The 52,788-nt window shown below is 30.6% G+C and overlaps 2 protein-coding genes across 2 annotated transcripts; one reads left to right on the top strand and one right to left on the bottom strand.

The window, feature by feature from the left end:
- Positions 1 to 10,444: 10,444 nt before the first annotated feature.
- Positions 10,445 to 10,873, top strand: A1O5_12439 (uncharacterized protein; the record flags this gene model as incomplete). The annotated part of the gene is made up of 1 exon (XM_007753008.1): positions 10,445 to 10,873. One exon carries the CDS (start codon positions 10,445 to 10,447, stop codon positions 10,871 to 10,873), a length of 429 nt encoding a protein of 142 aa, XP_007751198.1.
- Positions 10,874 to 11,253: 380 nt separating this feature from the next.
- On the bottom strand, positions 11,254 to 13,006 carry A1O5_12440 (MFS transporter, PHS family, inorganic phosphate transporter; the record flags this gene model as incomplete). Its single annotated transcript, XM_007753009.1, has 3 exons — positions 11,254 to 11,564; positions 11,611 to 12,383; positions 12,435 to 13,006. 3 exons carry the CDS (start codon positions 13,004 to 13,006, stop codon positions 11,254 to 11,256), a joined length of 1,656 nt encoding a protein of 551 aa, XP_007751199.1.
- Positions 13,007 to 52,788: the final 39,782 nt, after the last annotated feature.

Consider the following 52,788-nt stretch of genomic DNA (forward strand, 5'->3'; position numbering starts at 1 on the left):
CGTGCTCAGTCGTGATCAGCTGTGCTCAGCCTGAGCACACTGATCTACACTGAGCGTTGCTGAGCACGTCACGTGCCTCAGCCTTGTGTGTTTCCTGCTTGTGTGGCCCTCGCGGGTCGGCACACCTGCCTACCCGGTTCTCAGTCCTGGTCGCAGAAAAGGCTGTGTCTAACATTAATAAGAAAAGTAGAGATAACCTTAGTAGAAGAAACCCGATTACGGGCCCTCATAGAAGACGATCTAAGAGAAATCGTAGCGATTACCTAAATACCTAAGGAAGAGATATAAGCCCGATTAACGATAAACCGAATATTAGCTAGAGTAAAGATAAAAGTATAAGCGATCTTAAGAATCTACTAAGAACGAGAAGTTAGAATTCCTCGACTCATGAAAACCTTACCTAATATTAGTATTTAAGAACTATTTCCTTATAGAATAGTTTACATCTATTCTCTACGACTAATTTCTCATCTATATACATAACACCTCGATTATCTATAACTAAAGAAGCTAAGTATAACCGCCGTAGAAGTATAGCGAATACACGAGGAATCGATAAAACGATACGCAGTATATAACTACGAGATGTTCGATCTAAAGAATAAAAAAATAAACTATCTTCACTAATTAAAAAACTAAGACGATAATAAAATTAAAGATATCTATACCATCGGAAATATATCTCTAAAAGACGCTAACGCTAGAAAATTAGTAAAGACGGCGTACGACTAATAAAAACTAAAAAAGAAAGAAGAAACTAACGACTCGAGTTAAATATAGTTATAAGATCTAACGCTAAGCCTATATTTCTCGGAGAAATATTAGAAGATTAAAAAGTTAGTATTCTAATTAACTCTAAATACACTAAGAATCTAATATACACTAGAATAGTAGAAAAGCTATCGTAGTGAAAAGCTAAAAGATTAAGATTCGATATAATTATAGAATTCGACGACACCATTATATCCGAACTTATATATAAGTTACGATCAATACGATTAACGATCGACGAATATTAAGAAGAACTAGACCTTAATATTATAAATATAAAATACGATATAGTACTAAGTATATCTTAATTAAAATATTACAATCCGATTATTAACTAGGCAGAGACCTAGGTACGGTTTAATAATTACGACTACACCGCGAAACTCTAAAAGCCTAAGCTAAACTTAGCTTAAAAATATATTAAAAAGATTATTTAGGTGCGATTAGTACGCGTATTTACTAATATTACGACGAAATACTCATCGAAATACGAAAGACTAAAGTCTATATTTAAAAAGAAAATAGAAATCGAGACCCTATCGAAATATAAACTATAGAACTATAAAATACGACTTTAAGAAGAAAAATATCTTATATTTAGACTATTATACTCGTTGTCGAAAACTAAGTAAAAGATCTTAAGAAAGTACCTTAAAGAATATTTAGCGAAAGACTATATTAGACTATTAGAGTTAGAAGTAAAATACTCTATTCTATTCGTTCTAAAGAAAGACGGAAAGCTTCGATTATATATAGACTATCGAAAGCTAAATAACATTACTATTAAAAATATCTACCCGCTATTAAGGATTAATAAGCTCTAAGACCGGCTTAAGAGAGCGTAATACTTTATAATACTAAATATTCGAGATACGTACTATCGTATATATATAAAGAAAGACGAAGAATAAAAAATAGTCTTCAGAACTCAATACGAACTATTTAAGTACTATGTAATATTATTCGGACTCACTAACGCACTAGCGACGTTCTAAACACTTATTAACAACGCGTTAAGGAAATATTTAGATATTTTTTATATCGCTTACTTAGATAATATCTTAATTTACTTTAAGATCTACGAAGAATATATAGAATACGTTACGAAGATACTAGAGACTCTTTAGAAATACTAACTATCGGTTAAACTTAAAAAGTATAAATTTTATAAAGATAACGTTAAATTTCTAAAATATATAGTTACTAGAGAGAGACTTAAGATAAATTCCGACTATATTAAAAGCGTACTAGAATAATTAGAACTAACTACGTTAAAGGAACTATAATCGTTCCTAGAATTCGCTAATTTCTATCGAAAGTTCATACGGAACTATTCGCGAATCATCGTACTCTTAATAAATCTAACGAAGAAAGAAGTCGCGACCTTTACTCTAATAGAGAAAACTAGATAGATAATTAAGAAACTTAAGAAAGTCTTTACTAAGGCCCTAATCCTTACGATCTTCGACCCGGAGCAATAGACTTTTCTTAAAACCGACGTATTAGACGGCGCGATAGTCGTAGTCCTAATATAGAAAGAATAGAACGGAAAAATTAGATTAATTATCTATTTTTCTAGAAAAATAATAAAACTAGAGCTTCACTACGATATTTACAATAAAGAATTACTCGTAATAGTGAAAGTACTAAGACACTAGAGAGTATATTTAAAAGAACTAAAATATCTAGTAAAAATCTATTTAGATTATAAAAATCTCCTTTATTAGAATATAACTAAAGTACTTAATAGAAGATAAGTACGATAAGCGAAAACTATAGCCCCGTATAATTTTAAGATCTACTACGTTAAAGATAAAGAAAACGATAGAGTAGATACTCTAAGCCGACGGCTAAATTATGTAAAAGACATTCGGCTAACTTCAATGTTTCTTCTACGAACGAAAGAAGACTATATAATCTACGTGCAACTAATATTAATAATAGTAAATATTAAAGATTCGATCGAACGAGATAACTACGAATACGAACTAAAAACTAACATTAAAGAATATTATTTCGTAGACCGAGTATATAATAAAGTCGTACGACTTAAAGTAATGAAACACTACTACAACGACCCACTAATGAAATATCTAGGAGCCGATAAGATAATTAAGCTCATTACTAAGCACCACGACCCCTAGAAATATATAAGAAAAGATATTTAGAAATTTATTAATCGATACGAAATATATATATAAATGAAATATATAAGATATAGATCTTACGGACTACTATAGCTCTTATAGACTTTAGAAGAAGTATAGACGTCGATTATATTCAACTTTATTACGAAACTACTAAAGTTTAAAGAATCCCTTACGGAAGTGACTTATAATAGTATACTTATAGTATATAATAGATTAATAAAGTTCTTTTACTTTAGACTATACTTAGAGAAGTTAACGATAGAAGAATTTATCTACGAATTTCTACGAACTATATTTACTAATTACGAAATACTAAAAGAAATCATTATAGATAAAGATAAGCTCTTTATATCTAAGTTTTAAAAAGTACTAATGAAACTACTAACTACGAAGTATAAGCTATTTATATCGTTTTATTTATAGATCGATAAATAAATAGAAAAAACTAATTAAATATTAGAATAATACTTACGAATATATATAGATTATAGTTAAACTAATTAAATACAACTATTATTAGTAGTATAATTCTACTTTAATAATTATAAATTAGTAATAAGAATAAGTTTATTCTTTACGAATTACGAATTCTATTTACGACTCGAGGAGACGATAAATAAAAGCTCGAACCCTAGAGCTCTAAGTATAGCTTTTATCATAAGAGAACTTTACGACTAACTTAAATTAAATCTAGAATTCCTCGTAGAAAGAATAGTAAAATACGTAAATAAGAAACGAATCGAGAAACCGCTCCTAGAGAAGAGAAACTCCGTTTATCTTTTACGAAAAAATATTAAAATAAAACGACTAAGTGAAAAACTAAACTATATAAAGCTAGAACTATTTAAGATTAAAGATAAGCTTAGAGAAGTTATATATCGACTAGAACTATCGAAAGATATACGTATATATAATATATTCTATAAAGTACTTCTTAAACTAGTACTAAAGAACGTTAAACTAGTTAAGACACTACCGCTAAATAAAGAATTAATATTAGAGAAATATAATATTAAGAAAATCCTTAAAAGACGCGTTATACGTAATATCCCTTAGTATCTAATTAAATAGTTAGAGTACGACGAGTATAAAAATAGCTAAGAGCCGGAAGCTAATCTTTCGAAGAAACTTCTAAAGAAAATAAAGAAGAATTATTCTAGATAGTTTTTAACGTTAGTAGGGCGTCTAGCTACTCATCGTTAAAAGTAAACTCGTACTGAGCTATCGGCGGCTCGGGTTTATTAGAAGTATAGCCCTTCTTCTAATTAAGAGCGTCTAACACCTAAGACTACCGAATTACTATATCGCTTTAAGTACGGATATACTCCTTAATCTACCGCTAATAGCTCACTAACCGACGCTCTAGTTCGATAGATTTACTCGCGAACTTAGCGGCTTCTGCTCATATTTAAGCTATTCGCTAAGCTAACCGTTAAGTCCGTTTAGTTATCTCTTTACGTACCTTTCGGTAGTGATTCTTTAACTCTTTCTTCTTCTTCTTCTAGAACTAGAATTTATTCTCGAAGTATTAACTATTATATTTTATATTTTTCCGAGTATACTCGTTATAATAGAAATTATCTTTTAGAAGAAAGTAGAAAGATAACGACTTACTATAATTCGAGTAAGAAGCTATAGTACGAGAATCTAAGCGTTTTATTTTCTCGGCGAGAAGGCGACGTTCGGAAGCGCGTTAACGGAAGAAAACTTTTCGAAGACTAGAAGAGAGAAGAGAAGAGAAGAAAGAAGATATCTTTAGACCTAGACGAATTTAAGTTAAGCGGCGTTCCGCTTTTATATCATCGCTAAGATAAATCCTTAGAATAAGAATCTAACCGAAGGGGGAATAGTGTTAGATATAGCCTTAGAAGAGACCGATCACGGACTACGAAGGCGCGGCTTAAGATACTCATTAGATAGATGAAAGAATTCATAAGGAAATATAGCTAAACTACGTGATATACTTTATTAGCTCTATCGGCTCTGTGAGCTCTGCTAGTAGAGCGCGTAGAGCGCATAGAGCGCATAGAGTAAGAGCATTATATATACCCTCGTTTTCTCCTTAGATAGCTTATACTCTCTTCGTAGCTAACTTATATTAACTATTAGACTTATAGTTCTTAGTGATAAGTGACTTCTTATATCTTACGTTCTTTCCAATTAGTTTATACTATTAGAATTATTACTAAAAACCCTAACCTAGTTAGGCCCCGGTAGAAACCTTAATAGCGTAGCACCCCTTAGTATCTAATTAAATAGTTAGAGTACGATAAATACGAGAACAGCTAAGAACTAGAAACTAACCTTTCGAGGGAACTTCTAAAGAAAGTAAGAAAGGATTACTCTAAGTAATTCCCAACGCTAATAAAGCGTTCAGCTACCCATCGTCGAAAGTAAATTCGCCACGAACTAGCGATGACTTAGATTCATCCGGCGTATACCCCTCCTCCTCGTTAAGACGATTCAACACTATATAAGCCTAGACTATTATGTCACTCTAAGCTTAGGTTAGCTTATTTAGCTAACGTTCTATTTAGTTTAGGCGAGACTACTCTTACAGTAACTCTAGGAACTATTGTTATACTAAACGAGCCATCTCCCCCGTATATCACTAAGCTCACTGAGCTATACGGGCTTAAGTCTCTTACATCTTATTCCGTAACTCTAATCTTTTCCGTTCAATACTCTAGTACTCTAACTTAGAGTACTAACCATCGTATTTTATATTCTTTTTTAGATACTCGGAATAGCGGGAGACTCTATGTTTCATTATATAGACCGAGTTAGAGCGAGTGTAATTCGAATAAGATGCTATAGCGCGATAACCAGTGAATCGAACGTTACGAGACTAACGAAGACGTTCAAAGAAACGATCGCGGCTACGGGAAAGAAGCTTAGAAACTATAGCTAAAGAAAGAGAAAGAGAAGAAGAAGATATCTTCGGACCTAAATGAATTTAAGTTAGATAGTATTCCGCTTTTATATTATCGCCAAGATAAATCCTTAGAATAAGAATCTAACCGGAGGAAGGATAGTGTTAGACACAGCCTTAAAAGGGACCGGCCGAGGGCTGCACGGGCGCGGCTCTCTACACTCATTAGCCAAATGGAAGGGTCTGCAAGAGAGCAAGGCTAAGTCACGTAATATGCCCTACTAGCCCTATTAGCTCTGCTGACCCTATTGGGGCAGAGCGCACAGAGCGCACAGAGCGCACAGAGTATAAGCATTATATATACCCTCGTTTCCCCCCCTAGATAGCTTACACTCTCTTCGTAGCTAACTCATATTAACTATTGGACTTATAGTTCTTAGTGACAAGTGACTTCTCATACCTTGCGTTCTTCCCAACCAGTTCATACTATTAGGATTGTTACTAGGAACCCTAACCCAGTTAGGCCCCGGTAGGAACCTTAACATATTATTAAATTCGTTTACACTAACGTCCTTAAATTAATAGTAGTAAGTAGCGATTCGGAGATAAGATATCATTAATATTAGTCTATAAGTAATCTAAGCTCCCTTATAAAGACTTAATATAATAATCGAAACGTAACTTATTTATAGTTTTAGAGATATTACTCTTAGTACGGCTATAGTATTAAATATTTAGATATCGTATCCTCGTTATTTCTTAATTTAAAAACCACTACGAGAAATACTAGTATTATATCGTAAAGAAGGAATCGACGTAATCGAATAGATTAAATAAGCCATTTAAATAGTTAAAAGAATATAATAGTTAAGTGAAAAGTTTATATTAAAAATCGCTAATTATATTAAAGACGATTTAGAATTAGAGATAGTATTTAAAAATAAAGTAATTAAGAATAAGAAAACTAAAAGATTTTAAGTATTAATTAAAGAAGCGATTAATAATCGAAATAAGTATAATAAAATTAAAAGAAGATTTATTAAAGATATTAATTATATTAAAAGTTAAAATATAGCTTTATTTTTAAAGAATACAAGCGGTAGAAATACGATTAGCCGAAAGTTTAGATAATAAATAATTAAAGATTTTTAGAAAGATATTATAATATAGTAGCTAAGTAATATAGCGTATATACTAAAGAAGCTCTAATATATAAGAATAGCGCCTAAGCTACGGGATAAAATATTTATAAATGTATTACGTCGAATTAATTATTAAATAATAAAGCGACTAGCCGGTTTTACGGATATAAAGTTTTCTTAGTTAGTATCGTAACGAATCGATATCTTTACGATATAGTCGAATCTAGATAATTTTAGAAACGCTATAAATAATTATAGATATCTATAAGTTATAGCTACGCGTTTAGAATATTATCTTTAGTTAAAGAATAGATTACACTAGCTAAATAGTATAGAGCCATTAAATATATATAATTTAATTCTCATCGAGAATCTTCTAGAGATACCGATTAGCTAAATTAGTTAGATCGAATAAAATCTTATTATAAGAAAGAAACTAATTATAAAACCACTTACTAAGAAATTTATAGAGAAGAGATTTAGTAAGATATTAGCGAAAGACGAGATCGAGAATTAATTAAAGAACTCTTAAGAATAAGCGATAAAATCTTCGTCTTTATCGACCGTATCTAAGAAATAACTAAAAGAAGAGTAGAGATATTAAAAGCGAAATATTTTAAATTACTTTAAGAATAAGTTTATAATGAAAAAGCTTACTAAAATTAAAGAAAGAGAAGTCGTAATTAAGAAAGCGACTAAAAAGTAATTAGAAATTCGAAATAAATATATTAAAATAGTAATTTAGTCTAGAAAGAGATCGCGATTAATATCGTTAGTTCTAAGAATATCTTTAGAGATAGAAGTAAGAGCTTCTAAGCGAATACACTTCTCGTTTACTAAATAAGCGTTTATAGAAGCTAAAGAAATTATTACTAATAGTAAATATCTTCGTAGAGAGTTTTAAGAGTTATCTTCGCTCTTTAATACGAGACTATATAAATAAAATTTATTAAGAAATTCTTTTAATATAGAAAGATTAATATAGAAGATTATTATAAACTAATCTAAGAGAGTTAGATATAATATAGATAAAGATACTTTAACGAAACGATAAGCGAATAAAGTAATTTAGTACGGATTTAAAGCTATTATATAAGTATTCTAAAGATTAATCGAGATATTATCGATTAATATTAGTTTAAGATAATCTCTTTAGTATTACACTACTCTTAAAGTAATTTAAATTATAAAAAGAGTAAAGACTAAAAAAGAGACGTTAGAAATTTAGTGAATTCGAGACGCTTTAAAGAAATTTAAAGAGTATAGTCGTAGAGTAAAGAAATATCTTCGCGGCGAAAATTACTACTTAAAAGAGTATATAATCGATAAGAAAAAATTAAAATACCTTTTACTTAGTGCGAATTATAACGATTAGTTATCTATAGATTACGTTATTAAAGATATCGCGGTCTATCGAAAGTACTAAGTAAAAGACGAATGAAATATAATCTATCTATATAACGTTCGAGAAATATTTACGTTTATAATCTAGCCGCGATCGTAGCGATAAGATAAGTTTATATAGAAGAAGCTAATTCTCTATCGAGAGATTAACTATTAGTGATTAATATACGTCGATCTCGATTCTCGAATCGTTTACGTTATAGATTCGATTAGAAAGCGCATAATAAAAGACTTAATAATTTCGATTATTTTAGAGTATCTTAACTCTTAAGTTCGAGTAAAGCTCAAAGACGATAGATAATTTATATTTTAGAATATTAATATTAATAAATAACTAAATAACTATAATTACAAAATATTTATTATTTTTTAAGCTAAAGCTCTTATAGAAAACGGTATTAAAGCTATTAAAGAAGTTAAAATCGATACTTTCTATTAAGTTTAACTTATTTAAAATATTCATTAAACTATTATTAAAAATAAAAAGATATTATTATTATAATTATCTCGCGTAAAAACTAGTAAGTAGTAACTATTAAAGTCTATTATAATAGCTACTCTAAATAAAAGTATTATTAATCTTATTAACTAAGAGAATACAAACTAAATATTATAAACTTATATCGATTTATATAGCGAAGAGAGAATAGATTTAGAATATAATAGTAATAACTCTTAGAATAGAATTCTAACGCGAAGAGTAAACTCTCTCTTTTCTCGCGTTACTTAGTTAGTTAAGAAAGGATTTTAAGAGCGAATCTTAGAATTACCGAGTAATATTAGTATAGAAATAGACTCGACTCTAAGATAGAGTAGTTATTAAAGCGAAATATTAAGAGCGTCTTCGGTGTCCTTATATAGACCGAGTAGATTTATTATATTTACTAGTAATATTTTAGTTCGTATTCTAAATCTAATAAGAGAGAAGAATCTACCTCTATTACGAGCTTCTTCTTATAGTACTGCGAATCTACTTTCTAAGTAATAATAGAGTTAGATAATTCTTAAGTATACTATATACTATCGAACGAGGTCATTCTATAAATAGAAGAGAGAGAGATATAATAAGGTAAGGTAACTATACTATGATGGGCCGTACTGAGCTAGTAAAGCGGTAGTAGAGAGAAAAAGTTATTTAGTTATATATTAAATCTAAATAGGCTAGTAGAAGAAGGTATAGAATAGTTTATAGTGCTGACAGTGAGCCATTTATTAAAGATTAAGTAGAGCATTATAAATTCCATGGTTTTTAGCGCCGTCTATCTAATTCCTAAGTGTTTTTTATCAGTTCTATCCTATTCGTCGATGCTCCCGCTATGCTAGGTGTTTGTAGCCCTAGCCGCTGCCTCTCTGGGTAATATTAGTGGTGTTGTCTTGTCAGTATCAACCAGAAACGCGTTCTCGATTCCCGATCTGCTGGATAGGCCTCTGTGCGTTGTTACACGTGCACGCCAAACTCTGAAGTGCTCTATTACAATATAATTATACTAGTCGTTTAAACTAATACTAACTAAGATTATACTATACTAGAATATATATAAAATATAAGCTTTCGAACTAAATCTTAAATTATTAGCTTAATAGCGTTAATATTCACTAAGTTAAAGAGTTAGCGAGTTATTCGCTTTTAGCGTAAACCTTATTTCTAAAATAGAAAAGATCTTTTTAAATTTAATAATATTACGTAATAAGTATATTATAAAAGTTACTAAAAATAGATAGTCTATAAGAGCTCATAGCCTAGATATAAGAGCTATAAGCGACGGTGAGCTCCCTGGGGCCCCTGGGTGTATAAGAATGCTGTGAGTCGCGGGAAAAATTGCTGATGAGGGCTACGATGGGAGAAATATAGAAGGACTGTGAGCACCGCTAAACCTGCTGTTATCTTCAGCGATAGGAGCTTACAAGGGTTCATTAACAGTTAGGTGTCCATCAAAATTGATCATTCACGCCTAAGAGCGGATCCTAAGCGACTGAGGGCTATGGTCCACGAAAATTAAAGCCTACATTGTCCTTGGGATGCGTGCGAACACCTTCATTTCATGCGACCTTTTCCGAAATTGCCAGGTCAAATAAATGGCTCGACTAGACGGAATGATGAAGTCATGCCACTGCCTTCCATCAAGCATGCTATAGGATCCTGGTATGTACGGAAGATACCTTTCTCATTTCCAGATGTGGATTCTGGTAAGCTCGGCTTGAATTCCGGCGCGCAAAGTTCGGACCAGCAATCCTGGCACATTTCCACATCTGTGACCCTGCTGGCAGACATTCCAATCATCGCGAGAGCACCAATCGACATCCCTCCGACTTTCGGCAGCGCCGTCGCCCCACGACAATACAGTCTAGTTCTCTGGGCCAAAATATCAGGCGCGAAGGTGAAAGACTTTAGGCTTGAGGTGCCCCTACAGATCGTGTATGACATGGAGAAAGGTCGGGACAAGTACAACTCTTACATGGCCAAATTGCTTCCCGGCCGTCGTGATTCGTCCATCCAACATTCTTCTCACGAAGTAAGTGAACTTTGGATCTAAGGATTCGGAGGGTCCGCATGGTCAATTTCTGATGCAAAGCAGCAGATTTCTTACGATATAATTCCGAGCTACGCGCAGGAACTTACCTTTCTCGGGTTAATCGACGCCCGATCGCGGTGATGAATTTGGCTACCAAGAAAGCCGGCCTCCACAGGGGGTTGATGAAAGAAGCGCTTACGATTATGCGCGGAACTATGGGCAGAACGACGCTAGGGAAGCGGCGTCCAGGTTGAGGCGTCTATAAACCTAGCTAAAATATCTTTTCTCTGTCTCTGCTAATGAAGGTATCTGCAATCATAAGCAAGCCGTTTATGGGCAGAACTTGGGCAAGCTTGATCCAGAAACTGCAGTTGCGCGGTTGTTGTCTTTACTCGCCGTTCTCATTTATCCTTCGTGATGATCGCTTCCTCAGTTTGTGAAACATCAATGCTCTCACTATCACCATGGTATTTTTCTGCCAGTTCTTCCAAAGTCTGACGCTTTGTCTCTGGAATTAGCAAGGTAGTGAAGATTCCACAAAGCATAAAGAGGGCGAAAATTTCCATGACATGATTCAACCACTTATTCGTGCCAGTCTTGTTCCTTAGGGGCCCAATTAAAGCCTGAGCGAGGACAGCACCGACCTTTCCCGCAGCGGCCGAGATACCATGCGCCGTGGACCGGAACCGTGTGGGATACACTTCGCCAGGGACTAGGAAAGTTAGCACTAAGCAATGAGATTTCTCTAATGGCCTCACCAATAAATGTTGTGGAATTCGCTCCAAAGTTGGAAAAGAATTGGCAAAGGACGTACAACCCCAGGAGCGTATGTGCCGACAACGAATGGTAGCCAAATCCGATCACACAGAACAATATTGTGAGGATGATGAAGCTCGCCATCTGAATGGGTTTGCGGCCAACTGTGTCGATAAGCGCAACCGACACCCAATATCCTGGGATGTTGCCGGCGACTGCCAGGATTAGATTGCCGACGGCCGTATTGTATAAGTTATCGTAGACGTTTTGGGAGCTGGCATACCCAATTGCACCAAGAATGGCGGAATTGTTTAAGCCTAGACCCCAGAAGGCAACGTCAATGAAGAACCATGATCCAGCCGTTCCAAGTAAAATCTTTCCATGCCGCCATTGCCGAAAATGTGAGAAGAATTCAGACCATGTTGCCTTTGGCGATTCGTTCCTTCTGCGAGTCTCCGCGACGTAGGTATGGCCTTCCTCCACTTTTCCCTGTCGCTTACCTCGAAGATATGCCTGAACATCAGCTCGCGCCTTTTCCACGTCTAAGGTGATATCTGAGGTATACCGTGGTGTTTCTGGGATTGTCAAGCGGAAGTACACTGCTAAAAGAGCTGGGACCGTGCCGAATGCAACAATACTGCGCCACATCTTATCGGCAGCGAGCTGGCATCGCTCATCGCACTGCGCCGCTGTGGCAGCTGGTAACAAGGCGTCCTTCGAGGCGACGACGCAAACAAAGGAGACCAACCCTGCCGCTAGGTTGCCAAACCCCTGCCTACCGCATCCAGTTAGTTCACTTCTCCTCCATAGCGATTGGAGTCCTCACATTGCAAACACCGCGTTCATTAACGCTCCACGCCATTTTACCGTTGCAAATTCAGAGGTGATCACAGATGAAAGAGGATAGTCACCTCCGACCCCAACACCCATAATAACCCTCCAGAATATCAACGGCCCTAAGAAGGAAACAGCAGGACCTTGGCCCGTTATTGTTTGACCGAATGTCCCAACCAACATAATGATCAATTCGAGACCGTACATTCTCTTCCTTCCCAACTTATCTGCGAGCCATCCAAAGATGACTTGACCAATTACTGCTCCTGCCGTTGTGGAAAGCTTGATGGAAGTATCCGCAGATGTGGGAATTTTGTGGCCTGAAAAATAGACCAATCCGATGATTGAAGTTATGAAGTTTGCGCTGAAAAGGTCATAGGCATCTGTAAAGAAGCCGGTGCCAGCCACAAGGACAGCTCGCAGATGGGAAAGGCCGACAGGTGCACTGTCTATCTCAGCCAACGACTTACGTCTCTGCTCGTAGACGCTTAACCCGAAAGCAGGAGAAATGTTGGGGGAGGTATTGAAGACTACTTCCTCAGGAGAGAGATTATGTGAACCCATGTTGAAGAATTGTTCTTGCTTTCACCGAAAACCTTGGAAATCTGGAAACAGGGGCATTTCAAGGTCGATGGTCAGATGCTAATATATATACTCGACATCAGCTAGAACGAGAAAATTTTGCTGAAGTGTCTCATTCAGTCTATGCCAATGGTATATGCACGTGGGTACAACCATAGACATCCATTTGTGTATTGATGTTGGCGGTCAAGGAGAAGCAAGTTCATCTCTGGGGATGGTTAACGCGTCTTTGGTGCATGTGACAGAAGTGTTCATTGCATGTAACGTAGGCACTAATTGAAGGATCAATCGGGACGAAAATGAACCATGCATTACCAACCCACTTATATTTGTGCTAAGCCGGTGGATGCTAATCTTATGGATGATCCTAATCATCACTTCCGCGCCTTGTAGCTATACCACAGAGAAATAAATATGTTTGGGAAGCAGAGCAGAGAGCCTCAGATTAGCAAGTATGGTGTCAGCCAGAAGACAACTATCTATTCCATTCCTTACTGACGCTGCGGTTTCATTCAGTGACTGATTGCCTTCCGCACATCTCATGAGCCTCAACAAGGAAACCGGTCACGCAGAACATTCCATCAAGCACACAAAAGCTTCAACTAGGTTCTTGGCGCCTTAGCCTGGTGGAGCTTCTCGCAGGTTCGCCGGAGACAGAAACCAATAAACAGCGAACACTTATAAAGGTATCTAACCCGAGTTGTATTTAGCGCAAAGCTCTGGAGAAAAATTTAGGGGCTAAGAGGCCTGTCCTCGCTTGACGTCGATTGTAGAAAGACATAAGTAATGACAGACTAGCAATAACCACATCGTGGCACCGGGCTCGTTGCACCGGAGCCCAGCCCACGATTTGTCATTGCTAGCAGTTGATTTGCTCCCTAAAGCAGCTCCTTTCTCTCGCCAGGTCGAAGACATGTCACTGGTTAGATAGGGACCACCTCCCAATGGCCCTTTTGTCTGATACGACACAGCTCGCTTTTGAACAGCGAGTCAGCATGTCTTCACAGCCAGGGTCGATTAGATGGAGGCGCTGACTGACCATTAACCATCGCAATCCGAATAGAATCCTTCGACACTGTGCTGTCCTCGCCTCCGATTGGTCTTAGTTACGTACGTGAGGATTCCACCTTTTAGGCAGAATTCCCCTTGAATTCTCCTGCCTTACAGACTCGTCAATTTTGCTATTTGACCATACGAAAGATTGCATAATGTGACCACAAAAAGACCCTACCATCATCGCATCTCTAGGATCAACATGCGTGTGAAATAAGTTATAGTCCTCTTCACTGGTCATTTCCTCTTAATATGAACAACACGAGAACGAAGGCTTTGCCTGCACTGGATGAGCCGAACCTAGCACCTCGATCTTCGATTACAGTGAACAGCCCCATCTTCTTCGATCCTAGGGGCTCTGAAAAGACAGCAAACATTAATGTTTAGAGCTCCTACGGTAGCTTGGTAAGGAAGTGAAACCTCTTAGCGACTTAGGGAGGCTAATGCTGGGACATTAATTAACAAAGGATACACTCTTAGGTCAACGCTTAGCCACGAAATTCATTCTGTAACGGGCTATCGAACGTCGTTTATTAAGTCGCACAGCGAAATCTCCTCTCTGAAGTTACCTAACGATAATGTACTTACTTTTTATAGCGCCATATTAAGGCTACTACCGTATTATCTAATAAAGTTACACTTAGTAATAGATTCTTTATAAATATAGATCTAAGAAAACCTAAGATATAAGTAGTCGTATTACTAAGAATAAGATAATTTAGTAAATAATATAGTAAGTTAGCTACGAAGAGAGTATAGCTATATACTTATAAAAATCTTTTAGATAAGATAATATAGAATATTATATAAGTCTATTAATCTATTCTATCATTAGCAATTTTTCCCGCGACTCACAGTATTCTTATATACCCAGGGAGCCCAGGGAGCCCACAGTCGCTCACAGCTCTTATATCTAGGCTATGAGCTCTTATAGACCATCTATTTTTAGTAACTTTTATAATATACTTATTATATAATATTATTAAATTTAAAAAGGTCTTTCCTATTTCGGAAATAAGGTTTATACTAAAAGCGGATAACTCGCTAAGTCTTTATCTTAGTGAATACTAACGCTATTAAGTTAATAATTTAAGATTTAGTTCGAAACCTTATATTTTTTATATATCTACTTTAATTTTTTATAAATAGTTTTAAGTAATATAAGTAATTAAGACACTTCGCGAAGATCTCGTCGCGTATAAAGATTTACGCCTAATTTTACACTAATAATATCGTAATAGTAAGTTTCGTAAACGCCTCAGTATATTACTTCGTTATTAAATCCGTTTATACTAACTGTCACGAGCCCACCGTTGTCCTCAAGTACTCTACGCCCTCCACCCGAATCGGGTGGACGGTATAGAAAGAAAAGGAAAGGATAAGGCAAAGGACGGTTGAGGCACAAGGCTATCGATTAACGCTACCTTACCCTTTTCACGTAATAGAAAGAGAGAAAGCTATAAGAGTCTCCTCTCACCTAAATCGGCTAAGAGAGAACTCTTCCTTTTTCTTAAGCGTTAAGTCGTTGTCAATAGAACTACGTAAATAGAATAAGATATTTAGCTACTCTAATTCCTTTATATCTACTACGTTACGTAGGTCTTTAATAATTCTCAACGCTTATCTATTACGTAGTGATACTATTAAGCTAGTAGTAGCTGTATGCGATTCTAGAGAGACCCCTAAAAATCATCCTTACTAAGATAAGTTTTTATCTAAATTAGATAAGAATAAACCCCTTATCGTCCCGAGATAATGAGGCGCTCGAGGTCTCGTCGAAGACCGTTAATGAAGACTCTACGATCACTACGGGCCCTATAGATCCGCGATACTTTATTTTTACGTCTACGAACGTAAGTAACCTCGAAGAAATAAATGATAAATAATTATAGACCGAACTATCTAGGCTTAAAAGAGAAAGAATACGATAAGAATAAATAAACCGAATTCATTATCTACGAAGAGAAGGTACTCTTAGTATAGAATAGAGATTAATATAAGAGACTATAGTATATTCTCGAAGTCTCCTATCTAAATCGAGTAAGAATAATAAGCGACTAGCTATAGATAATTTAGTTAACTACGCGAAAATCTTTAAGACGGACTCCCCGAAGTATTTTAATGAGGGTAGTTACTAGGTCTTAACTAAGTTTATTATAAATATCGAGATATATTTTGAGTTCTATTACTAAAATTTAATAGACTCTAAAATAGCTAAGCGAGCTATCTAAACGGCGATAATCTAGCTAGATAAAGAGCCTCGTTAAATATATTATAGATAATATAACGTACCCGCTAGTTAGAAGGAATTTCTTACGTTCCTTCGAGGCACTATTAAAGACTCTTAAACTCGTACTTTTAAGACTACTTATACTACTTAGTTTAGAAAGTAATGAAAAGAATAGAGTGTTCGTTAATACTTATATAAACTAAAGTAAGTAGAGATCGAGGTGAAGATATTAAGGCTTACGGAAGTCGAGTAAAAGATATAGCGTTTTCTTTACGATCTATAGCTTAATATTCGTAACGTAGTTATAGTAGAGCTATAGAAGATACGTCTTAATAGAGATACTATCTTTACGGCCGCTTATCGTTATAAGATACGTTTCGCGAATAAATAAAAGAGTATAACTAAGGAGAAGAATACTTTAGAAAAAAGAAATGAGCTTCTAAAGTAAAAGATATCGATAGCTATAATAGAAAGTAGAAATAAAACTTTCTACCCGAATCGAGAGAGAAAAAATATATTTAGTTCGCTAAACGTATTAGCTAAGTCTAAATTTAAGTAGAGAGAAAAATTAATATCCTCGTTTATTCCTAAGTGCTATAATTACTATAAGAAAGAGTATTTAGTACGGAATTACTTTAAAAAGAGTATAAAAAAATAAATATTAATGTGATAAACGTAGTTACCGCATTAGAGTATATTCAGTCTACGAGATACGGCGCATTAGAGCAACGCTATATAAGTATTTAAGTAATAATCCGAGTAAAGGGCGAGAAGTATTGATTACGAGCCCTTATAGACTGTGAGGCACAGTGTTAGACATAGCCTTGGAAGAGACCGGTCACGGGCTGCGAAGGCGCGGCTCAAGACACTCATTGGACAGATGGAAGGATCTACAAGGGAATAAGGCTGAACCACGTGATATGCCCTATTGGCTCTGTCGGCCCTATGGGCTCTGCCAGTAAAGCGCGCAGAGCGCACAGAGCGCACAGAGTATAAGCATTATATATACTCTCGTTTTCCCCTCCCCTAGATAGCTTACACTCTCTTCGTAGCTAACTTATATTAACTATTAAACTTATAGTTCTTAGTGATAAGTGACTTCTTATATCTTACGTTCTTTCTAATTAGTTTATACTATTAGAATTATTACTAGGAACCCTAATCTAGTTAGACCCCGGTAGGAACCTTAATACTTTAACTATTACTCTTATTGTGGAGAACGACCCCTATAAGTAGTTAAGAAAGACCCGACCGACTTATCTCGCTCATTAACGAACTAGCACGACGCACAGTACGACTATCTCTTAACGACACTATATCTACTACTATTAGTACTCCGAGATTAACACCGAGCACCTTAAGAACGATAACAACTATCGCCGCGCCAGTACTAGTGACTAAGAAAAAGATTAGTAACCCATCTAAGTCTTTTAACGACGTAGAATCTAAACTTATACTCTTTATTCACTACACGGATTTATATATTCTAATGAATCTTACTAACTTCTAGAATAACTTATAGAAAATACTCTTTATAGAAAGCTACTTCGAAGATAATATCGAGACTTAACTTAGACTCTTCGTTAAGAATTATATTAAGAATAAAGCGAATAATAGAGAGAACGAGATTATTAGTCTCTTCGCTACGTTTACGGAATTTAAGAAAATAATAAAACTAATATTCAAGACGAAAGATAAAGAAAAGAAAGCTTAAAAGAAAATAGTAAGTCTTTAATAAATTAAGTCTATTTAAGAATATATAACTACGTTTAGAACGCTAAATACGAAGCTTAACTAATAAGATAATATTATCATCTTTATCTTTCGAGAAGAATTAAAGTCGAAAATTAAGTAAGAACTTCGATATTTAGAGAAGAAACTACTAAAAAAATAAATAGCTACGGCTATTAAGGAAGATAACGATATTAAAGAATACTACTAATATAAGCGCTCTAATATTACTTAAAAAATCTATACGATAAGAGCTTAACGAGCTAATATCTAAAAAAGGCGCGAACTCTATTACGAACTATAATCTATAAATCTAGACTAAGCGTAAAAAAGACGTAATAATAATAAAGAAAATAAGAAAGAAAAAATCGATTTTAGAAAAGAAAAAGAAACGACTTATTATAGTTACGATAAGCTAGGCCATTACGCGAAAGACTATAAAGATAAGAAAAAGTAGATTATAGCTATTGAAAAGAAATCTAAAACTAAGGAAATAGCGACGATTATCTCTAAAGCTAATATAGTAGAAGAAGAGATAGTAATAGTCGAAGAAAGCATCGATAGTGGGAAAGCGATATTAATAGCGATTATATCTACGCGTATATATATCCGAACTAAATATTAAGTAAGAAGGATATATTTAGATCTTTATTATACTTTAATACTACTAGAATATAGTTATACTATATATAAACTAAAGAATCCCCCTTCTAAAATCGAAATAACCTTTAGTATAAGAGTCTATTAAAACGATGAATACTTATAGAAAAGAAGTTACTCGAACTTTATTTATACTCACTAAAAAGGCGATCTAAATATCTTAAACGTTCACATATCGAAAGTAGATCCGGAAGTACTAAGAAAATATAATATAGCTAATTCGTAATATAACTTCGATCTAGATCTTAGTGAAGAACCGAAGACTCAGTATAAGGAAGAACTAAAATCTCTTATATAAAAAGAATTAGAATAAATTCTCTAAGAAGTAATAGAAAGAATTAGAGTAAGAACTTACTAAACTTAGAAATTAATGAGAAAAGTAGAGATAGCCTCAGTAAAAGAAATCCGATTACGGGCCCTTATAGAAGACGATTTAAGAGAAATCGCAGCGATTATCTAAATATCTAAGAAAGAGATATAAGTCCGATTAACGATAGATCGAATACTAACTAAAGTAGAGATAAAGATATAAACGATCTTAAGAATCTATCGAGAATAAGAAGTTAAAGTTCCTCGACTCGTAGAAACCTTATCTAATGTTAGTATTTAAGAACTATTCTCTTATAGAATGATTTACGTCTATTCTCTACGACTAATTCTTTATTTATATATATAGTACCTCGACTATCTATAGTTAAAGAAGCTAAATATAACTATCGTAAAAGTATAGTAAATCTATAAAGAATTAGTAAAACGATATACGGCTTATAACTACGAAGTATCCGATTTAAAAGATAGAAAAATAAATTACCTCCACTAAAAAAAAAACTAGAACGATAATAAAACTAAAGGTATTTATATTACCGAAAATATATCTTTAGAAGGCGCTAACGATGAAAAGCTAACGGAGATAGCGTACGATTAGTTAGAACTAAAGAGAAAAGAAGAAACTAACGACTTAAGCTAAATATAGTTATAAGATCTAACGCTAAGCCTATATTTCTCGGAGATATATTAAAAGACTAAGAGATTAGTATTCTAATCGACTCCGGATACACTAGGAATCTAATATATACTAGAATAGCGGAGAAGCTATCGTAATAGAAGACTAAAAGACCGAGATCCGATATAATTATAGAATTCGACGGCACCATTATATTCGAACTTACGTATAAGTTACGATTAATATAATTAACGATTAACGAATATTAAGAAGAATTAGATCTCGATATTATAAATATAAAATACGATATAGTACTAAGTATATTTTAATTAAAATACTATAATTCGATTATTAACTAAGCCGGAATCTAGATACGATTCGATAATTATAACTATATCGCGAAACTCTAGAAGTCTAAGCTAAGCTTAGCTTAGAAATATACTAAAAAGATTATTTAGATACGACTAGTACGTATATTTACTAATACTACAACGAAATATCTATCGAAATACGAAAGATTAAAGTCTATATTCGAAAAGAAAGTAGGAATCGAGACTCTACCGAAATATAAATTATAAGATTATAAAATACGACTTTAAGAAGAAAAATACTTTATATTTAAACTATTATACTCGTTATCGAAAACCGAGTAAAAGATCTTAAGAAAGTACCTTAAAGAATATTTAGCGAAAGACTATATTAAATCATTAGAGTTAGAAGTAGAATACTTTATTCTATTCGTTCTAAAGAAAGACGGAAAGCTTCGATTATATATAGATTATCGAAAGCTAAACGATATTACTATTAAGAATGTCTATTCGTTATTAAGAATTAATAAGCTCTAAGATCGGCTTAAGGAAGCGCAATACTTTATAACACTGAATGTTCGAGACGCGTACTACCGTATATATATAAAGAAAGGCGAAGAATAAAAAATAGTCTTTAGAACTCAATACGAACTATTCGAGTACTGTGTAATACTATTTAGACTTATTAACGTACTAGCGACGTTTTAAACACTTATTAACAACGCGTTAAGAAAATATTTAAATATCTTTTATATCGCTTACTTAGATGATATCTTAATTTACTTTAAGATCTACGAAGAATATATAGAATACGTTACGAAGATACTAAAGGTTCTTTAGAAATATTAATTACCGATTAAACTTAAAAAATATAAATTTTATAAAGATAACGTTAAATTTCTAAGATATATAGTTATTAGAGAGAAACTTAAGATAAATCCCGACTATATTAAAAGTATACTAGAATAGCTAAAATTAACTACGCTAAAGAAACTATAATCGTTCCTAGAATTCGCTAATTTCTATCGAAAGTTTATACGGAACTATTCGCGAATTACCGCACCCCTAATAAATCTAATAAAGAAAGGAGTCGCGATCTTTACTCTAATAGAAGAAGTTAAGTAGATAATTAAGAAACTTAAGAAAGTCTTTACTAAGGCCCCGATTCTTACGATCTTCGACTCGAAATAATAGACTTTTCTTAAAATCGACGTATTAGACAGCGCGATAATCGTAGTTCTAATATAGAAAGAATAGAACGGAAAAATTAAACTAGTTATTTATTTTTCTAGAAAAATAATAGGACTAAAGCTTCACTACGATATTTACGATAAAGAATTACTCGTAATAATAAAAGCACTAAGATATTAAAGAGTATATTTAGAAGAACTAAAATACTTAGTAAAGATCTATTTAGATTATAAAAATTTTCTTTATTAGAATATAACTAAAGTACTTAATAGAAGATAAGTACGATAGACGGAAACTATAGCCCCGTATAATTTTAAGATCTACTACGTTAAAGATAAAAAAAACGATAGAGTAAATACTCTAAGCCGACGACTAAATTATATAAAAGATATTCGGCTAACCTCGATATTCCTTCTATAAATGGAAGGAGACTATATAATCTACGTATAACTAATATTAGTAATAATAAATATTAAAGGTTCGATCGAACGAAATAACTACGAATACGAACTAAAAACTAATATTAAAGAATATTATTTCGTAGACCGAGTATATAATAAAGTCGTACGACTTAGAGTAATGAAACACTACTATAACGACTTACTAATGAAATACTTAGAAGCCGATAAGATAATTAAGCTCATCACTAGATACCACGACCTTTAGAAGTATATAAGAAAAGATATTTAGAAATTTATTAATTAATACGAAATATATATATAAACGAAATATATAAGATATAGATCTTATGAACTACTATAGCTCTTATAGACTCTAGAAGAAGTATAGACGTCGATTATATTTAATTTTATTACGAAACTACTAAAGTTTAAAGAATCTCTTACGGAAGTAACTTATAATAGTATATTCGTAGTATATAATAGATTAATAAAGTTCTTCTACTTTAGACTATATCTAGAGAAGTTAACGATAGAAGAATTCGTCTACGAATTTCTACGAACCGTATTTACTAACTACGAAATACTAAAAGAAATTATTATAGATAGAGATAAGCTCTTTATATCTAAATTTTAAAAAGTACTAATAAAACTATTAACTACGAAGTATAAGCTATTTATATCGTTCTATTTATAGATCGATAAATAAATAGAAAGAACTAACTAAATATTAAAATAATACTTATAGATATATATAAATTATAGTTAAACTAATTAGATATAACTATTACTAGTGATATAATTCTACTTTAATAATTATAAATTAGTAATAGAAATAAGTTCATTCTTTACGAATTACGAATTTTATTCACGACTCGAGAAGACGATAGATAAAAGCCTAAACTCTAGAGCTCTAAGTATAACTCTTATTATAAGAGAACTTCACGACTAACTTAAATTAGACTTAGAATTTCTCGTAGAAAGAATAGTAAAATACGTAAATAAGAAACGAATCGAGAGATCGCTCCTAGAGAAGAGAGACTCCGTCTATCTTTTACGAAAAAATATTAAAATAAAACGACTAAGTGAAAAACTAAACTATATAAAGCTAGGACTATTTAAGATTAAAAATAAGCTTAGAGAAGTTATATATTAACTAGAACTATCGAAAGATATATATATATATAATATATTCTATAAAGTACTTCTTAAATTAGTATTAAAGAACGCTAAATTAGTTAAGATACTATCGCTAAATAAAGAACTAATATTAAAGAAATATAATATTAAGAAAATCCTTAAAAGACGCGTTATACGTAGTATTCCTTAGTATTTAATTAAATAGTTAGGGTACGACGAGTACGAAAATAGTTAAGAGTCGAAAGCTAATCTTTCGAAGAAACTTCTAAAAAAAATAAAGAAGAATCACTCTAGATAGTTTCTAACGTTAGTAGAGCGTTTAGCTACTCATCGTTAAAAATAAACTTATATCGAGCTATCGGCGACTTAAGTTTATTAGAAGTATAGTTCTTCTTCCGATTAAGAGCGTTTAATATCTAAGACTATCGAATTATTATATCGCTTTAAATACGAATATATCTCTTAATCTATCACTAATATTTTACTAATCGACGCTCTAATTCAATAGATTTACTTACGAACTTAGTAGTCTCTACTCGTACTTAAGTTATTCGCTAAGCTAATCGTTAAGCCCGTTTAGCTAGCTCTTTACGTATCTCTTAGTAGCGATTCTTTAACTCTTTCTTCTTCTTCTTCTAAAACTAAAACTTATTCTCGAAGTATTAATCATTATATTTTATATTTTTCCGGGTATACTCATTATAACGGAAATTACTTTTTAGAAGGAAATAGAAAGATAACGACTTACTATAATTTAAGTAAGAAGCTATAGTACGAGAATCTAAGCGTTTTATCTTCTCGGCGAGAAGACGACGGTCAGAAGCGCGTTAACGAAAGAAAACTTTTCGAAGACTAAAAGAGAGAAGAAAAGAGAAGAAAGAAGATATCTTTAGACCTAGAGTAAATTTAAGTTAAGTAGTGTTTCGCTTTTATATTATCGCTAAGATAAATTCTTAGAATAAGGATCTAATCGAAGAAAGAATAGTATTAAATATAGCCTTAGAAGAGATCGATTACGGACTACGAAGACGCGACTTAAGACACTCATTGAATAGATAGAAGAATCTATAAGAAAATAAAGCTAAATTACGTAATATACTCTATTAGCTCTATCGACTCTATGGGCTCTATTAGTAGAGCGCGTAGAGCGCATAGAGCGCATAGAGTATAAGTATTATATATACTCTCGTTTTTCTCCCCCCTAGATAGCTTATACTCTCTTCGTAGCTAACTTATATTAACTATTAAACTTATAGTTCTTAGTGATAAGTGACTTCTTATATCTTGCGTTCTTCCTAACTAGTTTATACTATTAGGATTGTTACTAGAAACCCTAATCTAGTTAGGCCCCGGTAGGAACCTTAACACACAGAACGACTTCATCTCATAGATAACTATTATTAGGCTTAGTTTAAAAGGCGTTCCACTAGATATATTTAGAAAGGCTATGAATAAACGATAGATCATCATTTACGGCCGTTATAGCCTCGAGATTTAGATCATTAATAACCGAGAAAGAACTACTAAGACTAAACTTAATTTATTATCTACGAATATCGAGAAATTCGATATAATACTCGGTATACGCTAACTCAAAGTAATTAATTTCGACATTAATTTTAAAGATAGTACCTAGGTAGTGAAAGATCTAGATCGCTAAATCTAAATTAGTATAATCACAGCGTAAGAGCTTATTTAAGAGAAGAATAAAATCTACATTATATAGTATTAATCTTTAGAGAAATCTTAAAGAGTTTCTTATCCGAATCGAATAAGGTAGTGTTTTACTCGCCTTCGAACTCTCGCATTAAGTAAGAACGAAGATATATCTTCTCTTTATACTAGCTATAGCGACGTAGTATTAGATCTAGGCGAGACTTAAATTTCACTAGTGTCGAGAGTAGAGTATATAATTAATCTTACGCTAGATATAATAGTATTCTATAAGCCCATTTACTCTTTAAGCGGTAAAGAACTCGAGGCTTTAAGAGAATACCTCGATAATATATTAATAAAAGAGTAAATTCGACGAAGTATCTTATCTACTAAGGCTCTTATTTTATTTATCTTAAAGAAAGACGAAGAACTTCGCCTCTATGTGGACTATAGAGGACTAAATAAGATTACGATTAAGAATCGTTATTCATTACCCTTAATATTTAAGATTCTTAATCGCCTAGTAGGAGTAAAACTCTTTATAAAGCTAAATCTACGAGATACTTACCATAGGATCCTCATTAAAGTAGAGAACTAGTAGAAAATAGTATTCCGCACTAGATATAGGTAGTTCGAGTACTTAGTGATATCTTTTAGGCTAACGAATACCTTAGTTACTTTCTAGGTATACGTAGATGAGTTTCTAAAGGGTTTATTAGACGTTTTCTACATTATATATATAGACGATATCCTAATCTTTAGCAGAATAGAGAAAGAATACGAGGATTATATTAAATAAGTGCTCGAAAGACTTCGGAAATCACGGCTTTTCATTAAACTTAGTAAATGCGAGTTCTATGTAAGAGAAGTAGTATTTCTAGACTTCATCGTTAATAAGGAAGGAGTTTCAATAAATTCTTAGAAAGTAATAGTTATTCGAGAATAACCTACCCCCTAGATATTTAGAGATATCTAGATATTCCTAGAGTTTATTAATTTCTATAGAGACTTTATTCGTAATTTCTTAAGAGTAGTGACGCTAATTATAGACCTACTAAAAGAAATAAAGTATAGTGTAAAGAAGGGCCTTTTAAAATGAACTCTAAAAGTAGATAAGACTTTTTAAGAGCTTAAGAAGCGCTTTAAAAGAGCTTCTCTACTTTATTATTACGATCTAGACTTAAAGATAAGAGTAAAGACCGATATCTCTAGTAGTAAACTAGAAGATATATTATCTTAGAAGGTTACTATTCTCTTATCTAAAACGAATAAGAAATCTTTATTTATTTAGAAATCTATAGTTTTCTACTTTCGCAAATATAAACCTAAGAAAATTCGATACTCTATGAATAACTAGAAAATATTAGCGATTATATATATATTTAAGGAATGAAGATATTATTTAGAAGCCTTCTCTAAGATAGTGACTATAGTCACTAACTATAAAGCGCTAATTCACTTTATAAATATAAAGATATTAGCTTAAAAAAGATAAATACGCTAAGTAGAAGATCTAGTAGTATTTAATTTTTATATTAAATAAAGGATAGGTAAGAAAAACTTCGCTAATGACTTATTTAGAAGATTTAATTATAAGCGAGTAATTTTAAGTGCTAATAAATAGAGCAATATACTGTATGAACTTATAGCTCTACGCTTAGAACCTCTACTTAAATCGGATGAGAACGGTGAAGTACCGATATCGATTAGCGCTATTCGAATTACGGTATTAACGAGAGCGCAGTCGTTACGAAAACCGCATTTAAAAGATAGTAAATGAAACACTATCTTTAGCTTAATATTTTCTACTAGCGAAGTAGCGCTAAAGTAGAAGAACGATAAGTTAAATAAACTCATCGAGAACGGTCACTTAGTAAACGTAAGCCGGGCGATTCTTAAAAGAGAAAGAGCGCCGACTTTCTTATCTAAATTAGGTGAAAGAGTAAATCTAAAAGCTTAGATTCGGGAGACGTAGAGTCTTAATTAGTTCGTAGACGCACGAATATAGATAATCTCCGTAGATAGAGAGCATTAAATACTAAATTAAGCGAAAATAGTTCGACGAAATAAACTTATTTATATTTTTAATGATTTAACGATTAAGGCTGAGATTCTAAGGGTTAATTATAATAATTCTTAAAACGAGGGTCACTTTAGACGAGTTAGAACGCTCGAAGTTATTTAGCGTTATTACTAGTGACCTAGGGTAAAGAGGAACGTTTACGAGTATATGGATACTTATGATGTGTGCTAAAGAATAAAGATTCTAAGATATAAGCCTTATAGAGAGCTAGTCTCTCTAGCTCCGCCGATAAAGCCTTAGTAAGGTATTACTATGGACTTTATCGTAGAACTATCATCGTCTAAGTATCGAAATAGTGTCTACGACGCGGTGCTAGTGGTAGTAGATAGATACTTAAAAATAGTACGTCTTATTTTATATAAGTAAGATATAACGGCCTAAGAATTAGAAACGATCTTAATTAATGAAGTCTTCTCGAGATATAGAATGTCTAAAATAATTATAAGTAATAGAGACTCCCTATTTACGTCGAAGTATTAAGAGACGATGTACTATTATCTCATAGTTAAGAGAAAGCTATTAATCGCCTTTTATCTATAGATAGATAGATAAATAGAGCGGCTAAATTAAGTACTTAAATACTATTTAAGATACTATCTAAATAACGAATAAAGTAACTAGGCTGAACTACTCAGTAGTATAGAATGAGCTATTAATAATAGCCGGAATAGTACGATTAATGCTATATCGTTCTAAGTAATGTATAACTATAAACTCAGTATAAAAAGAAATCTTAAAGGTTCTTATTTACTCGAATTAGGTGAAAAGGAACCGCTCTTAATTTATAAGAGAGTAAGATAAAATACTAAGAAGATTTTAGCTATATAAGCTTACTTACGAGAATTTTAGTAAAGAACGTAAGAAAAGGTTAAGAGCTACTATAATTAGCACCGCAAGAATATAGAATTTGTAGCGGGCGATCTAGTTATACTCTTAACGAAAAACATTAAGTTACGCAAAGCTAATAAGAAACTCTCTAATAAGTATATAGAGTCTTTCCACGTTAAACAACGAATAGATAAAAATATTTATTAACTTACTCTATTTAAGCGTTATAAACGAATTCATTTAACATTTTACGTTTCACTTCTTTAGGCTTATTATCAACGCTAAGGAACTCTTCTTTCTTCATCTATTAATATAAATAAAGAGAAAGAGTTCGATGTAGAATAAATTCTAAATACTTAAGGAAAGAAAGTAAGATAACGTTAGTTAGTTAAATAGCTAAGGTAAGACCATAAACACAATATATAGAAACCTAGAAAACACTTCACCGATGCCTTCGTACGAAAAATGATTAAAGAGTTCGACGAAAAGCACGACGTACGTACTTAATGAGAAGTATCTCTTATCTAAATCGAGTGAAGATATACTTAGTTTCGTTATAAAGAGCTACTTATAATCTACGCTATGTAAAGGCGATACTCTTATAGATCGTTTTGGAAGTTCCGATCTATTTCTAAGAATAAGTATTACTTTATTATCTATATATATTCTATATTTTAGAGAGATCCCGACCTATCTTCTAAGAATAATATTACTCTATTATTCACTTATATTCTATATAGCCTTAATATTAGTATTATAAACGAGAAGAACGACGTCGTTTAAAGATATCGTTATCTTAGCGGCCATAGACCTAGAGACGTTCTTAATTTATATATTTAACTTATATTTTAGGGCCGCGAAGAGTAGCTAACTATACATCCGGTACTCTCTAGCGAGCGTAGATAACGGTAGCGAAAGAGAAGAAAGAGATAATAGTCTTCTTTAAGATCGGCGAAGCCGAAGAAAAGAAGAGAGAAGAGAAGAAGTCACTAAAATAACTAGTACTTTAGTTTATTTTACTATTAGTAATTTCTTACTTAAATCGAGTAAGAAGAATAAGTATATCGAAACCTAAGCTAAAATTCTTCTCATTATTATTAACGAAGATAGAAAAGATCGAGAGAGAGAGAGTCACTATTCTAATTAGTATTATTTCTTTATCTTCTAATATTACTAATAAAAGATAAAAACGTTCATTAAAATATTTAGTAAATACTAAATCTCTCTAAGATTAGAGAGATCGGTATCGTCGCTAATCTTATAAGTACGATTAATCTTTCGAAATATAGACTTAAATCTCTATACTTAGAACTTAAGCTATTTCTTAAAATAAATATTAGTAATTTATTACTCGAATCGAATGAGAAACATCTATATCTAATCGGCTAAAATAGCCGAACCACTACTAATAACGGAAATTACTCTCTCGATGAGAGCTTAGAGAGTATAATAATCTATTTAGAAATTAACGAGAATCTAATTTATTTAGTATATTATTAATCTTAGCTAAATTCTCACTTACGATAACGTAGTTAGCGTTAAACCGGGAACGAGAATAAAATCTACACGACTTAGATTAAGTTTAGTCGTAGAGTAAGGTAAAAGAAATTAACTTAGAGCTAGAAGTAAACGGAGAATCCGTAAAGCCGCGGAAAGCGCTTCTTTCGTTAGTACGCTATTATTATTCTAATATTATAGAACTTATAATTCTTACTAATAAGACTAGCACCACAGCCTAACTAAAACTAAGTATTTAGTCGGACTTCTTCGTACGTAAGAGACTATATATATATTAGTAGCGTCTCTTATCCGAGTTAGATAGATAATACTTATATATCTTATAGTTAATCTAAACGAGGAAGAAAAAGACGAAGAAGACTATAGTAAAGAGCTTAAGAACTAAAGCAAAGGCTAAAGTGAATTAAATCTCATCCGTATTACTATAACAATATAAAACGACTATCTTATCTAAATCGAGTGAGAATTTAATTACTTACTATTATTAGTGAATGACTATTTAACTACCATATTATTATCTTCGTTATTAACAATTAAGACGGCCTATCTATATGATAGATCGAGGCTATCTTTATACTCGTAGCGACTCGAGGACGAGTCGCTTTTTAAAGAGGAAATAACTATTACGAGCTCACCGTTGTCCCTAAGTACTCTACGCCCTCTACCCGAATCGAATAAACGGTATAGAAAGAAAAAGAAAGAATAAGGTAAAGAACGGTTAAGATATAAGGCTATCGATTAACGCTACCTTACTCTTTTTACGTAACAGAAAGAGGGGAAGCTATAAGAGTCTTCTCTCACCTAAATCGGCTAAGAGAGAACTCTTTCTTTTTCTTAAGCGTTGAGTCGTTGTCAATAGAACTACGTAAATAGAATAAGGTATTCAGCTACTCTAATTTCTTTATATTTACTGCGTTACGTAGGTTTCTAATATTAACGTTCTTAAATTAGTAGTAATAAGTGGCGATTCGAAGATAAGATATTATTAATATTCTCTTATAAAGATCTAATATAATGGTTAAAACGTAATTTATTTATAGTTTTAGAGATATTACTCTTAGTACGGCTATAGTATTAAATATTTAGATATCGTATTCTCGTTATTTCTCGATTTAAAAACCACTACGGAAAATATTAATATTATATTGTAAAGAAGAAATTAACGTAACTAAATAGATTAGATAAACTATTTAAATAGTCGAAAGAATATAATAGTTAAGTAAAAAGTTCGTATTAAAAATCGATAATTATATTAAAGGCGATCTAGAATTAAAGATAGTATTTAAAAATAAAGTAGTTAAGAATAAGAAGGCTAAAAGATTTTAAGTATTAATTAAAGAAGCGATTAATAACCGAAATAAGTATAACGAAATTAAGAGAAGATTCATTAAAGATATTAATTATACTAGAAGCTAGAATATAACTCTATTTTTAAAGAATACGAGCGGTAAAGATACGATTAGCCGAAAGTTTAAATAATGAATAATTAAAGAATTTTAGAAAGATATTATAATATAGTGGCTAGATAATATAGCGTATACACTAAAGAAGCTTTAGTATATAAGAATAGCGCCTAAGCTACGGAACGAGATACTTATAAATATATTACGTTGAATTAATCATTAAATAATAAAACGACTAGCCGGTCTCACGGATACAAAGTTTTCTTAGCTAGCACCGTGTTCGGAGGACTTAGAGAACTATCTAATGTATAGATAGTAAGGCTCATATAGATCGTAAACCTTATAGATAGGTAAGTGACTATTAAAGAACTTGAAGATAACTATCTACCTAGAGAGGGTAAAGGTCTTTATATAGATAATAAGTGTTCACAGTTAAGACCCTTAAAATGTTGATTTTAAATTAACATTAGTAAGTACGACTAATCATTTAATAGAGTGCGGAATTAATATCGCACTAGTCACGTGATTTCATAGACTCTAGGTCTAAATACGAACTTAAACTTTGTATTTAATTACGTGACTAAAGGTTTAATATAAACCTTTAGAGGGCGATATTTCACACTCTATAAGCGCTTTTCGTCTATTATTTATATACGTTCTATTTATATTAATACATTATATTATAGTTAATTCGCGCTATTAAATTTTCATTTTTTAATTTACTTTATTTAAGCTCTTTATTAATAAGTCTTATACGTTATATATACTTATTATATATTAATTACTTTTAGTGTCGTCTACTATCGTTACTTCTATTACTTTCTCTACTCTTAGTTCTAGCGTTATTATTAGTAACTTCGGTAATAAACGTCGTTCTCTTAGTAAAGATAAACATTATATATATCTTCGCTATTATATTACGTATAGTATACTAACCGTCTACTAACTCGTCGCTTCTCGTTATCTTTTTACTCTCATAAGAAGACCCGTAAGAACTCTCGTTTAGAGGCGCTAGACTTACTCTATCGTCGCTATTTACGTCGTCTATATAGCGACGACGGTAGAGATAAGCTTACTTCGGGCGAGGCGCTCGTTTACGAAACGTCTACGGATAGTACGCGTTACTTTCGCTACTTCTTTAATAATCGTAGTAGCGTTATGAATTATATTTCTATACGTTTTACTATCTTTCGGCTATTATTATACTAACTCTCTACGAGATTTTTACTTTTTATTTACGTCGTATTTAGAAGCTACTCGTCGCTAATAAGATCTATAGTTACGGCGGCCCCGGCGCCTTAGTACTTATAAAGATCTAGGGCCTCGTCGACGTTCTATCGCGCGAGATATAGACGGTCGTCGCTTACGCCGCTCGTCTCGTCTTCGATCTCTTTATTATTAGCGACGTACGCGTAACTAACGTTACTCTAGATAGCTCTAAAGTAGTAAGCGTATCGTCTACGATCTAAATAAGTTTACTTCTCGAGACGATTCGTATTAACGTTAATATACTTCGTTAATATATAAGTATACTTCTCTCTTATATATTATATATTAATAGTAGTAGTGAAACTTTAAGCTCTATAAGTGAGACAATAAAATCTTTAGTGTCTCGTTCTTAAAGAAGAACAACGATAATAAGAAGAAAGAAAGCGCTAATTAACCGACGTATATTATTAAATAGTTAAATAAAATACGAATTAATATTATTCTTAGATCGCGTACGAGTTATATACGTATCGCTTATAGCTCTTTATAATTAGATAATTAAATTAGACTTAGACTCTAAGAGTTACGATTATCGTCGCAAACTTCTCTACGATACACTAGTATATCGCTACGAAAGATAGTATAAAATCGTAGCTCTCTAGAGTAATTAAATAATACTATATTAGTAAATACTTACGAACGTAATACGTCTTAATTACGAGAATTAAATAATTACTTTTATTTTTTTTCTTTTCTTATACTTACTCTAAATCGTTCGATTTCGCGCTATATATTCTCTAAGTACTCTTTTAGCTTTTAAAAATCGTACGTCTTCGAGAACTCTTTTTATCTTACGTAAAATTAAATCTTATTTCGAAGTTAATATTTCTTAAATACTTTCTTAATCTTCTATTCTTTCTTATTCTTAATATTTATAAGCGGCGATAAAGCGACTTTAGATCGCGCGCGATACGTCTATAATAAAGAAATATAAAAAATATAGTAAAGCCGATTATACTTCTTTAGTAAGTTAAGTCGATAAGTATTTATATTAATTCTTTTAGTAATCTTAAAAGAGTTTAGAAATTAATTCGTAAGCTTCTTACTTACGCGTAGCGTACGAATATATTTAATTATAAGAAGAACTTATAATCTAATTACGAACTTTATAATTTTTCGTTACTTATTATAGTTCTTAGTTACTTAATTAGCGTTACGCTTAGTTATTATATATATCTTACTTACTATACTAAATAATTTCGCTAAGACTTTAGCTCTCTCTCTCGCGACTATATTTCTAAAGTCTTTTTTTTACTTCTTATCTACGATATTTATATATATCTTCGGCGAGAATCTATATATAATACTAAATTATACTTCTTTCGTAGTAATATTTAATATAATATTTATTATATACTTAGCGTTAATTAATAACTTAATTTAATTTAACTATTAATAGTTAACGTAGTAACGAAGATAGTACTCTAGAGTCTAATTAGTTCGCTTTATTTATCTATTAGTCTATAAATAGAAGGCGATTAAGAAAAGTTTATAAGTCGTAAGGTATAAATAAAGAGTTTCTTAGTAAACTAACGTAAACGTTAAACCTCTATTATTAACGATTAATCTCGATACTCTATATTTAATAACTATCTTTTTTAATATTATTTAGTCTAAGCCTTAGACGTTTATTATACTATGATATAGTATTAAGTTCACTATTTTCGAGTACTTATTTATAATAATTAATATCGAATCGTATATATCTCGTCCGTATAACGACGACGAAAGACTTACGATGAAGTTCATCGAGATATTTTACTACGGCTCTTCTAGTTATAATAGAGGCTCGAGCTATTCGTAGAGCTTATACCGTGAGACCTTTATTCTTTAATAAATATTATAGATAGTAATATATATATCTATATCGCGCCTTATCTACGGCCACTAGTAGTATCGTATAATAGTATTAGTTATACGTCGACGTTCGAAATATTCTCTTTATTACGGGTTATTATAGTTTACTTTTATAATCTCTTAACGAATAATAAAATTACGAAATATATATACTACGCCGTCTCGTCGTACGAGATCCGCACTATTAACGCTCTAAATTCTCTTAAATACACTACGTATAATTCGGTCCTCGAATGTCGTTAATTACTAAGCCTCCGTACACTATTTATCTAGTGCTTAGAGCTTCTTTATACGAGTAGTAAACTCATCGCTACGTTAGCGTACGTTAACCGACTACTACTTATCTTCGTATAGCTTAATATTTAGAGCTTTAGTATTAAATAGCGTTACGACATTATATACACTTTTAGTAAAGTTTTTACTACTCTAAATCTATACCCGTATTAATACGTTAACGACGATCTCGCCGTTAACTTATATATACTTAGTATATAATTCATCATCGCTAATCTTAATTCTCTTTCGTAAGAGATTAGTTAGAATATTCTTATTAAAGACGTCTCTCTTCTTTATATAGTCTAAACGACGAAATAGCTTATTAACTAAATTATTCTTATCTCGTCTTTATTATATACGGAAGTTATATACGACTAGTACCTCGGTTTACCGTATCTAGTGTCTATTTAAGATCTTCGTAGTTATAAAAATTTATAACGTCTTATAGTCGGTTAATACTATCGTATTACTCATAGATACTTTAAGATAATAACGTTACTTCTTAAAAATATATACGATAGCTAATATCTCGCCGTCGTTCGTATAGTAATTTCTTTTCATAGAAGTTATTTTCCGTAAGAAGAACGTTACTAGTCTTTATAGTATACGATCACTAGACGACTCGTATATTTATATTAATATATTTTTAATCGCTTAGCTTAATATATTTATCTCGATACGAAACTACTTCTTTAAATTAAAGTATATAAGTATAGACGCTTACGTAAAGCGCTCTTTTAACGTACGAAATATATAATTAATCTCGAAAGTTTATATAAAAAAATTAATTTTTTTACTTACTACTATATTCGTAAGAAGATTTATAATAGATATTACTATCGCTAAGTATTTATAAATAAACTCTCGGTAAAAGTTAATAAAATCTAGAAAGATTTAAATCTTTTAGTACGATTTTAGAATAGATTACTTCGTTATAGCTTATACTTTACTAAGATTTATCGATATATTTATAACTTTTACGCGAAACCTAAGAAAATTAACTTTCTTAGTATAGAACTTATATTTAGATAGCTTAATATATAATTTATACTATCGTAGTCTCTTAAGTATAAGTTATACGTATCTCGTATACTTCTCTTTATCCTAACTATAAATAAGTATATCGTTTATAAATACGATATATATATTATTTAGTAACTCTTTTAACGTCTCATTAATATAAATCTAAAACGACGCTAGAGTATTAATTAGTCTAAAGAATATAATATTATACTTAAAGTACTTATAGCGCGTATAAAATATAGTTTTCTAGCGATTCTCTTCTACTATAGATATACGATAATAAATAGTTCTAAGATTTAGCTTTATATATATCTTAGCGCTACTTAGGCGATTAAGAATTTTAGAAATAAGCGGTAGTGAATAGCGATTCTTTCTCGTTATCTTATTATTAGACACAGCCTTAGAAGAGACCGGTCACGGGCTGCGAAGGCGCGGCTCAAGACACTCATTAGATAGATGGAAGGATCTACAAGGGAATAAGGCTAAACCACGTAATATACCCTATTGGCTCTGTCGGCTCTGTGAGCTCTACCAGTAGAGCGCGTAGAGCGCACAGAGCGTACAGAGCATAAGCATTATATATACCCTCGTTTTCCCCCCCCCTAAATAGCTTACACTCTCTTCGTAGCTAACTTATATTAACTATTAAACTTATAGTTCTTAGTAATAAGTGACTTCTCATACCTTACGTTCTTCCTAACTAGTTTATACTATTAGAATTATTACTAAAAACCCTAACCTAGTTAGGCCCCGGTAGAAACCTTAACACTTTAGCTACTACCCTTATTATAGAGAACGACCTCTATAAGCAGCTAAGAAAGACCTAACCGACTTATCTCGCTTATTGACGAACTAGTACGACGCACAGTACGACTATCTCTTAACGACACTATATCTACTACTACTAATACTCCGAGGTTAACACCGAGCACCTTAAGAACGGTAATAACTATCGCCGCGCTAGCACTAGTGACTAAGGAAAAGATTAATAACTTATCTAAGTCTTTTAACGGCGTAAAATCTAAACTTATACTCTTTATTTATTATACGAATTTATATATCCTAATGAATCTCACTAACTTTTAGAATAACTTATAGAAAATACTCTTTATAAAAAGCTACTTCGAAGATAATATCGAGGCTTAGCTTAGACTCTTCGTTAAAAATTATATTAAGAACGAAGCGAATAATAGAGAGAACGAGACTATTAGTCTCTTCGCTACGTTTATAGAATTTAAGAAAATAGTGAAACTAGTATTTAAAGCGAAAGATAAAGAAAAGAAAGCTTAAAAGAAAATAGTGAGTCTTCGATAAACTAAATCTATTTAAAAATATATAATTAAGTTTAGAACGCTAAATACGAAGCTTAGCTAATAAGATAACATTACTATCTCTATCTTTCGAGAAGAATTAAAGTCGAAAATTAAGTAGGAACTTCGATATTTAGAGAAGAAATTACTAGAAAAATAAATAGCTACGGTTATTAAGAAAGATAACGATATTAAAGAATATCACTAATATAAACGCTTTAATATCACTCGAAAAACTTATACGATAAGAACTTAACGAGCTAATATCTAGAAAAGACGCGAACTTTATTACGGATTATAATCTATAAATCTAAACTAAGCGTAAAAAAGACGCAATAATAATAGAGAAAATAGAAAAGAGAAAACCGATCTTAGAAAAGAAAAAGAAACGACTTATTATAGTTACGGTAAGCTAAGTTATTACGCGAAAGACTATAAAGATAAGAAAAAGTAGATTATAGCTATCGAAAAGAAATCTAAAACTAAGGAAATAGCGACGACTATCTCTAAAGCTAATATAGTAGAAGAAGAAATAGTAGTAATCGAAGAAAGCATCGATAGTAAGAAAGCGATATTAATAGCGATTATATCTACGCGTATATATATTCGAATTAAATATTAAGTAAGAAGAATATATTTAGATCTCTACTATACTTTAACACTACTAGAATATAGCTATACTATATACGAACTAGGAAACTCCCCTTCTAAAATCGAAATAATCTTTAGTATAAGGGTTTATTAAAACGATGAATATCTATGGAAAAGAAGTTACTCGAACTTTATTTATACTCACTAAGAAGGCGACCCGAATACCTTAAACGTTTATATATCGAAAGTAGATTCGGAAGTACTAAGGAAATATAATATAATTAATTCGTAATATAACTTTAACCTAGATCTTAGTAAAGAACCGAAGGCCTAGTATAAGAAAGAACTAAAATCTCTTATATAAGAAGAATTAGAATAAATTCTCTAAGAAGCAGTAAAAAGAATTAGAGTAAGAACTCACTAAACTTAGAAATTAATGAGAGAAGTAGAGATAATCTTAGTAGAAGAAATCCGATTACGGGCCCTCATAGAAGACGATCTAAGAGAAATCGTAGCGATTATTTAAATATCTAAGAAAGAGATATAAGCCCGATTAACGATAGATCGAATACTAGCCAGAGTAAAGATAGAAGTATAAGCGGTCTTAAGAACCTACCGAGAACGAGAAGTTAAGGTTTCTCGACTCGTAAAAACTCTACCTAATATTAGTATTTAAGAACTATTCTCTTATAGAATAATTTACGTCTATTCTCTATAACTAATTTCTTATTTATATATATAGTACCTTAACTATTTATAGCTAAAGAAGCTAAATATAACTACCGTAGAAGTATAGTAAATCTATAAAGAATTAGTGAAACGATATATAGCCTATAACTACGAAGTATCCGATCTAAAAAATAGAAAAATAAATCACCTTCACTAAAAAAAAAATTAGAACGGTAACGAAACTAGAGATATCTATATTATCGAAAATATATCTCTAGAAGGCGTTAACGATGAAAAGCTAACGAAGATAGCGTACGACTAGTTAGAACTAGAGAGAAAAGAAGGAATTAACGACTTAAGCTAAATATAATTATAAGATCTAACGCTAAATCTATATTTCTCGGAGATATATTAGAAGACTAAGAGATTAGTATTCTAATCGACTTCGAATATACTGAGAATTTAGTATATACTAGAATAGCGAAGAAGCTATCGTAATAGAAGACTAAAAGACCGAGATCCGATATAATTATAGGATTCGACGGCACTATTATATCCGAACTTATATATAAATTACGATTAATACGATTAACGATTAACGAACATTAAGAAGAATTAGACCTTAATATTATAGATATAAAATATAATATAATACTAAATATATCTTAGTTAAAATATTATAATTCGATTATTAACTAGACTAGAATCTAAATACGGTTCGATAATTACGATTACACCGCGAAACTCTAGAAGCCTAAGCTAAGCTTAGCTTAGAAATACACTAAAAAGATTATTTAGATGCGACTAGTACGTATATTTACTAATACTATAACGAAATACTCACCGGAATACGAAAGATTAAAGTTTATATTCGAAAAGAAAATAGAAATCGAGACCCTACCGAAATATAAATTATGAAATCATAAAATACGACTTTAAGAAGAAAAACACTCTATATTTAGACTATTATACTCGTTATCGGAAACCGAGTAAATAACCTTAAGAAAGTATCTTAAAGAATATTTAGCGAAAGACTATATTAGACTATTAGAGTTAGAAGTAGAATACTTTATTCTATTCGTCTTAAAGAAAGACGAAAAGCTTCGATTATATATAGATTATCGGAAGCTAAACGACATTACTATTAAGAATATCTATTCGTTACTAAGAATTAATAAACTCTAAGATCGGCTTAAGAGAGCGTAATACTTTATAATACTAGATATTCGAGACGCGTACTACCGTATACGTATAAAGAAAGACGAAGAATAAAAAATAATTTTTAGAACTTAATACGGACTATTCGAGTACTATATAATACTATTTAAGCTCACTAACGTACTAGCGACGTTCTAAACACTTATTAATAACGCGTTAAGAAAATATTTAGATATCTTTTATATCGCTTACTTAGATGATATCTTAATTTACTTTAAGATCTACGAAGAATATATAAAATACGTTACGAAGGTACTAGAGGCCCTTTAGAAATATTAACTATCGGTTAAACTTAAAAAGTATAAATTTTATAAAGATAACGTTAAATTTCTAGAATATATAGTTATTAAAGAGAGACTTAAGATAAATCTCGACTATATTAAAAGCGTATTAGAATAGCTAAAACCGACTACGCTAAAGAAACTATAATCGTTCCTAAGATTCGCTAATTTCTATCGAAAGTTTATACGAAACTATTCGCGAATCACCGCACCCTTAATAAATCTAATAAAGAAAGAAGTCGCGATCTTTACTTTAATAGAAGAAGCTAAGTAAATAATTAAGAAACTTAAGGAAGTCTTTACTAAAGCCCCGATTCTTACGATCTTCGACCCGGAATAATAGACTTTTCTTAAAATCGACGTATTAGACGACGCGATAGTCGTAGTCCTAATATAGAAAGAATAGAACGAAAAAATTAGATTAGTTATTTATTTTTCTAGAAAAATAATAGAACTAAAGCTTTACTACGATATTTACGATAAAGAATTACTTATAATAGTGAAAGCACTAAGATATTAAAGAGTATATTTAGAAGAACTAAAATACTTAGTAAAGATCTATTTAGATTATAAAAATCTTCTTTATTAAAATATAATTAAAGTACTTAATAGAAGATAAGTACGATAAGCGAAAACTATAGCCCCGTATAATTTTAAAATCTATTACGTTAAAGATAAAGAAAACGATAGAGTAGATACTCTAAGCCGACGACTAGATTACGTAAAAGATATTCGACTAACCTCGATATCTCTTCTACGAACGGAAGAAGACTATATAATCTACGTATAACTAATATTAGTAATAGTAAATATTAAAGATTCGATCGAACGAGACGACTACGAATACGAACTAAAAACTAATATTAAAGAATATTATTTCGTAGACCGAGTATATAATGAAGTCGTACGACTTAGAGTGATGAAACACTATTATAACGACTTATTAATGAGACACCTAGAAGCCGATAAGATAATTAAGCTTATTACTAGACACTACGACCCCTAGAAGTATATAAGAAAAGATATTTAGAAATTTATTAATCGATGCGAAATATATATATAAACGAAATATATAAGATATAGACCTTACGAACTACTATAGCTCTTATAGACTTTAGAAGAAGTATAAACGTCGATTATATTCGACTTTATTACGAAACTACTAAAGTCTAAAGAACTTCTTACGGAAGTAACTTATAATAGTATACTTATAGTATATAATAGATTAATAAAGTTCTTCTACTTTAGACTATATCTAAAGAAGTTAACGATAGAAGAATTCGTCTATGAATTTCTACGAATCGTATTTACTAATTACGAAATACTAAAAGAAATCATTATAGATAAAGATAAGCTCTTTATATCTAAGTTCTAAAAAGTACTAATGAAACTACTAACTACGAAGTATAAACTATTTATATCGTTTCATTTATAGATCGATAAATAAATAGAAAGAACTAATTAAACATTAAAATAATACTTACGAATATATATAGATTATAGTTAAACTAATTAAGTACGACTACTACTAATAATATAATTCTACTTTAATAATCATAAATTAATAATAGAAATGAGTCTATTCTTTACGAATTACGAATTTTATCTACGACTCGAGGAGATAATAGATAAAAACCCGAACCCTAGAGCTCTAAGTATAGCTCTTACTATAAGAGAACTTTATAACTAACTTAAATTAAATCTAGAATTTCTCGTAGAAAGAATAGTAAAATACGTAAATAAGAAACGAATCGAGAGATCGCTTCTAAAGAAGAAGAACCTCGTCTATCTTTTACGAAAAAATATTAAAATAAAATAACTAAGTGAAAAACTAAACTATATAAAGCTAGAACTATTTAAGATTAAAGATAAGCTTAGAGAAGTTATATATCGACTAGAACTATCGAAAGATATACGTATACATAATATATTCTATAAAGCACTTCTTAAACTAACACTAAAGAACGCTAAATTAATTAAGATACTATCGCTAAATAAAGAACTAACACTAAAGAAATATAATATTAAGAAAATTCTTAAAAGACGCGTTATACGTGGCACCCCTTAGTATCTAATTAAATAATTAGAGTACGACGAGTATAAAAATAGCTAAGAGCCGAAAGCTAACCTTTCGAAGAAACTTCTAAAGAAAATAAAGAAGAATTACTTTAGATAGTTCTCAACGCCAGTAGAACGTTTAGCTACTCATCGTTAAAAGTAAACTCATACTAAGCTATCGGCGACTCGGGTTTATTAGAAGTATAGCTTTTCTCTCGATTAAGAGCGTTTAATACCTAAGACTATCGAATTACTATATCGCTTTAGATACGAGTATATCTCTTAATCTATCGCTAATATTTCATTAATCGACGCTTTAGTTCGGTAGATTTACTTACGAACTTAATAGTCTCTACTCGTACCTAAGTTATTCGCTAAGCTAATCGTTAAACTCGTTTAGTTAGCTCTTTACGTATCTCTCGGTAGCGATTCTCTAACTCTTTCTTCTTCTTCTTCTAGAACTAAAACTTATTCTCGAAGTATTAATTATTATATTTTATATTTTTCCGGGTATACTCGTTATAACGAAAATTATCTTTTAGAAGAAAGTAAAAAGATAACGACTTACTATAATTCGAGTAAGGAGCTATAGTGCGAGAATCTAAGTATTTTATCTTCTTAGCGAGAAGACGACGTTCGGAAGCGCGTTAACGAAAGAGAACTTTTCGAAGATTAAAAGAGAGAAGAAGAGAGAAGAAAGAAGATATCTTTAGATTTAGAGTAAATTTAAATTAGATAGTATTTCGCTTTTATATTATCGTTAAGATAAATTCTTAAAATAAGAATCTAATCGGAGAGAGAATAGTATTAAATATAACCTTAGAAGAGATCGGTTACGGGCTACGAAGGCGCGGCTTAAGACACTTATTAAATAAATAGAAGAATCTATAAGGAAATAAGACTAAACTACGTAATATACTCTATTAGCTCTGTCGGCCCTGTGAGCTCTATTAGTAGAGCGCGTAGAGCGCATAGAGCGTATAGAGTATAAGTATTATATATACCCTCGTTTTCCCCCTCCCTAGATAGCTTATACTCTCTTCGTAGCTAACTTATATTAACTATTGAACTTATAGTTCTTAGTGATAAGTGACTTCTCATACCTTGCGTTCTTCCCAACCAGTTCATACTATTAGAATTGTTACTAGGAACCCTAACCTAGTTAGACCTCGGTAGGAACCTTAATACTTATTTAGCGTACGGTAGTTAATATATAGTCGTAGACTATTATTATTCTTTACTATAAATAGAATTAGAGTACTTATCGACAATTCGCTTATCTTAATTTATTCTTTCGCTAAGCTAATATCGATATACTTACGTAGAACTTATAGTTCTCTTATACTTAATAGATAAATAGACTTATAAGATACGATCTCGTTATTTATAATTAGAATTAAGTATTTAATCGTTATTCTCTTCTTAGCTAAATCTTCGCTAGACTTATAATATATTTTAGCGAAATTACTAAATATATTTAGTAGAGATTCTTCGTCTTCTACTATATTCGCGAGCGTTACGCTAGCGCTCCGTATATTAGTAGTTTCTAAGAAAATTATTGTTATTATATTAATAATATTTCTATCGATAGCTATATCTTTTATTAGTTTATATAGTAATACGCGTATAACTCGCTAATATTTATTACTTTTATAGCTTTATATATTTAAATCTTAGTCGATATTAGAATTAATCTTTACTAGCTATAGATAGTTTAGAATCGTATTATAACTCTAAATATTTATTATAATATAGTTATATATACACTTTCTACGTTCGTCTTATATATTAATAATATATATATTTAGATAATATTAACTATATATTTTAATAATATATTTAGTTACCGTTCTTACGTAATACTTAATAACTATAGACTTTATCTTTATTTCTATAATAAGAAGCTAAGAGATAAAGTTCGCTTACGTCTTATTATTAAGTAGCGTACGTATTATTTACGGTCTATATAAAGTATCGATTTAAATCTTTAAGGTAAGTAATCGCGGCGTTCTAAGCTAATTATTTACGTTTATATCTTTAAAGAACTTTAACGCTACGACGACACTAAGTAAACTAAGATTTAGTTTTTCGATTTATTCTTATTGTGAAATATCGCCCTCTAAAGATTTATATTAAATCTTTAGTTACGTAATTAAATACGAAGTTTAAGTTCGTATTTAGACCTAGAGTCTATAAAATCACGTGACTAGTGCGATATTAATTTCGCACTCTATTAAATGATTAGTCGTACTTACTAATGTTAATTTAAAATTAATATTTTAAGGGTCTTAACTGTGGACACTTATTATCTATATAAAGACCTTTACCCTCCCTAGGTAAATAGTTATCTTTAAGTTCTTTAATAGTCACTTACCTACCTATAAGGTTTACGATCTATATAAGCCTTACTATCTATACATTAGATAGTTCTCTAAGTCCTTCGAACACTTATTATTAATATATAAAGCGCTCGCGTCTTAATTACGCTTTAGTTATCGATACTTCGCTTTCTTATATTCTTACTTTTCGTAATTATAGTAAGAGCTAGCGAACTTCTTTCGCTTAATTATAAAGTCTTTCTTCGTCTTCTTCTCTTCTTTAGGCTCTTTACTTATAAACGATCTTTCGTACGAGCCGTATACGGTTCACTTATAAGAAAATAAAAAGCTATCTAAGTCTTTTCTTTTCGAAGTCGAATTATTCGTTAACTAGGACTTAATCTTACTTCATTATCTAAGTATATCTTCGTATCGCTAAGCCGAAGTTAAAATTTATTCGCGAGAAGTAATCTCTTTATATTTATATATTACTTTAGCGCGAATTATAGACGATAAGATATTAAGTAGCGTTTATATTTTTCGCTTATTCTTTATTATCGTTAAAATATTCTCTTCGATATCTTTAATCTTTTAAAGTAGTTCTCGTATCGATTAACTTAAATCTTACTTAATAGTTATAAGCTTTATAAATACTTCTTCTTTTCGTATCGAAGAATTTATAATAATATTTTTTAAATAAATAATATAGTTAGATTATCGTTTAAAGCTAAGTTTATCTTTAGTTTATACGTTCGCGGCGCGATTCGTTAAAAATATCGCTATATATTATATACGCTAAGCGTATTCGTTCTCTACGACTTTAAAGAGAGTACTAAATTATAACTTTTATTTAACGTTATATTTTTATAGTTTCGCTATAGATTTTCTATTAAAAAACGAAGACGTCTTTAGCTTAATAGTCTTATTTAATATTAGTTCTTTATTATTTTCTAAGCTTTTATTTATTAATCGCTTATAAGTCGATAACGTAGTATCTATAATCTTTATATATTACGTTAGCTCTCTATTTTTTAGCTCTATAAGTATAACTTCGTTTTCTTATTTAAGATAATATTATATAAGTCTTCGCTATAATTCTTAATATCGTCGATATATTCGTTCGTCTTCGTCATTGAGTATATCGAGAGAGTTAGCTACTTCTCGCTTAGAAGTCGTATCTACTTCTCGCTTTTCTTCGCGTAAGTTACTCAGTATAGTTTAGCTTAACGACTAACTTACGAATATATTTTCCGACCGAGAGTAAGTAGTTATTCTTTCGTCGATAAATATTTTATATATCTTACGCTTATCGTTTACTTCGACTGACTTAGAGTTAATACTTTAAGAATATTAAAGATTTCTTAGTAAGTAGATAGAGTCTAACGATAAGCGTATATATAAGTTATCTCTATAGTATATAGTCGATACTATATACGACTTAAAGTATATAAGAGAAAAGAGTGCGCCTTCTATACGGGAAGTGTACTAGTAATAAGAATATATTCTCTAAGTCGCATCTCTTAGCTAATGATCTAATTATTCTCCGATATATTAAGCGTCCGTTCTTTCGATGTTTAGCCGAATTCGTAATAGAACGTCTCTCTCTTTATACTTATAATTAAAGAGACTTATATTATTTATTCGGTCGTATTTAAAAAGTAACTTATTATATATCTCTATATAACGATTTCGTTTATTATTAAACTCTTTTTTTTAGCGTATAAACTAAAGTATTTTTAAAACTCTATACGAATATTTAGAAGATCTTTAGTAAGATCGTAAACTTATTAAACTATAAAGTCGTGAATTTCTTCTATTTATTAATATTTTAATTTAAGAGAGCTATAGAAGTCTTTAACTCAATTTATATTATTTTAGTTTATAGTAACTATAGCTTCTTTAAGCGTAACTTCTCTAACGTAGTTTAGATATTTAATAGTGAGAATAGATTAGTTTTCGACGGTTCCGATATTAAATACTTAATATTTAATATCTCTATTAATAGCGACTATAGAAGTAGAATTTAGATAAATTATTAAATCTTAATAAAAGTAATTTAGAATTTTTAGATATCTTAGTAACGTAATAAATCTTTAAGATAAGAAATTAAGAGAAAGAAAAGAAAAGAAAAAGATAATTCGATTCGAACTATAGTCGTCGAAATACTAAACTTAATAATAAAGTTATATAAAGATTTCTAAGCTTACACTTTTAGTATTTCACTTAGAAAGATAATTTTAAGAGTAAAGAATGAGTCGAGAGAGTTTAGAATAATTCGAAATAGTATAAGTAACGAAGAATTAAGTTATAGAATCGTAATTAAAAAGAAGATTAATAAAAAGATAAGAACTAAATACTTATATTTATTTTTAGTAAAAGTATATATATTCTAGCGTCTCTACGATAAAATCTTAATAATTTTCGTTTTAGATTATCTCTTTAAATTAATTCCGTACTAAACTTAATCTTTTAGTAATAATATCGTTATTAATAATATTATTAATATATAATTACTTCGTTATCTTTAGTCTAAACGACTATTTAATTTATCTTATTTATAATTAATCTTTTAGTTATCTATAAAGACTTTATAATATCTTTATTTAGTGAGTAAGAGTTCTTAAAGCTCTTATTCTTTAGCGTTATTACTTTTTATTCGGAATATACTTCGAGTCTTAATATTCGCTTTATCTTTTAACGTTTCGAACGAGAACGACTATCCCGATAGTCGTAAAATTTTAGCTAATTAGCGCGCTTTATTTTTCTCTATATAGTATTTAGATAAATTTAGCTAATTAGAGTACGCGCTTACTTTCTTAACGTAAATCTTAATTTTTTTTCTTCTCTTATTTACTTCTTACTTTCTTATATTCGTAGTATTTTCTTCGCGGCTAAACGAGTTACGATATTTTATTCTCTTTCTTCTTCTTTTTATTAACGAAGTTTCGAAGCTAATAGAGTTATAAATTTAGACGTATCGTAGTTCGATTTAAGCGTAAAATTATACTTATTATCGTTCTCTTCTATATAAACTTTTCGTAAGTCTTTAAATTTAAAGCGTTATCTCTTCTATCGCTTCGTAATAACTAAGCGAAAGAGATAGTAATAAAATTTACGTAGTTTATTTCTTAAAAGATTCTTTTAAAATATTTAAATTATTATACTCTCTCCGTATTTAGTCGATTATAGAAGAAATTTTAACTATTACTATTAAGAGTAGCGATCTCGTCGCTTTATTTTAAAGTCTACGGCTACGGCGTAAATAGATTTCTCTTTACTTCGGAAAAGAGAAATCTTCGTCTATAGAATCTTTCGTTTTCGCTAAGTATAGCGAATTTAAAGTTATTATTCGTTATTACTCGTCGTCGTCGACGAAGTCTTCTAGTGATAAAGATATATTAATTAGAAAGTTCGCTAATCTCGAATAGAATCTCTTTAGACGATTAGTAGTATAAGTACTATTTGGCCGAGTCTTATTAAGCTTCGCTAATATATACGTACTCTTCTCTTAATTCGCTTCTATAATTTTAAACGGTCTAAATTATCGAAAGACTAATTTCTTTTCTATAGATATATTCATTAATTCTATGGTGTTATAACTAAGAACTAATATATTTACTTTAAAGAATCCGAGATATAAGCTATATCGCTTATCGAAATACTTCTTTCTAAGCCTTTATATTCTATTTAGATAAGCTATTACTTCTTTTAAATCTTTATCTCGTCTTTTAAGAATCTAGACCCTTATAATAATTAAGTCTATAGTGTCGATAATCTTATTTTAATTTATAATATTCTAAATCGTAATCTTAAGCTTAATTAATAAAATTAATCTATTTAAGAATTTAATCTTATATAATATTATTTCGATGTCGACTTTAATAGTTATTCGATCTATCTAAAGAATAGTATAAAGATAGTATATTTATATATCTCTCTTATTCGTTTAATATATCTTTAAAAGAGTATTTATAATATCTCTATATTCTATCTTTACTTATTTATTTATTTAAGAGTAATAAGTCGAAGTAATTACGCGTTTAATTTTATATTTTTCGATGAGTTCTTTTACTTATCTCTTATTCTTAGGTTCGTCGTTATATATTAATCTTTTAAATAGACTATAACGATAAATAATCTCTTCGTATAGAAACTTCATTACTATTATACTATTAATAGAGATAATATCTTTAAATTTAATCTAGCCGCTTATATTACTTTAAGCTTTTATAAGATATCGTTTTCTCTAAGATATCGATATTAAGATATAATCGATACTAATCTACTCTTAGTGTATATTAACTAATATTAGAAATATTTCGTTATATAATCTTTTATTTTCGCGGAACTAATATTTAGAGTAAATCTTAACGAATTTCTAAACGTTTCGATATTAACTCTTTTAGAAATAACGATCGAATACTCACTAATATATAATTTTACGTCTAAAGTATTTAATATTATTATATATTACTTTAAGAATTCTCTTCTTCTTAATATTATTATTAACTATCTATTTACTTAGTCTATTCGCTATTAATTTTCTAAATAGATAATCTCCGCGAATAAAGAAGTTTATTAAATTCTTTTATAATTATTGAAAATTCTTATTATTTATTTTATAAGAACGCTATTAATCTTAAAGATACTTCGTAAGCTACTTCGAATCTTTCGAGTATTTATCTTCGAAAAGTTAGACTACGCGCGGTACTACTAAGCTCGTAAATCGATTTCTCGCGCGTACTACTATCGATCGTATTATTACGAAGTCTCGGCGAGTAGTATTTTATTTAATCGGACGAATATTTTCGCGAACGATTAGTATTCTTATCTCGATCTAATTATTAATCTCTTCTTCTCTCTTTATCTCTTTAAGATTTTTCTCGGTCGAAGAACGATGAAATAAAATATTCGTAACTATATTTTTCTTACTAAATATATATTATATATTAAAGTCGAATTTACGAATCTAAACTAATTATTAATTAACTATCACTCTTAGTAAATCTATCGATTATTAATTAAGCTATATAGCGAGAGTTATTACGTTAGTTTTTACGATAAAGCGTATAGTATATAATTATTTTTTAAACTTCTTAAGAGCTTTTAGTAATTTCCGAGCTTCTTTCTTAAGAGTATCGTATTTTAGCTCGACTTTTATTTATACTTCGCTCTTATACTTTATAGCTTAGTGTATTTCGATAATTAAGTTAACTTATATAATTACGTCTTCTTATTCGCGATCGCTTACGTTAACTATAAGAATAATCTATTCGCTATTCTTATTATAATCTAAGCTAACTAGAGTAGAAGACGACGATAAAGTAAGCTTTAAGACACTTATATTTTTATTTTAAGCTCTTTTCTAAATCTAAACTATATTCTTTCGAAGTAAGGCGTATAACGATTTAGCGATAATTACGAAATAAAAGATCTAGATACGATAATATACGTAGATTCTAAGAAAGCTACGAAGTTTTAGTTAATTCGTCGAGATAAGCTAGTTTCGAATCTTATCGATCGTTAATTTTTAAGAATATCGTCTATCTTAATTATAGACGTATTTAACTATCTCGATTTTATTTATATAGAGCTATAGCTTCTAGTCTATAATCGTCGCGCCGACTCTTTCGAGATTAATTAGTATCTCGTCTAGATTCGTTAAATACTCTAATATAAAATAGTGTATTTCTAGAACTACTTCTTTTTATTCATAATCGATCTTTAATTCTTTTATCGCGATATTATTTAAGAATAGTTATATACGTTTTAGAATCTATTCGTATAAGATACGATTCGTAATACATACGAACTAGGTTATAGAATTAGTCGCTTCTTAAGATAATATTACGTATCGAATTAATTTAATAAGTATATAAATATTCGTAAGATCTCGACTTTTCTTTATAAGCTTTATTTAATCGTATTTAGAAAGCTAATCTAAAAGAAAAGTTATTTATATCTCTAAGAATTCTTTAGTAAAGTCGTTTAAAAAAGAAAATAAGTTAGCGTTTTTTATTATTACCGAATTAATATTCTAAGTAATAATTATTAGTCGATATTCTCTAGACTTTTTCTTTTTAACTAGAAAAAAGAGATTTCTATATAAGCTATAACTAAACTTAAAGAGACGCGACTAAATCTTATTCTTAATTAACTTAATTACGATCGACTTAAGTATCTTAGAGACTAGGAAACTCTTCGTCTACTATAGAATATACGGTATAGTTCGAATTATCTACGACGACGTTATATCGTAATAAATTCTTTTAATCTCTTCGATATTCTAGATTAACGCGTCTTCTCGGTTATATAAAATTTTTATTAGAATTTTCTTCTTAAGGAATATTAAGTTAGATCCGATAATTAGCTTTTCTAAGCGCTTCGGTATTAGACGTTCTTCGTAAGAAAAGATTATAAGTCTAGAGTATATTCATTTAGAGAATCGATACTATCGTTCGTTAAACGTAACTTTTTCTTTCGTAATTATTCTTACTCTTTAATTTAATAATTCTTCGGGTGTTAAGCCGTTCTATTAATCGATATTTATAGACCTTATCTTATTAGCCTTTCTCTTATAGAGAATATTAATCTAAGCTTTTAAAGACCGCTTAAATCTAAGACGTTTATATCGCTATTTATTTTCTAGGTCTTATCTTAAGGCTTCGTCGTTAACTAATCTTAACGATCTTACGAATTACTTATCATTCTATACGTTGAAAGATTTAGCTAAGAATCGTAGCTCCTAGAGATCGTCGTCGCCTATTACGAAGGAATTCGTTACCGAAATTAAATTATCGCCCTAGTCTATCTTAAAGTCGAGAGCTAGCGTTCTAGATTTCTTCTAAGCTCTTATTAACGCGAGTATAGACTTCTTTATCGTCTTATACTCGTTTAGTCTTTTAAAGAGACTAAGTATATAAGCTCGAATATCGTGAATATATCTTAATCTTCATCGAAGTTAAGAGTAGTCTATACGACTATTTATACTCTCTTATCGACGTAGCTATTCGTTAAACTTATAATATAAGTATCTTCGTTCTTTTTCTAGACTAATTCTTAAGTTACCTTCTAAAATAGTCTTTCTAGAATGAAACGATATATTAGATCTATAGTATTCGTTATATAGACGTTTATTAAGATCTTAATTCTAGCGATACTAATTATAAAATCTTTAATTATTCTTATAAACTTTTCTTAGTCGTCATTAAAGCTTACGACGTCGTAAATAAACTTAGCTTTTCGTATATATTAAGATAGTTCTATCTCTTTAACTAGAGCGAAAGTCATTAAATTAATCTCGACTTTAATATTTAGTAAGGAGTCTTTATATTTATCTCTTATCTTAATAAATAAATAGAGATACTTACTATAGTATAATCCTAGACGAATCGGGCGATTCATTAATAAGTTTATTTACATCGTATCGACTTTAGTAGTAAGTTTCTCTTTCGCTTACGTAAGTCTTACGCCGCTATCTCTCGAGATATAACCTTAATAAACGAACTCTTACTTATCTTCGTCGTAATATTAATATTTACGGAAGAACCACTTATCCCGAATCTCTTTTATCGATAATAAGTTTCTCATTCGAATTAAGACTTCTTAGTTTAATAAATAGTTTACGATCTTTCCGGCACTATTTAGATCTTATAATAATATCTTTCGAAGAGGCCTAAACTTAGATAATTCGTACGTAGTCTCTTTTATAATTCGAGGACGTAATAATATCTAACGAGACTAAAAAGACTCTAATAAATCTCTTATTACGGTATTTTAGAAGGTTAGGTTATATAATCGCTTATTTTATATATTATATAGAGAAATTCTTAATCTTTAATTAATCGAGCTAATTAAATTCGGCGAATTATCTACGATCCCGTTATATATAATTTCTTCATTAGATCTCGCTCGTCGCGTTATATATCGTCTCGGTTCTTCTATAGAAGATTCGTAAGTTTTAATTCGAGGGTATTTCGCTTACGTATATCCGTCTTATTAAGAAGCTAAGCGCTTTTCTAGAGTATCTACGTAAGCTTTACTCTAAGATTAGTTTATATAAATTTCTTTTAGATCTATAGTATTCGAGATACGGAAATTATCTTCGAAGTCGTTTAGAATAGCGTAATTAAGTCTCGATTCGACTACGTAGATAATACTTAATCTCGCTACTAGTAACGTAGAATTAGAGTCTCGTATACTATAAGACTATTCGGACGTAACTTCCGAATTCTTATCGATCTCTCGCGTAATCTATTCTAATTTTTTTATCTTTATCTCTCTCGTGAGAATTAGTAAGATAGATAAAGAGCGATCTTAATCTCGGAACTTTCTAAGAGCGATTCTATATTTTAGATTAAAATATAACGCTCTTATAGCTTTTTAATATACTTACTAAGAGTTATCTTATAGTATATATCCCGACTAATTATAAAGAAAGTAATTTTCTTTAAAATTACTTAAGTTCGAACCTCGTTAACTAAACTATTCATCGTAATACTACGGCTTCTCTTTAAACCGAACCGAACGATTCTAGAATTATTAGTCGCGCGAGAGCTAAATCGCTTTCTAAGAAATACTCTTTAATATCTTAATTAGTCGAGTTAAAAAGTTTAGAGTAATAGCGTCTCGTATCTAGATTAATAGTGTTAATATTCTTATTAAACGGATTAATTTCTTTATCGATTAATCATTACTCTTAGAGATAAGAGATCGATTTATTAGCGATAAAGTATTTCTATCGAACTTCGTTTTACTATTCGTACGGTCGTTACAACGATATTATTCTTACGATTCTTTCTTTCGAACGACTAAGAATTAAGTCTTTCTTTCGTACGCTAGTTCTTAGAACTTCTCGTTGAGTACTTCTTACGTAAATTTCTTATTTTTATTATTAATATTCTATAGCTCTTTTATTTAATTTTAGTATTTCTAAAAGTTTAAATTCTTCGGCTTTCGATCTATTAAATTTTATTTCTTTCGAATCTTATCTATATAAGTCTTTAGTAATCTAGATAAAAGAAGACGATAATAAGTATAGTTAATCTTAGTTTCGATTTTAATTAAGTAAGTTATAGTCTTACGAAATTAACGAAGATATAGCTCTAGACTTTAAGATTTCTTTCGTCGATGCTTCGCGAGTATCTAAAGATATTAAATACTTATTATTCACTATACTTTATCTTAATCTTTATATTTATTTAAGATCTTCTCTTTAAACTTTTTCTAATTCATTACGTTATACTTAACGAACTCTTTATAGCGTTCTTTCTCTACTTTAAATATAAAGCGAATAGATCTATAAATACGTTCTTCGCTTAATATAATTTAGTTATATTTATATAGCTCTTTAAACTTCTTAAAAAAAAAATAGCGTTCTTTTTATTGAAGTATAGAAGATTATCACTTTCGTTTAAGCTCTAAGATATTTCTCTTATTAATATTATAGTAGAAGAAGTATATAACGATTACATCGTCGAATTTAGCGTCGATAGATCTTATAAGCTAATACTTAATATCGTAGAAGACTTTAGCTTTTCTTTACTATTCGATTCTTCCGTAGATAATATTTTTCTAATATTAAATCGTTCTTACTTTTTCTTTTATAATCGAAATAATATAAATCTTAATAACGAAACTAAAAGATTTAAATATTTTTGTTGGAAGGACTTAGAGAACTATCTAATGTATAGATAGTAAGGCTCATATAGATCGTAAACCTTATAGGTAGGTAAGTGACTATTAAAGAACTT

This window comes from Cladophialophora psammophila (assembly GCF_000585535.1).
Source record: "Cladophialophora psammophila CBS 110553 chromosome Unknown aczJe-supercont1.34, whole genome shotgun sequence".
NCBI lineage: Eukaryota > Fungi > Ascomycota > Eurotiomycetes > Chaetothyriales > Herpotrichiellaceae > Cladophialophora > Cladophialophora psammophila.